The sequence below is a fragment of the Arachis hypogaea genome, chromosome 5 (assembly GCF_003086295.3).
Source record: "Arachis hypogaea cultivar Tifrunner chromosome 5, arahy.Tifrunner.gnm2.J5K5, whole genome shotgun sequence".
Taxonomy (NCBI): Eukaryota; Viridiplantae; Streptophyta; class Magnoliopsida; order Fabales; family Fabaceae; genus Arachis; species Arachis hypogaea.
Window position 1 is genome coordinate 13,132,393 of NC_092040.1, and position 72,089 is coordinate 13,204,481.

General features: G+C 33.0%; 4 protein-coding genes and 1 pseudogene across 8 annotated transcripts; 3 read left to right on the forward strand and 2 right to left on the reverse strand.

The window, feature by feature from the left end:
* Positions 1-9,271: 9,271 nt before the first annotated feature.
* Positions 9,272-14,716, reverse strand: LOC112803286 (pentatricopeptide repeat-containing protein At3g26782, mitochondrial-like; annotated as a pseudogene).
* Positions 14,717-23,367: 8,651 nt separating this feature from the next.
* On the forward strand, positions 23,368-26,407 carry LOC112800862 (probable sodium/metabolite cotransporter BASS5, chloroplastic). 2 transcript variants are annotated; one of them, XR_003201535.3, is made up of 8 exons: positions 23,368-23,894; positions 24,000-24,130; positions 24,284-24,477; positions 24,554-24,806; positions 24,894-25,147; positions 25,230-25,312; positions 25,633-25,843; positions 25,971-26,407. XR_003201535.3 is itself a non-coding variant. In XM_025843279.3 (7 exons), exons 1-7 carry the CDS (start codon positions 23,634-23,636, stop codon positions 25,693-25,695), a joined length of 1,239 nt encoding a protein of 412 aa, XP_025699064.1. In that variant the 5' UTR covers positions 23,368-23,633; the 3' UTR covers positions 25,696-25,949. The 2 variants fall into 2 exon arrangements, 1 of the variants encoding a protein (XP_025699064.1); XM_025843279.3 differs by lacking the exon at positions 25,971-26,407 and having other exon boundaries at positions 25,633-25,949.
* A 2,575-nt stretch (positions 26,408-28,982) lies between these two features.
* Positions 28,983-30,996, forward strand: LOC112800863 (uncharacterized). 2 transcript variants are annotated; one of them, XM_025843280.3, is made up of 5 exons: positions 28,983-29,391; positions 29,477-29,555; positions 29,646-29,714; positions 29,941-30,056; positions 30,534-30,996. In XM_025843280.3, the coding sequence occupies exons 1-4, from the start codon at positions 29,093-29,095 to the stop codon at positions 30,046-30,048; spliced, it is 555 nt and encodes a 184-aa protein (XP_025699065.1). In that variant the 5' UTR covers positions 28,983-29,092; the 3' UTR covers positions 30,049-30,056; positions 30,534-30,996. The 2 variants fall into 2 exon arrangements, with proteins under 2 accessions (XP_025699065.1, XP_072092822.1); XM_072236721.1 differs by having other exon boundaries at positions 29,004-29,391; positions 29,477-29,550.
* Positions 30,997-54,181: 23,185 nt separating this feature from the next.
* Positions 54,182-58,763, forward strand: LOC112800864 (kinesin-like protein KIN-UA). 3 transcript variants are annotated; one of them, XR_011881814.1, is made up of 11 exons: positions 54,182-54,561; positions 54,685-54,785; positions 54,908-55,030; positions 55,383-55,568; positions 55,723-55,944; positions 56,067-56,223; positions 56,664-56,813; positions 57,173-57,355; positions 57,444-57,647; positions 57,907-58,128; positions 58,211-58,763. XR_011881814.1 is itself a non-coding variant. In XM_029298256.2 (10 exons), the coding sequence occupies exons 1-10, from the start codon at positions 54,321-54,323 to the stop codon at positions 57,994-57,996; spliced, it is 1,563 nt and encodes a 520-aa protein (XP_029154089.1). In that variant the 5' UTR covers positions 54,217-54,320; the 3' UTR covers positions 57,997-58,763. The 3 variants fall into 3 exon arrangements, 1 of the variants encoding a protein (XP_029154089.1); XR_003818465.2 differs by having other exon boundaries at positions 54,217-54,561; positions 57,173-57,261; XM_029298256.2 differs by having other exon boundaries at positions 54,217-54,561; positions 57,173-57,261; positions 57,907-58,763.
* Positions 58,764-61,405: 2,642 nt separating this feature from the next.
* LOC112800866 (AT-hook motif nuclear-localized protein 24) lies at positions 61,406-63,425 on the reverse strand. Its single transcript, XM_072236723.1, has one exon. The coding sequence runs from the start codon at positions 63,086-63,088 to the stop codon at positions 62,159-62,161; it is 930 nt and encodes a 309-aa protein (XP_072092824.1). The 5' UTR covers positions 63,089-63,425; the 3' UTR covers positions 61,406-62,158.
* Positions 63,426-72,089: the final 8,664 nt, after the last annotated feature.

Below are 72,089 nucleotides of genomic sequence, written 5' to 3' on the forward strand. Positions count from 1 at the left end.
ATAATATTTGGCACTCAATCACGAAAAAAGGTAAGTTATTTAATTTTTACCTGCTTCGTAGTTTATTCACTAGTTTATTACTATTTTTTTTTTCTTTCTTTGTCTTTGAGAAGTGAAAAATTGTTTAATTTTAAATTAAGTTAAATTTGACAACATTTTAACTTTAAACCAAATTAAAATTGACAATACTTTAGTAAAAAAATTTTGTTTACATTGAATGGATTGACAATTTTTTTTACAAATTTTTTTCATAATTTAGAGAGAATTTATGATTGAGATACAACAACAAATGAACAGATTTACTATTGAAATGAAGGCTGAATAAAGTAGAGTTTGATTAAATATGTTATGAGTATGGCGGTATCCCTTACTGGAATTATTTTTATAATAAATTAACAAAATATTTTAACTTTAAATATTAATATATGCTTAATTGACTAATTTAAATTATTTTATATAAATTATTTTAAATTTTTTTAAATAATTGGTTGATTCAAATTTTTAAGTTTGGACAATAACAACAATTATTATTGTCTTTAGAGTACATAAGAATATACAAAGAGTACATATAAGTATATAAAAATATAAGAATAAGTCATAATTTTTTTTTTGAAAAAATAATAATTTTTTAATTTATAATAAAAAAATCATGCTCAAATATAGTTTATTTTTATGTACTTTAATGTAATTTATTAATATTATAGAGTTTGTTAGTGTGCGATGAATTTTTTCAAATACATATACTGATATTTAAAATTAAAATAATATTTTTAATTTATTATAAAAAAAAATCTCCCTCCCTGCCCTTAGACTTACATACTTGAGTTGGAAAAATATTAGAAAGGTAGTAGGATGTTAGATACTTAATAAGCTTATTCTAGTGTACAAATTATCAATAATTTTATTTTATACCGATAATGTTGGAAAAGTTTGTTATGTTAATGAGAGATGTTCGCGATGCGGTTTGGTTCAATTTAAAAAAAAAATCATTTAATTTAAATGCTTAATTTATGTGCGGTGCAGTTTTGATTAGATGAACTTTTTTAGAAATTCGATCCGATCCGACTACAAGCAGTTTGGATTGGTTTGGATTTGTGGTTTTTTTAAATAAAAAATTAAATACATATAACCAATCTCATAATCAAATTTTAAATAACCAACAATGACATAATAAGTCTTAACAATATCTTAAAAAGCTAACGATAGCATAATAATAGAAATAAAATTATAGTTTAGTTAAAATAAAAAAATAAATAATATTTTGAATATAAAATATTTATTAAATAATAATAATACATGAATAATAGAAAAATGTATAACAAATTGAACATGTTATAAGTATAATTGTAAATATAATAATAAAATAATAATATTATAGCATATTGTGCGGTTTGGATTGGATTGGATCGGTTATGAAAAATAGATCCAAAATCCGATCCGATCCAGCGATTTGCAAAAGATAGAATCCAATCAAATCTAAAATAGTGCGGTTTTAATGGATTTTCAATTTGGATTAGATTGGATGAGCGGTTTAATTTGGATCAGTTTAAATTTGATCACCCCTAATGTTAATGATATTCTAATTGTTGTATAATTAAACTCTAATGAAATATATGAAGTTAGGTAATTTTAACGTCAGTGACCCTCAAGTTACAATATTAATGAAGAGTTGAATTATTGAGTCACGAATCTTTCTATTTCTTTAATATTTTCATTAAAACAAAAATTAAAAAATAGTTTTATAAGCTATGCATTTTTCACTCATTTTTAAAATAAATAGACACCAAAAATAAAATACTCATTTCAGTTAAAAATAAAAATAATATTTCTAAATTATAATTAGAATTATTTTCTGTAGTATATGTTAAAATAATCTGTTTGATAATAAAGGACATAAATAAGTTCTAGATTTTATAAGAAATTTAAATTCTTAGAATATACTCTCTAATTTTTTCGTTAGCAATATAGCATATAGCTTTATATAATAATTAAAAAAGTTTATTTATACTTCAAAATCAATTTTTTCCTTTAGAGGATAAACGAAATAAATATGTAAAAATATAGGAACATCAAAACTGAAAACTATTTTATTTATCGATTATCACTAAATTATAATTTAATATTATGTCATGGGTAAAAATAACTCATTATTCAATAGATTATAACCAATTTGAAAGTGAATTTTAAATCTTGATTAAATAAGAAATATTATACTCTTAAATTAAAAAAGGTACTGTAAAAATTTTAAAATGTGAATCAACAAAAGTAATATTGTTGATTTGGAAAAAATTTATACTACAAAAAAGATTTATTTGGTGTCAAAAATTAATGAAGATGTAGTTTGAACCTAAATCTTTTTTATACTATATAATCTTCTTGTTGCTAAATTATGATATTTTTGTTATTTTATATGCTAATTATTAATCATACAATAAAATTATTATAATAATTTTTTAGATATCATTGTAATTTACATGAACTTCTATTTAAATTAATTATATTTTTTATTATTTATAATTATTAATATAAATATTATTAAATATGTATAAATAAAAATATCAAATTTTTATTAATTACAATATAATTTTTTTTATGATTATATGATATTTATTAATATTATCTTTCAATAAGTACTATAATATATAATCATATAATAAATATAAAAATAGTTTAATATAAAAATAAAATTAAACAAATATTTATCATGAAAAAATTTTACAATTTTATATACTTATTTAATAATAATCGAATTATAACTTGTTGATTATAATTTATTGAAACTTAATTGTTTTTAAAATATTAGTTAAGATATGTGTTTTAAATTTTAATTTTATGTTTTTTATTATTTTATATCTTTTATTTATATAGAACCGATTTTATCGATTTAATTAGTGACTCATCAATTGAACCAATGAACCAATGAATTAATAGTCTAATCGGTTCAATTTTTACAATTATGATAACAATCCTATCATTTAATAACATAGATCACTTGATAATAAGGTATTTAATTTTAAAAAACTTTTATTAAAGAGTTAAAAATCGTCATTTCTAAAAAAAATTACAAAATTTGCTATTAATAATAAACCTATTAACAAATGCCTTTTGTGACACTTTTCAGATGAATTCTTTTTGTTAAGCTTAGAAATACATAATGATAATATGTTAACAAGATTTTAGTTATAAAGTTTAATCATATATATCCGATAATTGATATATTAATACTAAAAAGTTATCCAAACTAATATCATTACTATTATAATTAAATTGATTTAATTTTTATGTATTCTAATGTAATGCAAATAATATAAAACTATAATACCATTATAGAAATATTTTTAAAAGTGTGGTTGTTGATTGTGAACATTAAAAAATAATAAATTTTATAATTTAGTTTAAAATTTAAAATTTTATCCCCTAATTAATTATGAGATATATAAATTAATGTTAATCAATTAATACAAATATTTGTGTGTTTTTTAAAATTTGTATTTCCAAAAGCCGCTAGCATAATCCTATCTACCTCATTCCTCTAATCAAATGCTTAACTAACTAATGGTAATAAAATATTCTAGCAAGATATTTTTTTAACTTGCAGCGCTCTTGTATCATCATATACATGTGTCACTTAGATTGTGACTAAAATAGAATCTCTATAAAATGTGTATAAATTTAAATCTACATTATAATTGACCTACTTAATAATGTGTATATGACTGTTCATTTTGATACCATTTGACTACAGTCATATACACATGGTATATCATTTGTATACCATGTGTATATGACTGTTCATTTTGATATAGTGGTGTCAATATGTTAGGCCCTATAGGGCTTTGGCCCTACTTTATAGGGCCAGAAGAATAAAAAGCCCTTTAACTAATAGGGTCAAATTTTTAAAAAGTCCTCAGGGCCAAAAGCCCTCATGGGCCAAAAGCCCTAGGGCCAACCCATGGGTTACCTAAACCTTTTTTTTTTTACATTCTCTATTTCAATAACATATAAAACTTATTAAAAGTCATTAGTTTATTTTATCCCTTTATCATTTTTATGCGTAAAAATAAAAAAATTAAAAAATAAATGTTAATAATGTACATTGATCATATTAAATCCAACTTTTAACTATATATAGCAAGAAATCAAACATAGCATTTACTGTCTCATCACCCTTTTTCTTACTCTCTAGTATTTACCATCAATAATGTCTCTAGAAAATTAAAATAAAGTTGACACAAAAATTCATCATCTAAAATTATGAATGTTGAGGGGGATGCATCGTTTCTGTTGACACTTCTTCTTCATGAATTTCACCAATTTCATCATCTAAAATCAACCAATTAAAAAATAGTTAGAAATTTAATTTAAAATATTATTTGAAAAAAATAGCATAAATATTTACCATCATGATTTGGAACAAATCCACGTAACCAACTCCTTGTGCAAATAAGCATTTGAACATGCGCATGAAGAGTGGAACTTCTATATTTTGTTAAAACACGTCCACCAATACTGAATGCAGACTCAGATGCTACCGTAGTGATGGGAATACTTAAAACATTTCTGGCCATAACTGAGAGAGTGGGAAACCTATCCTCATTAATCTTCCAAAAATTCAGCACATCATACTTCAAATCATCTTCATTGGTGTGAATCAAACCTTCTTTTAGATAAATCTCTAATTCATTTTTATCCTTGGAAGTTTGGGTTTCACAGTCAAATTCTCTGAACTCCTAAAAGATGTAGTATAAAGATTATTTAAATAACGAATAAACATAATAGGAGAAAAATAATACTATATTAAAATTAAATACCTTCATCACCATTTTGCTCTTCTTTGTAAGCCTTCCTTCTTCAGGTGACATAGGAGATTGATTACTACTTTGAGAAATTGTTGAACCACCAAAAGTATTTATGTACTCTCCATACAACCTTTTAAATTTCTCCAATACTTCATTTGCCTTCAATTCAAAGGTTGAAGGATCTAGTTTTTTGTAACAAAACCTCAAGAACTTTAACTTTAATCGAGGATCAAGAATTGCCCCAAAAGCCAAGACAGTGCTATAATCCTTCCAATATTTATCAAACTTCATCTTCATTCTGAAAGCCATGTTCATAATAACAACATCATCACAAGTTTGATTGTCTTCCAAAAGACATTCAATTTTCCAAACTTGCATAAAATACAAATTTGATGTTGGATATGATGAACCCGAAATGAGATTTGTAGTTTCATAAAATGGCTCTAAAAATTCACACATTTTTTTTGCTAAGCTCCATTCTTCATTTGTCGGACAATCTTTATAAGCTCCATCTACAACACTAAGGATGTCAAACGCTTTTTCAAATTTAATTGCACTTTCCAACATCATATATGTAGAATTCCATCGAGTTGGAACATCTGATTTTAGACCAACACCTTCTTCAATTTCTGCTTGCTGCACACAATCTTTAAATTTCATCATTCTCCCATCAGAAGCATTCACATATTTCACACTCTCTCTTATTTTAAATAAAGCTCCAGCAGCCACCTTTAACCCTTCTTGCACAATCAAATTTAAAATGTGAGCGGAGCAACGCACATGAAAATATTCTCCATCGCAAAGCAAACTATTCTGCTTACGTAGATGAGTTTTTAAGATGTTTTGCATGTTGTCATTTGCAGAAGCATTATCTAAAGTAATAGAGAATACTTTCTTATCAATACCCCATTGCTTCAAAGAGTTAAATAAGACTGCTTCCATATCGGTTCCAGTATGGGGAGGAATCATTCGACAAAAATTCAAAATCTTACTCACTAGTCGCCAATTCTCATCAACAAAATGAGCTGTCAGACAAATATATCCTTCAGTGGTAGATGCTGTCCACACATCAGATGTCAAACAAATTCTATTAGGTATCCTAGACATCTTCTGCCTCAATTTCTCTTTTTCTGTTGAATAAATCATTTGAAGATCTGAAACTAAAGTGTTTCTAGAAGGCATTATAATCGTTGGACTAATGTAATTAATCCAATCTCTAATACCCTCATACTCAACAAAGCTAAATGCAAGATCATGTTTTGCTATAGCCTGAGCGAGTTTTTTTCTATGAACATTCTGATCAATTTTAGTTGGCAAACCCTCTATATCATCATCAAATCTAATATTGAGGGGTATAGATTTACAAGAAACTATATGACGACTCAGATGAGAAGTCCCGTAACCATTCGTAGTTTTTGGATTTTTTCCAATTTTGTATTCACGATGACAAAAATTGCATTCAGCCTTTTCAATACCATCTCTGTCTTTTCCAATCTTCTTAAAAAATCTCCAAACATTAGATCTTTTACCAGAATCAACACTACCAGAAGCTTGAACAGGAGTCTCAGAAACAACTTCATCATCCATGTTTATAAATTTCCTAATCATATCCAAATAATGTGTATTAAAATTCTATAGCAACAACAACATTCATTAATTCATATTAATTATTCATCTTATCTAAATAGGCATATGCAACTACAAAATTCAACAAATTAAACTAATATGACAACTATATACACATTAGAAATGACTAAAAAAGCTACCTTCTATGACAACTATATTGGTCCACTGCATTTATAATTTTGTTTCATCCACTCCAGCACAAAATATCACAGCCATAGACAACAAAAATAGGGTAAAAGGTGAAAAAAGAAAGGTGAAAATGATGGGACTCTTCTGAATGATTCTAGAAATAAGTACATATAATAAAGTGTAGGAATCATTCATAACTAAAAGTTATTAAGAGTGCTTAATCATTCGTAATTCACAGCACTAATCATGTTAGTGTTAGATACCATATAATCCCATCAAACATAAAATTATCTCAAGAAATTTCTTGATATTATTTTCTTTACCCCATTATTTTGCAAGCAGGATTTCATATGAACCATGCATCCTCCACCATTATCACACTTGTTGATATAGCTATATATACAAATGAAGAACAAGAAAAATGACTCACTAATTGATTAGGCTTAAGCTACAAAATTCTCCCTTAGAATCAAATAATGCAATCTAGATCCACCAATGGCATTATTTATCATACACATGCACACTCTTTGGTCCTTTAAAGCCTCCACAACTCCAACACTAGCAGCCACAATCCAAGGCTTTCTAGCTGAGCTACTCTGTATTAATTCGTCTCTCAAAAATTAAAAAGTGATGAATAACTATGTATTTTGATTCATGAAGTAGCACAAGGTTGATGTTATCTATCTATATAAGGAAGTTTTGTGGTGCCAAAGAAATTTGTGCCAAACAATAGCATCACTGAATTACTATTATTGACACCAAAAGTAATAACAACCTGGAAGCAACGAATTTTGCTATGTTCTCACAACTTGAATGCCATTCCTGGTCTGTGAAGTAATTGACAATGGCTTGCATGCAATCATTCAAAAGCACTAATAAACCTTGAAACTGGTAATCTAGGAATAGACATATAATGCTTTCAATGAGTTCTTTAGCTTGTTTACTCCTGCAGTGAGAATAAAAAGGCGTAAGTTGACATTGTCAAACCACTAAACAAGGATGTCAAATCATAAATCATGTCCTAAAATCATTTGTCTAACTTTTGAATCATGAATCATAACACACTGCCATTCAAAAACACATCAATGAAAAAGACTAAAATAACAAGGATTGACACCTTAAATATGTAATATACTCAAGTTACAAATAAACACTTAATCAAGAATCACTATGGTACAATAGACATTGGTGATGGTCAATAAATAAACTATGATAACCCAAAAGTCATAGTAGATTATTGAAAAATGGGTGATGCAATTTGCAAACAAACAAAGAAGAAACTCAGAGAGGGATAGAAAATGAAGAAACCTACCTCTGATTTCACGTGAAGGAGGAGAAGCAGCCAAAGATTTCGCAGGTAGAACACAGAAGTAGAACGCAGATCCTTTGATTCTTTTCACAGTTTCACCGTTTCAATGCAAGTAGTTCTTGCCTTCTCGGGTCAGGGACTCAGGGTCTCAGGGAGGAGAAATTAGATTTAGGGCTTTTAGGGCTTATAGGGCCAGCCCTGTTTTGCTTTTTTGTTGGGAGGGCTTAATTAGGGTTGGGCTTACAAAATATCATTTTGAAATTTTTAGGGCTGTGGGCTAGAATTTTTTTGGAGGGTTGAGGGCTAGCCCTAAGGTTTGGGCTAAATTGACACTTCTATTTTGATACCATTTGTATACCATGTGTATACGACTGTTCATTTTGACACCTTATTTTAACACCATTTGTATACCATGTGTATATGACTGTTCATTTTGACACCAGTTATATATGTTGCATTAATTTGTATACCACGGACACGGAGAGTGATAAGCATCATTAGCGGTATTGGAATGAGAAATTGGGAATATGTTTATGAATTGGGGCAACGTGATCAAGGTACATAATGCCAAATCCAAAAACGTGATTTGGCATGAATTGATGCAGGTGGTGTGGTGTGTCCAAAATTTACAACCATGAAAGGATACACAATAAAACAAAGATTGCAAAGAAGAAATGGTACAATATTAGAAATCGAACCATGCTAAGATGATCAGTAATTCCAAGCATTTTCATTTTTAAATACAATGTGCAAATTTTGTTTTTCACTTGAAAACACTTGAGACAATGGAATGAAACAAACGCCTTTTATTGAAAAATGTACCCAATTCTATGAAGAGAAAAAAAATAATGACAATATAAAAATGAATGAAAAAGCATTTTTGTGTTGCTGCTTCTATAACACAACCAATTAGCAAGTGGCTTAGTGTGCTCCCAATCCATTTCTAATGGACTCAAGGACCTGGACAACCTCAGCCATGCTTGGTCTCCTTAATGGATCCTCCGAGGTACAAATTAGTCCTAACTTCATCACCTGAATTAACTCATTCTCAGCAATCCCAAATTTTTGCCAACGCGCTATTGTGTAGATGCAACTGTTAGGAAGAGTGAGAGTTTGGCTCCTTGTGTCGCAGAGTAAATCTTCATAACGATCCTTGAAATTCACGCAATTATCCGAAATTATTTTGGAGAGCCAAATTTTTCATAGTGGTCCTCCAGGTAGAGCTCCGGGCACCATAGTGATCTCTGTGTCATCTCCAATATTGAGTCGGCTGTCGAAGTGCTAATGTGACTAAAATTTTGCCACGTTGGACAGTTGCAATGGCTAGCTAACGTGTACTCATTCCAATTTGTATCTAATTTGGTCCCTACCCCCAATTTATAACCCTAATCTCAAATTTGCAAAGGCTCTATCTATGCTTTTCTTCTTCTTCATCCGTCGACAATGTCTTAGCATTATATCTGACCTTGCCACTCTTCACCATACCATTGACAACATTGAATGCCTCATCTGACCATCCATTTTGTGCATATTTAGCAATCATAGAGTTCCATGAGTAAGCATCTTTCTCAATCATTCCATCAAACATCTTCCTTGACACACCCATCTCCCCACACACTACAAGAAAAACGCCGAAAATCGTCGGATTTATTGGCAAAAAAATGAAACTAATCCAACGGTAATAAGTTTGTCATCAGATTTTGCATCGGATTGGATCTGACGGTATAAATCTCGACGGTAAATTTTTACCGTCAGATTTTCTTGTCTAACGCTAACTTGCGATAGAATTGTCAACGAAAATTAAGGTCTGGGATCGAAATTTTGATAGACATTTACCGTCTGATTAATTCCGCTGGTAAATGTAGCTCCATAAATTGGGGATGCGTGCCACGTTACCATCGAATTTTTTTCCGGTGAATTCGACGGTAAGGATTTATTATTTTTTGTGATTTTTTAATTAATTTTATGTTTTCCACAACTAGTAGACAAATTCTAAAAAATTGAAACCAATTGTATTAAATTAAATAATTATTCGAATAAAATGATTATTCAAATAACAAGTGTACAAATAAATTATTATTCAAATACAAAGAAATAAATGAAACATTTCAAATAAAAAGTCCTAAACACTAAATGTCATGGATGTCGTCGTCGTCATCTCCTGGATCTTGATGAGGCGGTGATGTCTAAGCCCCTATAGCAGTGCCATTGGCTCCCATCTGAGACTATAGTAAGTTGCCACTTAAGCTTCTATCTGCTGCAGCCGCTCTAGTTCCCACCTCCACTGCAGCTTAATGTTATCAATGTCCATTACGTATGTGAGGATCTCCTGATAGCTTTCCTTAGCCTGCTGCAGCTCCTGATCCTTATCATGAAGTTCGCGGGCTGCCTCAAATCGAAGTTATCCTCGGGATCGACAGTACGATTAGTGACAGAGGCGGACACAGGCCCCAAGCCGGAGGTGCGGAGGCTACTGGCGAATAATGAGCCCACACCGTAGATGCGGTACTTATATGGTTCAAATGCGGTCTCGCTCCAAACCGCATCAGGATCGACGGTTGATGTGGCAGAGTGGCTTCCATCCTCCCTACTCCCCTGAGAATGCTAAGTTGCAGCATCTAGTCTCTGTGTGTAGGACTCCTGTGTAACACATGTTATTATAATTAGTATGACATTAGTACAGTTAATTGAAATATTTAAAATCACAACTTTTATACTCACATAATGATCATGAGACCGTTGATAAGCAAATCTCTCCTTGTTCTCCTTCAAGGTGTGGGTATACTTGAAGGTCTCAGCCATTGTTGTCTCGCGTTCTAGCAACTTAGACTACGCATGTTGAAACAATATGTTACAATTACATTATATATCATATATTATACATGACTTAAAAACAAAATGAGAGAAGTTGTATATATACCATTCTGGCCTTTGTCTTCATGAAAGTTGTCGAGCCATCGATGTACTTCGGCGACCTATCCGATGCCCTGTTTACTTGATTTGTGAAACGGCGATGCATGAACCCCTCATCAATCTCCCAGTGAATGAACAAGGCCTTCTTGACGTCGTTGCAGAGCCAGGTGGTGAGGTGGTTGTGCCTTTTACGCTTGTCCTCCATCATTTGCTGTAGCCGCCTGCCCATCCGATGGTTGAAAATTTTGCAGATGACGGCATTGTGTTGTATGTCCCATATAAATTTCTCCTACACAAAAGAAACATTTAAAATTAATTAATCGAAACCTAATGTGGTAAGCAAAATAAAAGATATAAACCAAATAATGATTGTGAATGTTTAGTTTTTACCGCCCACTTCTGAAACCATCGGTCTCTAATATCAGCTGGGGCCTTCTTATAGCTCGGCCACGGATGGTCGTACATCATCTTGATGACGTTAGTCATCTGCTGAGTACATGCATTGTTGTTCAGCGCAAATCTATCAATGATTCATAAACAAACCAATCATAAAGTACTATTAGGATTTATGTTTTTTTAGAAATTTTGACAGAACTCCCCTAAAACTCGGATTTAACCACCCTTCAAGGATTCTACCAATCACAACAGTCCACCAATCTTTCCTCAACATTCATGAAACCAACAATTTTTCAGGAATTAATTCATCATATTTTAGGAATTAATTCATCATATTTCAATTTCACATTTATGAAACCAACAATTCACACATTTAATCTTCATTCACAGCCACAATTGAACCAGTTCTTATCAAACCTATATTAACAAACCTAAACCAACCTAAATCAAACCTATCTTAATAAACTAAATCTACTAAAACTAGAACATTGAGTTAACCAAAATAAGCTCACTAACTAAAATGGTTTACATCTAAAAGAGTTAAAATAGTACTCACGTCAAGGTTCCGTCAGGCCAAATGGTCATCTGTGCGATGGGAGGGGCTGGATGGGCATCACCTGGCTGGGATCTATGCAATGATTCCGGCACCACAGTGTCTATCACTGGAGGAGGCGTGGCCGAGGTAGTAGAGTCCTAAGTGGATGGAGATGGCGTCGTCAAGGTGGTGGGAGGCACGTAGTTTGGGTTAGGGGCCATGATGAACATCTGGTCCACTATACCTATCGCATATGACACAACTACAACCACGACCATGAGGTTAATCGTCGACACCTCTACCTGTCGTCATGTCTACAAAGAAAATACCAATAAAATTCAACATCAATAATCATATTAATAAAGAGAATACTACTTAATTTTTAAGTTCAAATCAAATAATTAGCAATAAAACTCATCACATCAACAACAAAAAATCAGAATAAAGTGAAAATTAACAACAAATCAACTATAACCATTCAAATCTAAAGGTCGTGAACACAAGAACAGAGACAACACATTACAACTTCAGCAACTACAACAAATCCTAATTAGAAAATTAAATTCAAAAAGTGAAATTTATCAAGTTAAGGCCTTTCCAAACAAGCAACAATCAAACATAATTAAATATTTCAGCAACAATTTTTTGTAGCAAAACCATCCTTAACGCAATGAACAAACATAATTAATCATTCGACTAAATAGTTTCAACAACATATCCATCAACAACAAAGGGAACTCAAACATTTTCAGCAGTCTCACAACCTAGTAACTTATTCTAACCTATCTTAACCATCTAAATTCACTAAAATCAAACAATTCAAGCTAATAAACTAAATCAACCTAAAGCTAATACTAAGTAGAACAGAATTGAAAAGGAATTTAATGAATAACCTGAAATGTAGAAACAGGAGGGAAAAAATAGAGAAGGGGAATGGAGGTGTAGTGGTTGGTCAGAGCATTGGAGGTAGGGGCTGAGCTTTGCGAATAGGGCAAGAAGCAGCTCATGGATGGTGGTTCTGACGGTGACAGAGGTTCTGGTTTGCGAAGAAGAGTGGTGCGGAGAGGCTAGGTGGTGGTTTGATGGTGTTCTGGTGGAGCCGAACGGTGAAAAAAATGAAGAAGAAGAAGATTGTGGTGGCACTGGTGGACGAAACAACGCTGGTGGACGGAGCGGTGGTCGGAGACGAGAGGGAGCCGAGAGGGTTAGAGAGAGAGAGAGAGAGAGAGAGAGAGAGAGAGAGAGAGAATTCAAAATGAGAGAGAAGAGGGTTTGCGCTCTCAATTTAGGGCACTATTATTGTCGGATTTACTGGCGAATAAATCCGATGGTAAAGCTTTACGTGTTACCAAAACGACTCATTTTACTAATCAAGGTCACCGTCAGATATACCTAAACGGTAAATCCGACGATAATAATCATGCCAATTTTTTTCTTTTCTCCCTCCAAATATTGCACGTGGATTTTCCGTCAAAAAATAAATCCGAGCTAACTTACTAACACAACGAATTCATTTTAAATTCCACCGATAAATCTATTGGTAATAGTGCTACTAACGTACGACCATAAATTCGATGGTACATAGTATTTTTCTTGTAGTGACACTTTGCATAAGCATCCATCAACGTGTTCCCAACCCCCAAACACCCGTTGAACCCCCTCTTAATCACAAAACCATGAAGGCCTTCAGTAGTTCTCTTCTGGCGCACCCGAGAACAAGCTGAAAGCACTGAACCTACAATTATCGGATCCACAAAACCATCCTCCTCCTCCTGAACACACCCCACATTCTCACTCTCCTCAACTAACAACTCCTTAAACAAGCAAATGCCCTCAGCAGTGCAACTATTTTAGACATACCCGACAATAATTGAAGTCCAAGACACTACATTCCTTTGGAGAATTTCGTCGAACAATTTTTGAGCATCTTCCAAATGGCCACACTTAGAGTACATATCAACTAGTGTTGACGAAACAAAGAGATCCGATTCAAAAGAAAAGACAAAAGCCCGTTGATGGGTCTGTTTTCCAGTGCAAAGTTGAGGGAGCAAGGGAAAGTGTTGTGGTTGGGAATAAGGGAAAGCTTGCACATGGAGGAGAAGGGCGGAGGGCCTAGAGGGAGTTGCCGCATCATGCAAGGTCGGCAATGAGGGAAAGCAAATGATATCCTTTGGTCCTTCAGCATCGTTGTAGTTATCGCAAGCTATACAGTTCAAGAAACCAAATCCTGGAGTAGCTCCATCAATGAAGAAAGAAAGAAAAAAAGAAGAAGAGGAAGAATGGCAGTGAAGAAGATGACCGAATGTATTTGTATTTGATCACGCTTTCTATTAGCAAAAGAAATCTCGAAACGATGTTGTTTTGGGATTGTTCAGTGTGGTAAAATTTTAGCCACGTCAGCACCGGAAATGACACAGTGATCACTATGGTGCCGGAGTTCTATCTGGAGGTTCACTATAAAAAAATTTGAATCTCTAAAACAATTTTAGGTAATCGCATAAATCTCAGGAATTATTATGGGGATTTACCCTTGTGTGGGATGATCCCACTTCCAATAGCTTCTTTGATCGGAAATGAGAACAAACCAAACTTTAATTAAGCTTGTATTGTTGATTCTGCTTGCATCTACTTATGTTGTTGCTGTTTTAGTTAAGCTTTTGTCATGCCTATTTGGTTTTGGACAGTTATTTAATTTATAGTTTTATACATATGTTAATAGTATCAATTCAATTAGGTATCCTTTAAAAGTTGTACAATATTCAGTCTTTTATTACAATAATTAAAAAAAATAAAACAAGCACATCTAAAAATTATAAATAGATTTAGTGTCTTTTAAAATTAAATACACATTTAAAATATAAACTAAATAAAGCTGAAATTTAAAATTTTAATTTCAATTTTAAATTTATGTTTCAAATTTAATATATTTAATTATTAATATATTACAAGTAGCATTTTCCATCTATAAAACCATTTGGGATCAACACCTCTCAAAGTCGCTGCATGCATGTAGATCCAGATAATGGCAAACACAACACAGTTAGATGATGAACACCCTTTTCACTTCCCACTAGCAAACTCTAAAGTGCTCCCTGACCCTCCAAAATTCTTCTATGAAAACCTTCTCGCTTCTCTTTTGGCTACAAACTCATTCTTCCAGAACTTCCTCCACAACGATGGCAACATAGAAGAGTATAGTCATCCTTACCTCATCAAATCCTCAGATTCCTTTGTTTCTCTCTACTACCCTTCTCTCTTTGTCTCCTCTCATTCCATGCAACAAGTCTCTACACTTGATCTCACTATCTCTTCCTCAAAAGGTTTTCATTCTAGCCATGTCGCTGTTCGTCTGCGCCAAAAATGTACCTAAAGTTTGGATGGGTCTTTGTCCATAGAGTTTTTCTTTGCGCATTCTCTGACACAATTGCTTTTCTTATTATTTTGTGTATTTATAAGTTTTTTACATGAGTTTTAGATGTGTTGATAAAATATTTAGATTATATTCTTATAATTTTAGATGTGTTTATGTTGTTTATTATGTTCTTATGTACATATATAAGTTTATAGTTAATTTTGGATGTGTTTATGTTGTTCATTATGTTCTTATATATATATAAGTTTTTTTTACATGAGTTTTGGATGTGTTGATAAAATATTTAGAATGCATTCTTATAATTTTAAATGTGTTTATGTTGTTTATTATGTTCTTATGTATATATATAAGTTTTTTTTACATGAGTTTTGAATGTGTTGATAAAATATTTAGAGTGCATTCTTATAATTTTGGATGTGTATTTGAGTTTAATTTTTCTGTGTTCAATATGTAATTTAGAATTACAATGACAATAATTTAGATGTGTTAATACATCATTTTAAATATGTTTATGTTGTTTATTTAATTTTAGATGTGTTTTTGACATGAATTTTGAATGTTTCAAAAAAAATAATTGAAATGAATTTACTTGATTTTGAAAACTTCATTGATTTTTTAAAAATTAGTACACGAAAAGTTGTTATAAATTTTATAGTTTGGTTTGCAAAAAATAATATATCGTAAGTGGTTACAAATTTTATGGATAATAGGTTTCCCAAAAAAATAGGTTGATGTCATACTACAGCACCACCAACTATTACGCATAATAGTGATGGAACGGTGACCACTGTTTTTCAGAGACATGGAATAACCAAACAAACTTCACTGCGAGGATCATCTTTCAGAAGAATTAATATGATCTCTCCTATTCAGGTGCAAACAACTTAGTACCAACATGATCCACCTGTGCATTTTTTATGAGAACGAAAAACCTGTTTATGTTTCTCATATAAATGGCCACTTCATTTGGGATGTTAATTCCTCTATGTGTGATTCTGATTGTGACTGTGTTAACCAATGGAGTGACATTGATGATGAGGATTATGATAGAAGACGAAGGAACAAGAAAAAGAAAAAGAAGTTATTTTTAACCCCTTGCTCCTTTAAAAGACCTGAGCCTCCTGATGATGATGAAGCAGCTCTAATGGTCAAAGAGAGATCAATACTCAGGAAGACAAGATTATCCAGAAAAGGCTCTATGGATTATCTTTATCAGTCAGTCAATACTATCCCATGTATTGCCACTCTCAAATCATATGAGGAAGAATTCCCACCTCTGGTGACCCAGACTGATGAAAAGAAAATCACTAGAAGACCTTATGTGATTCCTCAATGAATTACTCCACATGGACATCAAGCAACAACTCCTCAAGAGGAAGTACTTAATTAGCATACAGACAATGCAGTCATCCAAAATAAAGTCTTACTCCGAATTGATCACACCTTTGACACTCTTGTAGAAAAAACTGAAGGTCTTTCAGCACAAATAGGCTCCGTGGCAGAACAGGTTACTGAACTCAGAAAGCGACTATCTGAGCAAGCTTTTCAACTTGATCAAGAACTCAAGACCTATATTGATAGTAGGTATTTTAGCCCAGAATTCCATAAGAAAAATAGAGAACTAGATCAAGTCAAGGCTCAACTTCGACAAATTGAGATGGACAAAAGCAAAGCAGTTGTACCCCAAGCACTGGCTATAGACCCATTATCCATGTATCCTAAACCATATTCTTCATATTTACCTGTTTTGTTCCCTCTAACATATTCACCACCAGAAACCCCAGATTATGATTCTATTTTCAAATCCACCTACCATTTAGCCAGACAAGCAAACACTAAAAAATCCATCTCTCCCCAAGGGCGGAGTTATTCATCTCAGTCTCAGCCTTCTCATCAACCCAACCCTAATCCTCCTTAGAAACCATGAAATTTTTTTAGAGAAGAAAATGTTCCTACAAAAGATAAAGGCATCAAAGAAGGGTCACCTGCCCCAGGACGATCAATTAATATGATCTCTTTGGACAATCAATCACACAGTGAAAAAACCACTGAAGAATCTGAAGATGGGACTGCTGAAACCAGTGAAAAGACAGATGACTGGTCTGAAGAAGACTACAAAGCAGACCTTTCAGCAATAGCCATGGTCAACCCTGTAGAAGAAGAAGAAGAGGAAGAAATAACCTCTGAAAGAGATGAACCAACAGCTTAATCTAGCCATACACAGACAGGGTCCTTTGAAGTTAAAACTTCTAACAAATGGTTCACCTTTGAAGATATCCCACCAGCAAGGTACAAAGAAAGGTTAGATGAATTCAGTGCTTGGATTGAAACCACCATGGCCAATCCAAACCTTTCAAGCAGACAAGTCCTTGCAGATTTCATAAATCGGATGACTGGCAACCTCCAAGAATGGGTGAATAACCTGTCTGAGTATGAAAGACTCCAGCTCATCAATGGTACCTCTTCACAGTTTCTAGGAATAATACACCAAGAATTCCTGGGAGACATTACAATCATTCAGAAGAGGAATTCTCAAGAATACTTTGAAATGAAGTGTTGTTCACTCAATAGAAAGGACTTGGAGAAACACTACAAGAAAATGGCTGCTAAATATTATCCTCTTGGAGGAAATAATAATCCGCCACTTAAACAAGTCTTTATCGCATCCTTCCCCAGATGAACTCCAGCCAGAGCTACACCGAATGATGATGGCTCTTCGCAAAGAAGTGGCTACCACTACCATTGGAGAAATATACCAACTTGCTCTAGCCGCTCTTGACAAATTGTGTGAACAACAACAAATGTTCAAACAGCTCAGTAAAAATTCGAGCAAACTCAAAGGAGCATATAATAAATCTTATCTGAAGATCATATGCAAGGAGCCAAGCACATGTGAATGCAAGCCAAAGAAAAAGACCCATTGGCAATCACCAACTAAAGCTTTTCATCAAAAGGCATTTAGAAGGGGAAGAAGGAAGCAAAAATACCGTTATTTCAAGCGAAGGAAGCCCCAAACTAAGTCAAACAGATGTTTCATCTGTGGAAAACAAGGACATTTTGCTAAGTCATGTCCCCATAAGACAAAAAAGGAGATAAAAATGCTTCAGTCCTTAATGGATGCAGCTTCCATTGGAGATGAAGAAGATCTTGAATCAGTATTTGAAGAACAAGAAGTTAAAGTTGGAGAAACTGAATATGTTTTCCAAGATTTTGATTCAGAAGAAGACCTCCCACCAAAGAGATCAATCTTTTCTATATCCTCCTTTGCACCACCCATAGCCTCCATTACTACAAAATTCCTAAAGGATCAAATTTCCCAGAAGAAGAACTTGGATACCTTGGATCCTTAAGAATGAAACAGATTGATGGTACTCCTCATCCTCATTTTGATTTAAAGGTCAAAACATCCGTCTATGACCAACCAACAAAAGTTGTTACATTGATGGATACTGGATCTTGTGCCACGGTCCTAAGACCACATGTTTTGCCAAAAGAAATGTAGGCAACTTTTTTTAAAAGGTTCACAGTAGCTGTTTCGAGGGTTACCTGAAACTGTAGGTCGATCTCGGACGAGATCTTCTGTACTGGTCGGAGTTGTTGTGTCCGACTTGTTGGACTTGGTGGTGGTGCTGATCCTTCGTTACCAGAGGGTGGTGGTACCTGCAAGGGACTCTGATGCTTAAGTTAGCAAGGGTATTAAGCAGGTTTTTAGTAGAATCAGAGTATGAGTTATACTTGGGTGCTACAGTGTATTTATAATGGTGAGGAGTGACCTTCTTAGATAAGATAAGTTAGTTATCTTATCTTATCTTTTATCTTTTGAGTGAGGTCTTCTTATCTTCAAGGGAACCACCCTTCTACCTGTAGGCTTGAGCTATCTTAGGTTTTGGGGCGCGGTCCTCCATTTGGGCCCTTTTTGGACTTTCCTGGTGATTTGGCCGAGCTCTTTGAGAAGAGGTCGGATTTGTCCTGACCTGAAGAGGTCGGTCAACTTATCAGTAGAACATCCCGGGTCGGACAGCTCGACCCAGGGTATGAACAGTGCCCCTGCTCAAGCTCGATCTTCTATTTGAGGTTGAGTCTTCAGTTTTAGGACTTCGATCCTTTTATGGTGAAGCCGGACTCGAGCATCTTATCGACTTCTTCCTTGTAGGGTTCTCCTTTGAATGCGGAACATTTTCTTTTGAATTTTTACTTTTGAAAATGAACATCTCCTTGCTTTGGGAATGCGCGAGGGTTTAATAACCTCATTAATGCTTTTAATGTTCCGTTTCTTTGTTTCATTTTGAACTTCTCACAAAAAATGGTTTCTCTTCCCTGTTTCTTTGCTGTAACTTCCTCCCTCTTTCTTGCTTTCAGTTTTTGCCTGGGACTTGCATTTTGGTTTAGTAATCCATTTCCTTTTTTTTTGTTTGTAGGATTAGTTGGCCATGTCTTCTCGCAAAAATATTGTCGAGGCATCTTCTAAGGTTCCTGAGGGGATGTCCGACTGGTTGGACTCCCTTGGGTTGCTGTGTGTATCTCTAGCTAACTCGGAATTCTGTGTAGAGCTTAGGAAACATCATCGAATATGTAGTAGTGAGAATCAAGAAAGCAACTATGAATTGGTAGCACCTGATTCTGATGAAAGGGTCTGCTTTCCTGTTCCGACCCAGGGGGAGCGTCCCTTCTTTTATGCATATGATTTCTTCTTTAGCCAGATGAACTTCACCTTTCCCTTTACTTCTTTTGAGACCGACCTGTTATGGTCTTGTAATGTAGCCCCATCTCAGCTTCATCCAAATTCTTGGGGTTTCATTAAGATTTTTCAGTTAGTTTGTCACGAATTTGGTGTTACGCCTTCTCAAACTCTTTTTCTGTATCTGTTTGTGTTGACCAAGCCTGGAACTACCAAAAAGAAAGCTTCTTAGATTTCTTTTAGGTTTTCTCAGGGACATAAAGTTTTTTCCATGTATGATGAGTCCTTCCGCGATTTTAAGAATTACTTCTTTAAGATCCGAGCTGTTGAAGGAGCTCGTCCTTTCTTTTTGGATGAGAATGGTGAGCCCCGTTTCCCTTTAGAATGGCAGAAGAACATAGTGGTATCTAGGTACACTTGGGAAATGTTGGACGAGGTTGAGCAGGCTTTTGTAGCTGTCTTAGAGGATATTTGGGGGGAGCCTCCCCATCTTGAGACCAAGAAATTTTTGGAGGATCCGTCCCTAATCCGTACTGTGCTGGGTATTATAAATTGTGTCCCTTTTGTTTTATTTTCTACTTTCTTTTCTGGCTTGTAAACTGCTCTTGAAGTTCCCGAGAACTTTTTCCCTCATTATGTCCTCACTAAACGGATCGTCCTCCCCTAAGGGTGAATCTTCTCGGTCACTACGAGAGTTCCGATATTTAAGGGAAAATTCTAGCTTCAAGAGTTTTTCTTCTAACTCTTTTTGTCGCTCTATTTCTTCCCTTAGGTTTCTTTCTGCCTCTTGTTGTCGTTGTAATTCCTGTTCTAGCTGCTCCAGACATCCTTGGTGGCCGTGGATCAATCCCATTAGTTTAGTTGCATGGGGGTGATCCTTCCTTTCTTGATTCACGCCCTTCAGAGGAATTTACCTTTGGATTTTTTTATCCCAGAGGTACCCTCTTTTTGTTGGTCATTCGCTTCTTGGTGGAAAGTCATGTCTGCCTCATTGTTTCCTGTGTTCAGATTTTCTTGTTCTGAATCGGTCGTGGCGTGGCCATCGTCGGGTGAGTTGTTCGCCATTGACTGATGATCTCTCAGGTCCCCGACAACAGCGCCATGTTACGTTGGGTAACCGGAGATTGATGGACTGGACTCGCGAGGTTGGCCCAATCGTCTTGGGAAGAAGGCCTTTAGGCTTGGTCTCGCGTTTGAGGCCTTCGTCCGACTTGCGTGTATGAAAGAATGGGGGTGGTACCTGCAAAAACACTCCAATGCCTAAGTCAGCAAGGGTCTAAACAGGTTGAGAGAGTATAAGAACTTCGAGATATTTGAGGGTTGTCAGTGTACTTATAGGGGTGAACCCATAACCACCGTTGGAGTGGTTCCACCTTTTAAGGAGGATAACTTTCCTTTTATCTTAGGGAGGTTGAGATTTACTCGTGGAAGTGGGTTGAGAGATTTTAGGGGCAGTTACTTATTTGAATAAGTGTTATCTGCCAGCTAATCTGACTCCAGACTTCCTTTTAGTGGAGTCTTTGTAGAATCCGGCCTCTTGGAAGGAGGTCGGTTGCGTGGGGAGGCTAATCTATGGATCGGGCCTCTTGGCCTTATTTGGTCCTAGGCCTTAGTGTTCGAACAAGTATGAACAATTACTATTCAAAATCTAATAATAAACAACAATAATTCTTTTATTTCTAATTTAACATGAAATTTTTTAAATTAAGTAAAAATTAATTAACTAACCTCCTTATAAATGTGTCTATTAGAATAGATGAAATCGTCTAGTTAATAAAAATGATCTATTTTGTTTAAGATTCTATTTTCACACGATCATACAAGTTCTTTTAAAAATTTTTGAAAGAAAAGATTTGAAATGGTAGTTCGTCACCAAGAACCATAAACATAAAGTTCTCTATTCAATACAAGGTTAGATGAATTAATGTAACCCCTTCTCAAGTTAGGTAACTGAAAGTAGAAGGAAATTAAAGCTTCACATAAGTGGTAGGAGCCTGCTACAAACTACTCTTTTCTTTCTATACTAATTTGTGATCGGATGTTTTGAATAATTCCAACCCTACTAAATTATTTTTGGCTTTAAAAAATTATTTGTGATTTGTTGATTTAAATAATATGATATAAGATTCAACAAATTATGTTTAAAAACTCATTTCGTACCAGCTTGCAACGAATTATATAAAAATAAATCAAGATATTTTTTTGGTAACGGAAATAAACTAAATAAAAAAAACAAAACAAAATAAATCAAGATATGAATATATCAAACTTCAAACGAGGACAATTGATTAATTTTGAGTTGAAAACATTTTATTTATAACATTTGTTTATTATATTGTTTATAATATTCAAACAATATAACATGTTTAGAATGCTAATTATTTTTTATATCATAGATGAAACTGTGTAATACATTAATATAAATTTAAATTGGTGTATTCCATAAGTGTAATATACAATATAAATTGCGAGTACCAATTTATATGACAAAAGAATTTATAATTTATGATTTTATAAATTAAAATTCTTTTAAATTAAAAGATTTAAATTATGACTTACAATTTTAAATTATTTTTTGTTTTATTTAAAATCATAATTCATTATTTTTAATTATTTTTTTAATTTTTTTATCTTATTTAAAATCATTACATTTGTTTGTATCCTACATGCTTCTTGTATCATTATATTATATCGTAATATTAACTAAAATTGCACTAAACCGCTGCTATTTCTAGCAGTTTACGCACGTCTCCTAATATACATAAACCGTTATTGCGAGTTGCGGTTTATGGCTAAACATCAATAAACAGAAATCGTGACAGCCTTTAGCCATTTCTGTATTCCTCTATTTGCATGTAATCTGCGGTTAGCTATAGCGGATGATGTGTTTACATAAACCGCTACAACCAATAGCTATATATATATATATATATATATATATATATATATATATATATATATATATATATATATATATAAGAATGCAATTGCTTAAATTTAAAAGACAAATAATTTATTTATATAAATTGTCCTCATTAATATATATAAATTTTTGTATACACAAATTTTTAAAATATAGTATACAAATTTTTGCATGTAATTCTTTAAAAATTTGTGTTATAAATCAAGATTTTTGTACTGTATATTCAAATTTATGTATCGTACATATTTTATTTTATTAGTGAAGTATATAAATTATTATATATAGCACACAAATTTTTAAAACACATCACATAAATTTTTGCTGCTTCAAAATTAAAGTATTGTGTATCATTTGTATTTTAATTTTTCGAATAAATTATAGGAGAAGAAGAAGATAAAGATGACGAGAATGATAATGATCATAATAAAAGAGGATGACAAAAAAAATTTAAATAATAAGAATAAAAAAAATGACAACGGTGGCAAGGCAAAAAAAAAAGATGATTCAATTTTGCAAAGACTACCTTGTAGAATTAAAAACTTCTAAAATAATATGTAATTAACGTAAAATTTTAAATAAAATACGTAAAAAAAATTCACTACAATACAGCGAAAAATCAAAAGAGAAGGAAGGAGGCGTCGAAAATGAGTAGTTTATTAAAGGAGAGAAAACGAACGTAATAAAATAGAAAGAAAGTGACTTGTGGGTAGATTTTTATTTTTAACAGTTTAGTTGGACTTAATTGAAAAAGATTAGGACATCTAGTATTTTTGTAGTTGTAGTTTAAAATTTGAAGAATTGTTCTAACAGTAAGGGAATATTATTATTATTCCAAGACAGTAGGTGGTCAAGCGAGGGAAGAGAATCGTGTTCAGGGGGAAGCTCTCGTCTGAAGAGGACGGCCAAACAAAAACTGTGCTGTGCTGTTCAAAGAAAATAAGATAATAAAAGAATGAATTCAATTTCGTTGAAGCAATTGCATACTGTGAGCTCCCCTTGTCCCATTTATACTTCAAGGCAAAAACCAGTTCTACTACGATGCGTCACCAATCCATTCTCCACTCCTCTCGACTCTCATCTACCGACTCCACGTCAACGTCCCTCCATCTTCCACTCCTTTCACTTTACAGATCGGAACCCCAATCTTCGTCTTCCATGCGCACCTCTTCACTCTTCCGATTCGCTTGCACCCGATCCGTCTCACCCGCCCCAGGTTTCAATTCTTTTGTTTGTCTCGTGTATTTATATCAACTACTTCTTGTTAGGATAATTTTCCGTGTATTGGCAATTCATGACAATACGTATTTAATTTTCTCAGGCAGTGAAGCGAAATTCAGTGGCTATTGTGGACATTCTGAAGCAGGCAAATTCATTCCTTCCTCATGTAGTCCTTGGCAGCACGCTGCTAGCTCTAATCTTCCCACCTTCATTTACCTGGTTTACCACCAGGTCTGTGCATCCCAAATCACCCTTCTATAATTATTTGCATTTTGCCATGTATCTCTACGAAACCTAATTGTATAGACGAATAACGTTTTTTCCTTTAAAAAGTTATTTATTTCAACCATTAGTCCATTATTTGTTTTTTTTTTTTATTTGCAGATACTATGCACCTGCACTAGGGTTTTTGATGTTTGCAGTGGGGGTAAATTCAAGTGAAAAGGACTTCGTTGAAGCTTTTAACAGGCCAGTAGAAATTGTAGTTGGTTATGTTGGCCAGTTTGTCATGAAGCCCCTTCTAGGGTATCTGTTTTCCTTAATTTCTGTAACTGTATTTGGTCTACCAACACCCATAGGTGAGGATGGGCTATCTTAAGATTTGGAAGACCTGATGGGATATGCTTTCTAACTTCTGGCCATAAAATGAATCAGGCGCAGGAATTGCATTGGTGTCTTGTGTTAGTGGAGCGCAGCTCTCGAATTATGCTACTTTCCTCACCGATCCACAGATGGCACCATTAAGCATAGTTATGACATCCCTGTCTACTGCATCTGCGGTTTTTGTGACGCCCCTGTTATCGCTTTTGCTCATTGGAAAGAGACTGCCTGTAGATGTAAAAGGAATGGTGTTTAGCATTACACAGATTGTGGTGGCTCCTATTGCTCTTGGCCTGCTTCTAAACCGGTAGTTATATCTATAGTTTTGGATAAATGTGTTATTCTCTATGTTTTTTCAAAGAGTGTTATCTTTCTTACATATTTGTTTTGACAGCTTCCTTCCTCGTATCTGTAATGCTATTCGACCGTTTTTACCTCCACTGTCAGTATTTGTGACGGCTCTCTGTGTTGGAGCTCCTCTTGCAATTAACATTGAGGCTGTTAAATCCCCATTTGGAGCTTCTATCTTGTTGCTTGTTGTTGGTTTTCATTTAGCTGCATTTGTAGTTGGTTATATCTTAAGTGGATTTGTCTTCCATGATTCTCCTGATGTAAAGGCATTGCAGCGAACAATTTCCTTTGAGACAGGTACGAGTTTTCTCTATATTATTTCATCAAGTGGTTGTCTTGTCGAATGTTACTGCTAGTAACTTCATTCATCCAACTGCAGGAATGCAAAGTAGCCTTCTTGCTCTGGCCCTTGCTAATCGATTCTTCGAAGATCTATTAGTCAGTGTGCCTCCTGCAATTTCTGTAAGTCTGGCTACCTTGTTAGACTCCAATTAGAGTAGTTTCTTTGTGCAAGTTAACTATTTAAGTAGTCTCTGCCTTTTTTTTCTCTTTTGCATGTATGTGTTTAACTGTTTATACTTTCTGCTGTTCTGCATGAATGACATATTATTTAAATGTCTTTATTTAGTACTTACTCAAAGCAACCAAGCTTATTGCTTCGTTGTGAGAAAATCTAGAGCTTTTTCTTTTTATTAAAAGAAAAAGAAAAAACTGATGCAACCATTTTCGATAAGTATATGCATTATTGTATTGCAATATAAGTAAGCTAATTTTGCTTGCAGACTGTAATAATGTCTTTGATGGGATTTTCTCTTGTGATGATTTGGGCCAAGAGGAAAGAGTAAGAGGCTGATAGTAAAGCAGATGAAAGGTATGGTTTGGGGTATGTACTGCACATTTTTCAGGAGGCACCAATAGCAGCCGGAGAAATGTCATTCAAAGCATTTTTAACGTTTAGCTTTGAAAGTTTGAGGGAAATTTTCATGTAAGAAGGTAATTGTTGGTGCAAATTGCTTAGTAGAGATCAAAATTGAGGAATCAAGTGCGACTGGACTCAAATATGCCTTTTGATTTAAATAATCGTGTCTCATTTTGATTCTTTCTCTTATGTTGACTTTAGGAATGGACGAAGGAAACCCTTCACTGGTAGGTAGTTTATTGCCGACGAACCTTATGATATCCCGGGTCCTGGAGACTACTTTGCAGTTTTGCATTGTTTTTTTCTTTTGCAACACAACACACTCGCACGCACTACACTACATTGGTTCTTTTTATCCACCAGTGGGATTTTTTTTTATTTTTTCGGTCAAGTCCACCAGTGGGATTTGAAAACCAAGCCTCCAACCATACATTTTTGTTTCGATTCTTTTCATTTTCTTTTTGGGTACAGTTTATTTTGGACTTGCTATGTTTGTTTTTGGGTACATTGATGAACAGGAAATTGAGACTTCTAAGTTCTAAGAAAAAGAAAATGATCCAAATAAAGGGGAAAAAAAAACGTCCCATTTCAATACCATAAACTAAAAAGGGAGAAAAAAAAAGTAGGTTCTGGTTCCTAATTGCGTGAAGCTGTTGCGATAATTATCTGTTGCAATTTACATATATACCCCCCAAAAAAATATATCTATTACAAATATTAGATATGTCTAAAATAAGCACAATATTGTATTTATTGGATGTGTCATATTTTTATAAATCATTGGATTTTATTAAATATAAATCAAAAGCTAATATAAAAGAAAAAGTATTGATAAATTGTAATAAATATAGAATATACTAGACGTCACGAGTACATAAATAAATAAGTAATTAAGTATTTTTTTATATACAATATTCTAAATATAAAATATATAAATACAAAAAAATTTTAATTTATTTGGATCAATTATCATGTAATAAATTTTTTATAATATTAAAATAATATTCTAAACTGCAAAATAAAAATATTTATAAATTGGCTTTTTCAATTTTCTTTAGGATTAATAATTCTCCGTGTTGAAATTTTTAATACATTTTTATAGCTAAAACTTTCTAATTAAATTATACAGTATAAAAATTTGATAATTATATTAATTGATACTTTTCAATTAATATTAGTTTTTATTTTTTTATCGATTCACTATTTTATTGGCTAATTATTGATTAATAAGAATAAAATTAATTTCTCAAGAAAATAGAATAAAATACTCAGCTACAATATATGATTTTTTAATCTACAAATGAATAATAGATTAAAAAACAAAAGAAAAAATGGAATTAAATGACTTTTTATATATTCTTCAATATCGCTCACATCATTGGCAACAATTATCATCGTCTCCACAAATACACAAATACACTCTTGATTAAAATATTTTTTCTCCTAAAAACGCAACTCGCAGCTTTTTAAAAAAGTTTTTGACACATTAAAAAATAAAAACACAACATGCATTTGCGTCCTTAAAAAAAATCTAACACCCCACAAAATGTAGGTTGCGTTTTGTTGTTTAAAAAAAAATAAAACGTGAAAACAATAAAATAGAGGTTGCGTTTTATTATTTTGATGAATAAAAAAATAAAAAATAATTAAAAGTGGAAGTAAAAATGATGATATACAGTATTATTGATATATGGCGTGTAATCCACAAATATGGATCTGTCATACTGCAAAACATAAGTTATGTTTTTTGTGAGACAGAGAAAACAAAAACTGCAGTCGCTACAAAAACGCAGCTTGCGTTTGTCAGGAGAGTTATCTAGTACACCAAATGTGTCCCTCTTTCGTGTGTATTTGGTATAATCTCTCAATATCTTCTATAATCTTAACTTCACTTAATCCGATTTTTTTTTACACAAGTAATTATAAAAAAAATTCACAACTATAACATTTATGGAGGTTTTTTCACTAAAATAAAATAAAAAAAATTATTATTTTTCCAAGTATGATTTTTAAACTTTAATTCTCCAAATACTTAAGCTTTACAATGGATAATGGCAATTATTATCATCTTCATAAGAGTACACAGATAACAAGCATGACTTCTTCAATATCGCTCACATCATTGACAACAATTATCATCGTCTCCACAAATACATAAATACACTCTTGATTAAAATATTTTTTCTCCTAAAAACGCAACTTGCAGCTTTCTAAAAAAGTTTTTGACACGTTAAAAAATAAAAACACAACATGCATTTGCGTCCTTAAAAAAAATCTAACACCCCATAATGTAGGTTGCGTTTTGTTGTTTAAAAAAAAAAATAAAACGTGAAAACAATAAAATAGAGATTGCGTTTTATTATTTTGATAAATAAAAAAATAAAAAATAATTAAAAATGGTAAAACACAGATTACGATTTATACTAATATTATAGCAGTAAAATTTTTGTTCATCCATCTATTTTATTGCATTACACCATTATTATTTCTATATAAAAAATGAGCCGCAATTTACATGTAAACCCAAAGAAAAGAACTATTTATTACAAATATTTATTATTCTTTAGGTAAGACAATATCCTTTTTAAGAATCATAATCTAAAACTTTTATACCCAACCTTTCACTTGGTTTTTAATTTGGGTGAGGACCTTTTACTTGGTTTAGCAATGATTATATTATTAGTTCAACAGATTATGCATTTAATGTCAATACCTTTTATCTTTTTTCTTTTTTGTTATAAACCCTGAAATAGTTTATTTTTGAGTAAATTATCATTTTTGTTCTCAATAATTGAGATAAATTTTAAAGTTGTCGTTAACGTTTACATCGTTCTATTTAAGTCTCTAACGTTTCAAAATTAATTTAATGTTATTCTGTCGTTAGAAATCTGTTAACGGAATTAATAACAGAACAAAATTGAAACGATTTTAAATATTAGGGATAATTTTAAAACTTATCCCAAACATCGGAGACAAAAACACTTTATTCTTTATTTTTCTTTTTGGTCAGGGCCTCAGGGGTATCCTCAATAGTTTGAATGTCCTATACTAGTTTATTTTTTGGTTAACGTCCCATACTAATTTTACTATTGTTTTCGGCTGTCCTTGTTTTTGGACATCGTGTTGGGCTACCTTCAATAGGATGCACCTCCAAAGGCCCAATAAAAATAGGGTTCAAATCCGTGGGCGCTAATAATTGGGCTTATCTTTTAGGCTCAAAAGAAAAATATTTCCAACCATGAACAACAAAAAAGTCTATCCGAAGTGGTGGTTGGAAAATTGCAGCGGATAGCGTTGTGGTGTTGAGTCGGAAAATTGCAAAGATGACGGTGGCAAGCTTGTACTCAGGAAGAGGTTGGTGTAGAGCGGAAATCCCTGTTCCGTGGAGCTCAAGATCCAGTTGCAGTGAAATTAGAAAGCTTTTGAAATGTGAGATAATTGGAAAGGCTGAACGTGAAAGCAATATATTAAAATCGGTGGGTGTAGTTGGTGTTGGAGTGGGTGTGTTGCAGTTTGTGAGTTATGTAGAACCCGCGTTTTCTCTGCCGTTGCAGCTCCATGAACCCCCCAACGCCCTCTCTTTGCCCACGTGGGCCGTTCACGTCTCCAGCGTCGCTGAATGGTCCTTCTCTCTCTATAACAGACTCTCTGCTTTATCATTCATGCTTTCATTTTGCTTCATTATATTGTTGCTTTTCTGTTTGAAGGATTATTGCCATGGCTTTGGTCTGGCAATACGGCGAAAAATCCGGTCATCAAGCCTGGAAGGGCCTTTCTTGGGGTATGGTGAGTTTTCCTTCCTTAATTTCTTCCTTTTATTATTAATTAGCTTTATTTGTGTGTATGTGTGTGTTTGTTCTGATTGATTGGTTCTAGGTACCTCTTCTTGGTGGAGCACTTTGTGCATGTACATGGCATTTCTTTTATAACTCTGAGTCCCTCGAGGTAACTTCATTATCTCAAATTATTATAATTTTAGGATTAATGAGTTGTGCACTCGTGCTCTCAAATTCATTCTATGCAGAAGTCCAGTTACATTGCTACAAAATATTTCTTGCTGCATAATAATAGCCATATATGTTCCTTCACTCCGTGTTCCATTTGGAATGTGAATTTTATTGAAATAGATTGAACATACAAAATGAATGAGGAGTTCTGTAATGAGTTGCAGGTATTGGTGGCACTTCAAGCGGCACTTACCGTTATTGGTAACTTCACAATGTGCATTGCTGCTTACAGGATATACAAATCGTCCAGCGAAGGATCCAAGAATTTTTGAATGAAAAAGTATGTGTATATATACTTTGAATGGAAGTCCTACTCTTCTCTTGTGCTGATTCTGATGGCTAAACTATATCTTCCATGAACATGCTAGAATAATCCCATAGGCAAAGGCATAGAGTTCACATGATTACTTGAACTCTTTTCATTACATTGAAAAATAAAGCTTTTCAAAGCTACAAGTTTGCTCAGTTTAAGAATCAAAACACAGTACCTTATTACTTGTGAAAGTATTTTAGTAAAGATTTTACCAAGGTATTAGTTAAGAATTGTAAATAGAAAATACTCAATAATAATCATTACATTTGAAAATTTCAACATGTATTTTACATCTCTAAGATCAGCTTTGTGTGTGTTTAGATAAACTACAACTTACTAGGATAGTGACTTGGGTAAGCTTTTGTAGAATTCATTCTAAATAAACTTTATTGGAGAAATGTAAAGCATGTGTTATATATTGAAGCAAATGGCATTTGCATGCAGCCTTCCACGAGATCAAGTAAGCAGAGAAGTCCCCTCTAAAATGATTTGAAGATGTGGTCCGTTCCTTTCATAATTCACATGTCATTTTTCTTTTCAAAGTAAAGGCATCCCATCTTGTCTACTCTCTAAAAAGTCCATGCCACCCCATAAAGATAATGAAAGCATTCATAATGGCTCATCAGTCACAAGTCAAAGTGTCAAACTTTGATCATCCACATGGACCTAAAGTTGCTCTCTCACTGCTCCCCTAGTTTCAGTACTAAAGTTACATCAATTGTGGATTTGCCCATCCTTTTATTTATTAGCAAAACTTTGACTAATCTAGCCTCCTCTTATTGTTATTATTAGTTAGTGATGATGTTTAAGATCTTATTATTTGATCACTTGGTTACTTAGAAAACACATGCATGCTAGCCATTGAATCTCAAATGGATCTGTTTCTCTATTAATCCTATTTTGGCTATTCCTGGCTCCTTGAATTGCAATATTTTATTTTGGAAACTAATTAAAGGAGTTGGCCTAATGTCGTGACTGTATAAATCTAAGGATGTTTCAAACTGAACTTTATTGATATGTATGTACTATAGGGGAAAGAAAAAGCTGGTGATGTGTGGGTTCAATCTAATCGTTCAAATTTTTTTAAAAGCAAATATATATGTCAAACAAAAAGGGGGAAAAAAGGATTGAAATAGAGCATATAACAAGTGGAAAAAGAGATTAGATAAGCATTGAGAAAAACTGAAAATTGATGCACCGAAACAAATTTGAAAAGCAGGATAAGTTTGTTATCAATTTTATCAACAATTGTAGGTTTCAATTATTCACTTGCTTTTTATTTGAAGTTTGATATTCATATCGATCTATACGGTAATGATCATAGTGTAAAATATTTTTGTACTCTTTTATAACTATTATAAAATGATTAGTACTCTGGATGTCATATAATGGAATATGAAATATTATTAATTAATGGAACATGAATTTCTATAATGTGTTTATATTAATTAATAAGTGGGTTAGGTATATTTACTATTATTTAATTCAAAATTTTCATTTATATATAGATCCTAAAGTGAAGGTTTTAACACACTAAAAATAATATGTTGCATAGCAAATATATAGTTATTTAGCTCAAGTAGTTTTTTGACTTTTTTGAGAAGAATATTGTATATGCAATATTAGTGTGAATGTGTTATATTATATTGAGTGATACATATTGAGAATTAATAACAAAATTTTTTTATTCTCTTATAATTTTTTAGTTTTAACGCTATCCATTCATCTTAATTTCACATGTTATAGCACAAATGTTCTTAAGAAATTTTAGTTATGTCAAATCTTTTTGTCTAAAATTTGTACTATTTATTTTTGGAAAAAATTATTTATCATGAATTGTAGATGCTGAAATTCACCTTGACTCAATGGATCTTGATAATTTCATTAAGGCAAACAATAATACAACGCTAAAGGATCACATTATGGCAATGATTTTTTTTTTTCGTCGTCATTTTAACGAATGATTGTAAAATGAATATCCTATTATAAAAAATCCAGCAGAATTATGAAAGAGGCTAGAGAAAAAATATTATCACAAAAAATCAATGATTCTTTCAAATGCCCAAAATGAATAGTTACATTTACAGTTATAGGATATTAAATCCATTGTTGAATATAATTATGAAATGTCAAAATAACCTCACAATTAAAATGTGTGGGAAAAATGCTACTGATAAAAATATGCTGGAGAAAATATTTTCAATATTTCATGTCTCGGATATGTTCCTGTAACAGCAATATCGAGAGAAGAAATATATAAAATATTCTGAATAACATGTCTTCTTGTAGATTGGTCATGAAAAGTTATGAAATTTACCCCTATAACTCTGCTCTATGTGTGATACGTTGTAATCCTAAAAATGATAAAGATCAATATTTCAATAATAAATATGACAAAAAAAAAGAAGAAAAAAATTCTTCAATAATAAAAATTTCTATAAAAGGGAGATAATAAAGGAAAGAAAAATATACACAATAAGAATATAGAAAGAAGATATCATCATTATGGTAGTAAAAATCATTAGTCACGTATTTGTCACACGCCAAATCACTTGGTTAAATTTTACGAGTCATTTTTAAAAGGAAATGAGAAAAAGATAAAAGTTAATTTTATTTCAAAAGATGTTCTTACCACAACTCATTGTGATGTGTATGATTTCTTTAAAAATGCTTATGAAAAAAATATTGGTCATTTAATCAATCATAAAAATGTTGAATAGTTTTTGATATATTAATATATGTTTTTATTTATTTATATTTGAATGTACTTTGAAATTTATCTTTCTATGTAAGTTTTAAAGAATTAATAGATAAATTTGTACTATTATAATATATGTACAATAAATAAAATAACTATGCAAGTAAGAATATGATTTAACTCATTACATATATATGCATTAACAAAATGATTGAGTTATGAATTTAAAAAAAAATAAAAATAGATCATATGTTAGATTGCATTTTCAGATTTTTTTTTGTGAAGAAAATAATGAAGGTACAAGAAGAAGACATTTGTTAGCGAATAATGTAAGTACACACTATTTTCAAAAGCAAAATTTATTTTGCTAACCTTGTACATGAAGAGGCAAGTATTACTACCACTATTAGTACAAGTGAAGAACTGTTATTTTATTCTTTAGACAAACAAAACTCATTATAGATAATGTGTTATTATTTACAAAATCTCAAAAAAATTTGTTGAGTTGTAAAGATATCTGTAAGAATGGATATCATATTGAAATAGTAAATGTGGATAAGAATGATTTCTTTTGTATTACAAGTTATCATTCAAATAAAAAAAAGTCATATTAGAAAAATTATCTATACTTTTTTTAGTATATATTATACTCATATTAGTACAATTGAATCACATATTATAATAAATCAAAAGTTTATAGCCCAAATAAATTCACCATTTGTATGACCGATTAGCTCACCTTCGAATAATAATGATGTGAAGAATCATTGAAACCTCACAAGGACATTTATTGAAGAAGAATACGATTTTTCAATCCGATGAGTTATGTTATGCTACATGCTCTCAAGGAAAACTAATTAAAAGGTCATCAGTAGCAAAAATTGAATTTGAATTTTCTGAATTCGTTGAGCAAATTCAAGGTGATATATGTGAACCAATTTATCCATCCTGTAAATTTTTATATATTTTATGGTCTTAATAGATGCATCTTTTAAGGTGGTCTCATGTATGTTTATTATCATCTCGTAATTTGACGTTTGCGAGACTCCTTGTGCAAGTTGTAAAATTAAAAGCACAATTTTCAAAAAATAGAAAAAAAATTCACTTTGATAATGTTGATGAATTTACTTCTCAAATTTTTGACGCTTATTATATGATCAATGGTATACATATTGGAAATCCAATAGTTCATATTCATACGCAAAATGGGCTAGCATAATCATTTATTAAATGCCTCTGACTGATTGCTAGACTCATACTTATGAGAACAAATCTTCTCCTTTACAATTGACTTTGGCCAACAACCAAATATATATCATTTGAGAATATATATGTTCTAATTGGTCCACCTAATCGCATCAAAATGGGTCTACAAAGAAAATTGAGAATATATGTTGGATATGATTCTCTTTCTATTGTGAGGTATTTATAGATACAAACTACGAAAGATGTATTTAAAGTTCGATTTACAAAATGTCACTTTAATGAGACAATATTTTCAAAATAAGGAGGAGAGAATAAATAATTGGCAAAAGATTATACATTTGAAGAAAATTGCAAATAAATTGCTTGATGTATTTTGTAACATCTCAAGTTTTTTTTGAAACATTTTACACATACCCTCTAATTTTATCAAAATACCTAAACTACCATTTACCCCTTTTCTAAACCATATCCCTCTCCTAACACACACACACCCCGCTAAGAATGAAAGAAAGAAAAAGAGCGAGGAAAAACAGAGAGGGAGAAGAAAGGAAGAAGAGGGGGAGAAGGAGGTGAGACCGGTGAGGCTGCACACCGCCGTCACTGTCGCAGAGAAAAAGGAAGAGATGTGTGAGAGAGATGAGAGAGTGAGGTCGCAAGACTTCCATGGAGAAAGAGGAGAGCGCGCGACGCATAAGAGGAAGGAGGGAGTCCCATCGCTGCCATTGTCGTTGATCGAGACTGTCGACGTCCCAGTTGAGGCCATTGTCGTCACCAAACAGGGCAGAGAAGGGGGCGCGAACGGTAGAGAAAAAGGGGAGCTCTGTTGAAGCTCGTCACTGAGTTACTGCTGCCTTCTACCATACTGCGAGACAGAGCCACCCTTCTGTTACTTCTTCCATTGTCATTGTGGTTGCCTCCATTGCAGGGAGAGGAGGTCACTGGAGAAGGGATTGTTCTATTTTGCTTCTGGTTTTGGTTTTTCATTGTTTGCTGGAGTCTCTAGGCCATGAATGTTGCTACCAGAGTCACCGAAATTTTTATCGTCAAGAGCCACCACTGCTCTTCCTTTACCTTGGTAAACAAAACCCATTCTGCTTGTACTTGACATCTCTTTCCATTTATGTTTCGCTTTTATCTACCTTACACTCTCGCTCCATTTTCGTGCTGTCTTTCTTGATTAATTTGCTTTTGTTGTTGTTGTTATGGGTTAGAAGTGGTAGCAATGTTGCTGTTGTTGTTGAGACTACATCCGTGATGTTGTCGTTAGAGTTGTTGCTGCGGTGAAAATTGAGGTTGCTGCCACTGGCTCGGTCCAAATTCTACGCTCTTTCGTTCCATTCTATTCCAACCTTCCTCGCTATTTAATTTGGCACTCCGGGTTCGGCCTCTTCAGTCCTTGGGACCAAGTTGTGAGTAGGATTTACATTTATAATTAGTTGACTTTGCATCTATAATTATTTTGATATACGTTGCTTTAAACTTATAATTACACCTACAAATATTATTACCAAAGAATTTTAAATTAGATTGAATAATCGATTTATTAGAACTAAATATTTATCTTTGTTAAGTTCATTTTAATATGCACATGAGACTATATGTTTTTATGAGGCTATATGCATGTTTGATGAAACTTTATATTATTTTAAAATATTTGATTTTATTCGAATATGTATTTTTTTGAAGCATTGAAGTATTTGTTGTTACTCACTTATTTTGAAATTGTGAAATATATTTGAAATGCCTTAAGATTAAGAAAATATGATTGAATATGATTTAGATTAAAAAGTATTATTTGATTTGATTTGATACCTCATGTTTGAAAGACCGAAGAATTCGTTATATTCAAAATTATATATTTTGAATTGGTTTGGGAGGCTCATATTAGAAAAAGGTAGTTAACAGCGGTTATAGCGTTAACCTAGATGCATCTGCCTCAGACCTCAGCTAGTAGGGGTGTTGCTAGCGTAACATGTAGGCCACACGTTAGATCTGTTATTCCATATGGACACGAGAGGAAAGGACTACCCTTAGAGGTGGAGCCGCCCAAGTGTGGACTATTTGATTTGATGTATGTATGAGAACTCCCTTATTGATTCACTCATTCATATAAATTATTATTTTCTAATTAAAATTATTTTCATAATAATGTTTATATGGTCTCATGTGAATTATAGATGTATTGTCTAGTCACTGAGTTGCAAAACTCATTCCGTTATTCTAAAAATATTTTTCAAGAATAAATACTTGAATATGTAAGCCCTTTTATTCAAAAATTATGATCTGCAATGGGTATCTGTTTCTTGTTGAGTTCCTAGACGTTGTATGCTCCATATGTCACAGGCAGGATTCAACCATTCTTAATTATTTTAATTTTTGTTAAAAATGTATAACTATTTATTTTAGAACTTGTAAATTATTCAAAATCTTTGTAACTTTTTTATTTAATTTATATTTGAGTTTGATAGGCTTGCTAGGGAACTGTTTCCCTGAGCACCGGTCATGGTTCATTTTGGGCCATGAATAAGTGGTATCAGAGCTTAGGTTTAATCTGTGTAATATGGAGCAAGTGTCTTATGGTAGGATCATAATTGTATAAATTAAAGCGCGCCTATTTGTACAAATTGTGGCACTATCAAAGGCCTATAGAAATGTTATCCTTGTCCTCTGTGTCATTGTTGTCTTCTGATTATTGTGATCATGCGTTCTTTGCCGCTTCTTGCCACTTCTTTCTTCTTTTTTGTATCCAACCTTGACTCATCATTCAGTAGCTTTTCTTGAACTTGTTTTTATAGTGACTTCATTTTCGGTTTCGATTCACGAGTTCTGCCTTATAGCTACTTCTAATCTTTTTTGTTTTTGTGAATGTATGCTTTAATATTCTTCATCTTCGTGTGTTCCTTATGATTCTGGATATTAATATCTCATGCATTACTTAAAGGATTTGATCGGTGTTTGCTGTGAATATTATCTAATTCTCTTATAGAATTGTATTTGGATTTGTGGATTGCATGAATTTGCTGAGTTTTTGATCAAAATGCTTTGTTCTTGATTTGATAAGCGATATTGGAATTTTTCTTATGTTCATGATCTTTGAAATTATAACAATTTTTATTAGCTTTTAATTCTCTCTTTCAAATCAATAATTTTGAAAAAAATTGTTATTTAGTTATTCAAGAAAAAGAACTATGTGATAAAATATATGAATAGCGTGTTATTATTGTTTGTTTGATTGGTGGTTTTTTTTTGTTTAAATGTAGTGAATTATTTGTATGATCAGTTAGCTGGATCGAAAGTATTTTCTAATCTAAAAGTTTGGTTGCATTTTTCTAATTTGATGATCTGATTCCATTATGGTTTTTTTGTTGTTGAACATGACATTTTTGTCACGGAACTATTTTCAGCTTGATAAGTTAAAAGAAAGATTGTGAATGCTTTTTTTTTTGTGGGTGATTATAGATGAATTTTGCTTTTCGCTAAGATATGAGATTTTTCTTAACTTTTGCTTTTTTGGACATTCTCCTATTCTCAACTATTGTTCGTATTCTCAGAGGTTTTAGGGAGATTTGTTTTATTGATTTGTAGTGCTTTGTGATGCAAACTATTCTGCCTGATGAACCTTGTTATTTGTCTCGTAAAAAAAATTGTTGGTTCATATTTTAAAAGTAAGAAATTTATTCTACCAAAGGTATAGAGAACCCAACTATAAAAAAAAAAGTTGTTGTGTTAGTTTATGTTACCTTATAGTAATAATACTAGTTTTTGGCACCAAAATTTTTCATCCTTTGTCATATAAAATAATATTTAGTATATTATAACTACTGACTCGTATATGAGAAAATTTACAGCAACCATTGTTTTCTCTATTCTCAACATGATTTTTAAAAGGCTTATATCTCCTTTGGTGTTCCTTTTTCTTATCTGATATTTGCGAAATTTTTGTTCTTGTTTAGGATAATAAAAAGAATAGTCAAATATATTGTTACTTCTCATGCTTGTAAATTTATAGTTAAAATGAGTATCTTATTGGTCAACATATTGTGACAATCATAAGATGATATGTATTTCATTCTTGCTAATGATTATGTTCTCCATTCAATTAACTACCTCACACAGATCACTAGCTACTATTGTAACTTAATTATTGCCAATAAATTTGCTATACTTTTTAATACATTGAAATTGCATCCTTCCTAATTTGTCTTGCCAGATCTTAGACCTTGATTTTGATAATCTAACTGATATTTTACATCAATTTTATTATAGTATACTAAACGTTAAAATTTTAGAATTTTGATTGATTTTTCTTATATTCTGATAATAAGATAATAAAATCTAACATGAGCTAAATGTTTCCTAGAAAGCTACAAGCCTACAATTTGTATACATGGGCACTCAGGATAATATATATGAAGAAAAGAGTGATAAATAGATTTCTACTATGATTGGACCCAAAATCTGGTTATATGACTAATATTAATAGAGATCATTAAGATTTTTTAAGTAACAAACAAATCAATTTCTTTGGTGATTGGACTGCTGAGTTTCTTGATTTGTATGTAACGATTATTTTTGTGTTTCTTAGTCTCACTTATGGGTTGAAAATTTGTGAAAGGCTCTGTATATGCCCAAAAAAAAGTTTTTTTTTGATATATTTTCCAAGATACGACAAGGATTTAGGAGATATATTTTCGAATGTTTAGATTCAATATATATATTTGAGTTTGTCCTTAGTTCATGGGCTTTAAGTTCACTTAACTATTTATGAAGGTGATTTCTCTTTTTGATGTTTTATCTTTACAAGAAATATAATCCCATACCAATTTTCTGAAATTCTTGTGTGCTTGGATCATGTTAAAAACAAAAGAAAAGTATATTAATTGCCAGTATTTTAAATTTTAGTTTTATTATTATTATCATTATTTTATACGTGAATTTATTTATAACTTCATATTAAGTCTAACTGCATGATTATAGAAAATCATATAACTATATTTTACCAACAATGACCATAATAAGTTAAATACCTAAATGTATATGTAAATCCTGGCTTAAGGGACAACAAAGAGATCAATTACATTTTTTGTTATGTTTTACATAACCTATCTATTATTTTAAGTTAGGAGATATCACACTTTATGTTGACATAATTATTTAAGGTCCAAAGTTATGATAATAATCTCAAGGATACTTAGTCGAAGGCTTCTATAGAAAGAGAAAAGAAGCATGCTGATTTTACGATAGTTACTATTTTTTATTTTTATGACTGTTAAGTTGTCTTCCAGAAGGTGTTATCTTATTTTAATTTATGTTTTGCTTGCTTTCTCTGTTATTGATTTTATCTTTTTGCTTATGTATATCCTTGCTTGGTTGTGTACCTAGGTATCCTCTAAGATTCTTGATGGAAAAACATTTGCCCCTGACCCCTACTACTCTAATTCATAAATTTTGCATCTTTTGTTTCAATTTGAATTTGTTTGACGTGATAGTATTTATGTTTGAAATGTTCGTCTCATATCTTTTCTTTGAGATTGTGAAATGATTTTCTCTTAGTTATATCCATTGTTGATGGATATCCTACCTGATTGTGTCTTGAAACATTCTCTTAAATCTTTCTAAAAATTGTCGTTGACTTTGATTACCTTCTGTTGTGCACTTTGTATTTCTTTTATTCAAGCTTGAACTTGTTTCGACCTGATACTGCATATTCTCTTATATTATTCCTATTAAAATTTCTTGATTCAGATTTCTTTCTTAAAATGTGAATTGACTTTCTTTCTGGCACACTTTATTCTTTTTGTACATCTCGCTTAATTGCATTCTTATACATCCTTCCACGTTCTTATGAACACCAACTGTGATGTTTGCTTTTTTTTCCTAACTTTGTAGCCCATTCAGTAAACTCGAGCTTATTTTAGTGTAACGTGCGATTCTAAGATTTAGCAAGCAATACGTTAGCTCTTTAGGACACAATTTATCGATGTTGGAATTTGGAAAGCTGTAATTCTAAGGTTTGACATGAGACCGATTGATACCATGGATATGTATAACAAAACCAAGGAGATTGTGAGGTGAAAGTGTATTTTGAGTGGATTGACGAACAAAGTGAAGAGTGCTATATATTTCTGAGTTGTCAAGGGAACAAGAGTCGAAAAATGTCAACCGCATCATTTTAACACACACCTATGTTGTAATTTTTGCACCTGATTATACTTCTTTCTCATGTTTGGTAAAAAGGCTAAAACCATATAACATTTTTCATACTGTATGAATTTTCGAGGACGAAAATTTTTCTAAGGGGGTAGAATGTAACATCTCAAGTTTTTTTGAAACATTTTACATATACCCTCTAATTTTATCAAAATACCTAAACTGCCCTTTACCCCTTTTCTAAACCCTAACCCTCTCCTAACACGGACACACCCCACTGAGAATGAAAGAAAGAAAAAGAGCGAGGAAAAACAGAGAGGGAGAAGAAAGGAAGAAGAGGGGGAGAAGGAGGTGAGACCGGTGAGGCTGCACGCTGCTGTCACTGTTGCAGAGAAAAAGGAAGAGATGTATGAGTGAGATGAGAGAGTGAGGTCGCAAGACTTCCATGGAGAAAGAGGAGAGTGCACGACGGAGAAGAGGAAGGAGGGAGTCCCATCGCCGCTACTGCTGTTGATCGAGACTGTCATCGTTTCGGTTGAGGCCATCGTCATCACCAAACAGGGCAGAGAAGGGGGCCGCGAACGGGAGAGAGAAAGGGGAGCTCTGTTGGAGCTCGTCACTGAATTGCTGCTGCCTTCCACCACACTGTAAGACAGAGCCAACCTTCTGTTACTTCTTCCATTCTCATTGCGGTTGCCTCCGTTGCAGGGAGAGGAGGTCACTCAAGAAGGGATTGTTCTGTTTTGCTTCTACTTTTGGTTTTTCATTGTTTGCCGGAGTCTTTGGGCCATGAATGTTGCTGTTAGAGTCATTGGAATTTTCGCTGTCAAGAGCCACCATTGCTCTTCCTTTACCTTCGTAAACAAAACCCATTCTGCTTGTACTTGACATCTCTTTCCATTTATGTTCCGCTTTTATTTACCTTACGCTTTCGCTCTATTTTTGTGTTGTCTTTCTTGATTAATTTGCTTTTGCTATTGTTATTACGGGCTAGAAGTGGTAGCGATGTTGCTGTTGTTGTTGAGATTACATCCGTGATGTTGTCGTTAAAGTTGTTGCTGCGGTGAGAATTGAGGTTGCTGCCACTGGCTCGGTCCAAATTCTGCGCTCTTTCGTTCTATTCTATTCCAACCTTTCTCGCTATTTAATTTGGCACTCCGAGTTCGGTCTCTTCGGTCCTTAGAACCAAGTTGTGAGTAGGCTTTATATTTATAATTGGTTGACTTTGCATCTATAATTATTTTGATATACGTTGGTTTAAACTTATAATTACACCTATAAATATTATTACCAAAGGATTTTAAATTAGATTGAATAATCGATTTATTATAACTAAATATTTATCTTTGTTAAGTTCATTTTAATATGCACATGAGACTATATGTTTTTATGAGGCTATATGCATGTTTGATGAAGCTTTATATTATTTTAAAATATTTGATTTTATTTGAATATGTATTTTTTTGAAGCATTGAAGTATTTGTTGTTATTCACTTATTTTGAAATTGTGAAATATGTTTGAAATGCCTTAAGATTGAGAAAATATGATTGAATATGATTTATATGAGAAAGTATTATTTGATTTGATTTGATACCTCATGTTTGAAAGACCGAAGAATTTGTTATATTCAAAATTATATGTTTTGAATTAGTTTGGGAGGCTCATATTAGAAAATCGTAGTTAACGGCAGTTATGACGTTAACTTAGATGCATCTGACTCAGACCTTAGCTAACAGGGGCGCTGCTAGCCTAAATTGTAGGCCACACGTTGGATCTGTTATTCCGTACGGACACATGAGAGGAAAGGGCTATCCTTAGAGGTGGAGCCGCCCAAGTCTGGACTATTTGATTTGATTTCTGTATGAGAACTCCCTTGTTGATTCACTCATTCATGTAAATTATTATTTTCTAACTAAAATTATTTTTATAATAATGTTTATATGGTCTCATGTGAATTATAGATGTATTGTCTAGTCATTGAGTTGCAAAACTTATTCTGTTTTTCTAAAAATATTTTTTAGAAATAAATACTTGAATATGTGAGCCCTTCTATTCAAAAATTATGATCTGCAATGGGTATCTATTCCTTGTTGAGTTCTTAAACATTGTATGCTCTGTATGTCACAGGCAGGATTCAACTATTCTTAATTATTTTAATTTTTGTTAAAAATGTATAACTATTTAATTTAGAATTTGTAAATTATTCAAAATCTTTATAACTTTCTTATTTAATTTATATTTGAGTCTGATAGGCTTGCTAGGTAACTGTTTCCCTGAGCGCCGGTCATGGTTCATTTTGGGCCATGACATATTTTTTAATACAAAATGATAACAAATTCTATATACTGAAAATTCTCCAATTCAAATTAATGTCTATGTTGGATAAATGGTAAAAATACAAATTATGATAAAAAGGTAAATACTCTTCCTGTTGAGGAGGACGATATAGTTGAGACACCTGTAGTTACCCAAAGTTCGATATAATTGAAATATTAAAATATGATTTGATACTTGAAAATTGTCAAAATGACGAGATCTGAATAAAGTGTCTTTACAGGAGAAAAATAGAACTGAAGAGAGAGAAATAATTGTTGACAATATATTTACATATAATGTAGCGCTAAATATTATGCATGAAAATGAGGATCTTGAACCAAAAACTGTTGAAGAATGTCGAAAAAGGAATGATTGGCAAAAACAGAAATAAGCCATAAAAAATAAATTAAATTTACTTGCAAAACATGAAGTCTTTGGACATGTAGTTTGTACACTTGAATGTGTAAAACTTGTTGGATACAAATGGATATTCGTAAGAAAACAAAATGAGAATAATAAAATTGTATGCTACAAAGCTTAACTTGTAGTACAAAATTTCTCACAAAGACCTGGTATTGGCTATGAGAAGACCTACTCTCTTGTAGTTGATATAATTACCTTAAGATATGTGATTAACTTATCTGCATATCATAAGCTAAATATGCACCTGATGGATGTAGTCACGATTTATCTATATAAGTCATTAAACCGTTATATCCATATGAGAGTTTCTGAAAGACTAAAAATATCTTAATCATCCAAAGAGAATTCTCGAAGATTATACTCACTTAGATTGCAAAAATATTTATATCATTTAAAATAATCTAGACAGATGTGATACAATCGTCTTATAGAATATTCAATGGAGAAAGAGTTCAAAAATGATCATATTTTCCTATGAATTTATATAAGAAAATTTATATCTAAATTCATTATAATTGCTATGTATGTTGATGATTTAAACATTATTATTGGATCTCCTGAAGAGCATAAATGTTCTGAAAGAAGAATTTTAGATAAAAGATCTTGAAAAAACTAAATTTTATCTTGACATTTAAATTAAGTACGTAACAAGAAGTATATTTATTCAACAAAAGACTTAAACAAAAAAGTTGTTAAAAATATTTTATATGAACGAATTACATTTAGTAAGAACCCCAATGCTTTCCGGATCATTAGATATGAAGAAGGATATGTTCCGACCAAAAGAAGAAAATAAAGAAACACTCGATCTTGAAGTACTATATCTTAACGTCACATGACATTAATGTAACTTATTAACGAGATGCAACATAGTTACAACCAAAAGACATTGGAATGAAATAAAAAATGTGTTTTGATATTTTTGTGGAACGACTAATATGAGATTATTTTATCCTTATGGATGCAAGCAACAATTGATTGGCTATGCAAATACTAGTTATTTATCTAATTCCCGTAAAGGTAGATATCAAATAGGATATTTGTTTACCTTTGTGATATAACTATTTCATGGAGATCTATGAAGTAAAATTATAGCTACAACTTTTTTCAATCATGTTGAAATACTTGAAATACATAAGGCAAATTGTGAATGCTTTTAGCTTAGGAGTTTGATTTGATATATTCAATCATCATATGGGTTGTCTGATAAAAATATAGCCCTACCTATGAAGCATGGACACTCCGCTGAGTTGTCGTGTCTGCGTGTCGGACACATTTCGGACACGACACTCACCGAAACTCATTTGACACGCGTGTCTGCTGTGTTCAACCATGTCTTAATAAAAAATAAAAAATTCTTTTTCGGACATGCCTGAACACACCTAAATACCATCATGTATCATCGTGTCTAGTCTTATTCTTAACATATATTTTTAAAATAAATTTAGATATAGTATATATTATTATTTATTAAAACAAAAAAATATTTTAAATACTTGATATAATTAAAATAAGACATTAAAAAATAATTAAAATTTTTAATTTAGATTTTAATATCAATAAAATAGCAAAATATCATTACGATTTATCTAAAAAGAACTTTATATTTCATATGTATGCGTGTCCTCGTGTCATGTAAGATTTTAAAATTTGCATGTCGGCGTATCCCTTGTCGTGTCGTGTCCTGTGTCCGTGTCAGTGTCCGTGCATCATAGAGCCCTACAATATTATATGAAGATAATGCAGAGTATATTGCTCAACTCAAGTGGATTCATTAAAAGTGACCGAACGAAGTATATTTTTACCAAGTTCTTTTTCAAACATGACCTTCAAAATTAAAGAACAATTTACATTCAACAAATTCGTTCAAGTAATAATTTGACAGACTTATTTATCAAATTACTTCCGGTATCCTCCTTTAAAAATTTGGTACACAAAATCAGATTGTGTCGCTTTTGAGATCTTATATGATGTTACCAAGAGGAAAAATGATGTACTCTTTTTTCTAATCAGGTTTTTATTTCATTGGATTATTTTTAAGAGATTTTTTAACGATACAGTTCTCGTTACAAAGTATATTATACTTTTTTCCTTGATCAGGTTTTTATTCTACAAGATTTTTTTTATAAGATTTTTAACGAAATATATCTCTAATGACATCGAAGGGAGAGTGTTATAAAATGATTATTATTGTGGATGTCATATAATGGAGCATTATCATACATAATGAAATATGGAACATTATCAATTAATGAGACGTGAATTTTTATAATGTGTTTTTACTAATTAGGAAGTGGATTAGATAAATAATGTCATACTATTATTTAATTCAAATTCTTCATCTATAAATAAATCCTAAAGAGAAGGTTTAGGCACACTAAAAATAACGCATAACATAAAATACACATAATTACTTATTTCAAGTAGTCTTTTGATTCTTTTAAAAAGAATATTGTGTATCAATATTAATGTGAATATATTATATTATATTGAGGCTGATTTTGTTTTATATGAAAAAAATATTGGTGTCTTTGGAAATGGAATTATTTGGTGTAATTACAGGTGTGTGAAGGCGTGTTGCAACACGTGGAGGGCGTGCTGAACACGTGGCAACATCGTGACTAATAAGCGGGGGTGTGTTGAACACGTAACAACATATTGGTAGGCATGTTAAAACACGTGAGGAGCGTGTTGAATAATTTTCATAATATTATAATACAATTCAAATGTCAAAATTCAACTAAAACACCATTTCTATTTCCATATTAAAAATAATTTCCTTTATATTGAATGACACATTAAAAAATAATAATAAAATTTTCACACTCTCTCTTATAATTTTCTAACTCTATTTTTATCGATCCATCGTGTTAGAGAATCATTAGAATCAATTAGTATCGTTTATATTTGTATAACATATCTGTATATTAATGATAGGATTCTATGCCTTTATTACTTTGATTCATCTAGCACCTATAAATACCCCTTGTACATTGTACATTGAACCTCAGACTAAATAATACACAAAACACTTTCTTTAGTTTTGTCTATTATTTCTATCATGGTATCAAGAGCTTAGGTTGTTTTTTTTTTTTCAGAAACACTTGGTTTCTAGTTCCTTTATCTTGTTTCACCGGCAGTACTTTGCCCTTAGTTTTCGACTTCCTCCCGATGCTTTGGTTCATCAACGCCACCTCCCTCGCCTTCTCCTCGTTACAAGCTTTCCAATGCCGCCACACTCGCCGCCAGACGCTCCCGCACGCGCCACCAGAAGGCCGGTCACCGCCTCAATCACTTTCTTGCTCACAAGTTTTGGTTTCTTTTCCTTCTCCAGGCAGCCTCCTTCGTCCTCACTTTGCTCGCCTCTCCAACCTCTTCATCTGTCACAGATCACATCATTGTCTTCTTCGCATCCTCACGAGTTCAAAGAGCCCAGCCACGTTGCCAGAATCCTCTGCACGCGCCTCCACGCGCCACTGAAACATCGCTGGCCGCACCAATCCTTCTCAGCCCAGAACCTTCAGCAGCCGTTGGATCTTCGAGCAGATCGCACGCTTCGCGGGCCTCCACGTGTCAGCCAATAGCCCAGCATCTCCAACCTGCGTTCAACCCAGCCCGACCCGAGACTCCGACCCACATCTCCGCCCGCGTACAGCTCAGTGCCAGCGTGCTTCTTCTGTCCAGTCAGACGCCGCCACATGTCCTTCTTTTTTGCTGACGTGGCGCTGACGTGTTGCTGACGTGGCAGACAATGGGACCCTCCCTAAAGTTTTTTGGTGAGGTCTTTCCGATTCTGCACTCTGATTTCTCATTTTCTGCTCCAAAATTGCCATTTTTCCCTCCTCTCTTTGATCTTTGCGACTACTATCATGGAAACGCCAGATGTTTTTGCCGCCACAAACAGAAAGGGTAAATTCTGTCGAAACTGTAACTGTTCTATGCACCTCTTCTCCGACTGTCCTTCTGTTGAATGTCGCACATTGACAAACCCCATTTGTAGGGTTTATCTTGTATTGATTTTAGGGGATTTTATCACCTTTCACCCACATTTATTCAATAAAATAGCATGGTTTTGTATATTCTCCTTTAATTGTGCTTAAGAGTGAAAACATGCTTTTTAGGTCTTAAAATAAATAAATTTAATTCACCTTGATTCCATTAGATGCCTTGATATGTTTGTTAAGTGATTTAAGGTTTAGGAGGCAAAGATTGAATCAAGGGAATGAAGAAAGAAAGCATGAAAAGTTGGAGAACTCATGAAGAAATGAAAGAACCGGAAAGCTGTCAAGCCGACCTCTTCGCACTTAAACGACCATAACTTGAGCTACAGAGGTCCAAATGATGCGGTTCCAGTTGGGTTAGAAAGCTAACATCTGGGGCTTCGAAACGATATAAGATTTGCCATAGTTGCTACACGTATGGGGGCGCGCACGCGCAAAGTACGCGCACGCGCCGTTGCTGCCACCTAGTTCACTTAAAGCAAAACGTGGCCAGCGAATTTAGAAGCCTTGTGGGCCCAATCCAACTCATTTCTGATGCTATTTAAGCCAAGGAGTGAAGAGGGAAACATATGTTAGTTACCATTAGTTTAGTTTAGTAGTTAGAATTAGTTTCTAGAGAGAGAAGCTCTCACTTCTCTCTAGAATTAGGATTAGGATTAGGATTAGTTCTTAGATCTAGGTTTTAATCTTTGCTTTCTTCTACTTCTACCTTTCAATTCTTTGTTACTACATTCATTCTTCTTCCATTCTTTTATTGTAATTTCCTTTATGTTGTTCTTATACTTTGTTGTAGATCTACTATTGTTCCTTCCATTTTCTTTCAATTCAATAAGAGGTAATTCATAATAATTGTTCCTCTTTGCTTTTCTATTGTTGATCTCTTGCATTTGTAGTTAGATCTCTCTTTAATCCTTGCAATTTATGTTGTTTACTTTTATTGCCTTTTATGTGTTTGTTGAAATGCCTCTTCTAGATATAGTATAGATTTTGTTCCTCTTGGCCTAGGTAGAGTAATTAGTGACACTTGAGTTATCTAATTCCTTTGTTGATTGGTAATTGGAGAGATTGCTAATTGGTTTGGAGTGCACTAAAGCTAGTCTTTCCTTGGGAGTTGGCTAGGACTTGTGGCTCAAGTCAATTCATCCACTTGACTTTCCTTTATTTAGTAAGGGTTAACTAAGTGGTAGCAATGAACAATTCTCATCACAATTGAGAAGGATAACTAGGATAGGACTTCTAATGTTCATACCTTGCCAAGAGCCTTTTATAGTTGTTAGTTTATTTTCATTGCCATTTACTTTTCATGCTTCTTATCCAAAACCCCAAAATAACTCAAACCAATAACAAAGCACTTTATTGTAATTCCTAGGGAGAACGACCCGAGGTCTAAATACTTCGGTTTATAAATTTTAGGGGTTTGTACTAGTGACAAACAACTTTTTGTATGAAAGGATTATTGTTTGGTTTAGAAACTATACTTTACAACGAGATTTTATTTGTGAAATTCTAAACCGTCAAAAATCCAATCGTCACACATGCCACCAGAAAGGTCATATTAGCTACCATTGTTCACAGCTGTTATGCCGTTACTGCAAGCTCTCGGGACATTTAATTACTGCCTGTCCTACTCGACCACCACGTCCTGATCCAATCAACCTGTCTCCTGTCTCTCTATCTGATATTGCGTCTCTTCTGCTGCGTCTTCTCTCCGTTTCTGGTAATACTCCTGCTGCTTTTTCGACCCCTCCATGTAATTCTAAATGGTATTTTGACTTGGGTTGCTTTAATCACATGTCTCTGTTGCGTAATATTTTCTCGTCCCTGTCCACCACTACAAGTGGACCTTCTGTCAATACTGTAAATGGCTCCCTCTTGCACGCAACACACAAGGGCTCTATATCCCAGTCCACTCTTCATCTTCCTGATACTTATTATATTCCCAAATTGAACTTTAATCTTATTTCTATTGGTCAACTTGTTGATCTGGGTTTTGATGTCACTTTTTCCGTTTCTGGTTGTCGTGTACAGGATCCTCGGACGGGAAAAATTATCGGGACTGGACGTAAGGTCGGAAGGTTGTTTGAACTCGAAAATCTTTATATTCCTCCTGTACCAAATATATGTGCTGTCTCTTCTCCTTCTACCCTTCACTTATGGCATCAACGTCTTGCCCACACCTCCTTAGGAAAACTGCGTCCTCTTGTATCTCAGGATATTTTAGGTCAGGTTCCAAATGAATCTTTTGATTGCATTTCTTGCCAAACTGCCAAACAACATGTTTTATCTTTTCACAATAATTCATCTTTTGCTTGCTCTCCTTTTGATCTCATTCACTCTGATGTTTGGGGACCTGCTCCCACTGCCTCTATGGATGGAGCTCGATACTTTGTCGTTTTTATTGATGATTATTCCCGTTTTACTTGGGTTTATTTGATGACTAATTGCCATGAGTTACCTCAGATCTATATCAACTTTGCTACTATGATTAAAACCCAGTTTTCCAAGGTCATTAAGGTTTTCCGACGTGACAATGCTATGGAATACCGTGATTCCAAACTCTTAACCTTTCTTGCAGAACAGGGTACTTTGTCTGAGTTTTCTTGTCCTGGTACGTCTCAACAAAATAGCAGAGCTGAACGTAAACACCGTCACATTCTTGACTCCATCCGTGCAATGCTTCTTTCTTCTTCGTGTCTTGAGCGTACTTGGGGTGAAGTTGTTCTTATTACTGTCCATGTTATCAATAGACTCCCTTCTTCTGTTTTTGGTAATGTTACTCCCTTTAAGCGTCTTTATCATACCTCCCCAGATTATAGTTCTCTTCGAGTTTTCGGTTGTGTATGTTTTGTTCTTCTACAGCCTCATGAACATAGTAAACTTGAACATCGGGCGCGTATGTATTGTTTCCTTGGTTATGGCACTGAACACAAGGGTTATCGTTGTTGGGATCCTCTCTCAAAACGTATTCGTATATCTCGTCATATTGTCTTCTGGGAGCATCACATGTTTTCTCGGTTCTCATCCTTTGAGTCCATTCCTCCTGCTCAGTCACCTTTGTTTACTGATCCCAATGTTGATCTTTTTCCTAGTGATGATTATACAGGTTCTATCTCGAGTGATCCTTCACAGCCTCCTGTTCTTCCGCCTTCTCCATCTCCCGATGATTCCAGACCGGACGATGATCCTGCTCCTACCGTCATGCCTCCTCCTCTCGCTCGTTCTTCTAGGGTAAGAAATCCACCTCCTCATCTTCTTGATTATCATTATTTTTCTACTATCCTTCATCAACATGAACCTCAGTCATTCAGAGAAGCCTCCGCAAATCCACATTGACAACAAGCAATGCAGGAAGAAATACAGGCACTTGAAAAAGCACACACTTGGGATTTGGTTGATCCTCTTTCTAATCAGGAAGTTGTGGGAAGCAGATGGGTATACAAGATCAAGACTCGCTCTGATGGTTCTATTGACCGTTATAAGGCACGATTGGTTGCTCAGGATTGTACGCAAGAATATGGTATTGACTACAAAGAGACTTTTGCTCCTGTTGCTCGGCTCACATCTGTTCGAGCTCTTCTTGCTATTGCTGCAGTCAAAAAATGGTCTCTCAGTCAGATGGACGTAAAAAATGCATTTCTTAATGGAGATTTGAAAAAGACGGTCTATATGAAACCCCCTCCGGGTTATCCTTGTCCTTCTAGCAAAGTTTGTCTCCTTCGCAAGACACTTTATGGACTTAAGCAAGCTCCTGGTGAATGGTTTGACAAGTTTAGCACTACCATATGCAGTCTTGGTTTTACTTCTAGTCCTCATGAGAATGCCCTTTTCATTCGTAAAAGCGAACGTGCAGTTGTTCTTCTACTTCTGTATGTTGATGACATGATCATCACTGGAGATGATGTTGATGGTATCTCTGATCTCAAGGCCTCACTTCACCGTACCTTTGAGATGAAAGATCTTGGTTCTCTCAGCTATTTTCTTGGTCTCGAGGTCATTTCCACAGATGATGGCAACTATCTCTCTTAGGCTAAGTATGCTTCAGATCTTCTTACTCGCGCTGGGATTACAGATAGTCGCATTGAGTATACTCCTCTTGAGCCTAATGTTCGATTTACCTCTATGGATGGCACTATTTTGGATAATCCAACTCTCTATCGACAGTTAGTTGGAGGTCTCGTCTACTTGACTGTCACCTGACCAGACATTGCCTATCCAGTTCATGTCCTTAGCCAGTTCTTGTCAGCTCCTCGTACTACTCACTATGCAGCAGTTCTTCGCATTTTTCGCTATGTCAAAGGCACTCTGTTTCATGGCCTTTATTTTTCTCCCATTCCTCTTTGACTCTTAAGGCATATTCCGATGCTGATTGGGCTGGTGATCCAACTGATCGTCGTTCCACTACTGATTACTGTTTGTTTCTTGGCGACGCTCTCATTTCTTGGCATGCTAAGAAGCAAACGTTCACTGCTCGCTCAAGCACAGAAGCTGAGTACCGTGCCCTCGCTAACACCACTGCTGAAGTTATCTCGGTTCGTTGGCTTCTCGAAGATCTGGGTGCTCCTCAGTCGTCTCCTACTGATGTTTTTTTGTGATAACCGCAGTGCCATTCAGATTGCCCATAATGATGTATTTCATGAACGCACCAAACACATTGAGATTGATTGTCACTTTGTTCGGCAATGTATCCTTATTGATGCTGTTCGTCTCATTGATGTTGGAACATTGGATCAGACTGCTAATATCTTCACGAAAGCTCATCACCCGATTCGTTTCCGGACTTTGTTATCAAAACTCAAGCTGGTATCCTTAACTCCTACTTGAGTTTGAGGGGGGATGTTAGAGAATCATTAGAATCAATTAGTATCGTTTATATTGTATAACATATCTGTATATTAATTATAGGACTCTATGCCTTTATTACTTTGATTCATCTAGCACCTATAAATACCCCTTGTATATTGTAATTTGAACCTCAAACTGAATAATACACAAAACACTTTCTTTAGTTTTGTCTCTTGTTTCTATCGCATCGAAATTTCACAACAACAACTAATTTTTTGGTATTAAGTTTGTTTTATTCATTCAGTTTTAATATAGGATCAGAATATTGAATTGTTCATGTGTAATTAGGCAGCATTTCAAATATCCAATACCAGACCTAATATATATATATATATATATATATATATATATATATATATGTGTGTGTATGTATGTATGTGTGTATGTATGTATGTATGTATATTAAAGTGAGGACCACTGAGTTCACTGGTGTGAAAGTTTAACTTTGGAAAACTCTTTATCTATCATCAGTCTTCATCATGCAAGCGACGTGGGTGCCTTTAGCTTATATTATTAGACATATCCCACTTCTGAAACCATAGCTAGCTAGAGAGAGGGCCATCTCATTTCGTGCCCCTTCTATAATTTATTTTTTTATTATTATTTCTCTGAAAGTAATTAGTAAGTAGTAATAAGATGACACTAACTAGATGAGCGTCTTAATGAGACAATATACAACATTTGGAGAGATCCTTTAATTATGGTCTAAGATTTGCACTTGCCACCCATCATCCACCTAATTAATAATTATGTGTCCTCCATTTGAAGCAATATATTTCTAATTAATTAATTATTGGTTTGGTTCGTTTTGTTAAACTTTCTAGAAATGGAGTTATAATTATTTAGAGTAACCTCATTCGTTTAAGAGGGACCTAGATGGATGTTATTATTTGTTGCTCTTCTGTTAAATCACACTTGAATTTTTTTTGCCAATAAATTTAAATTAAGAGTTGAAAGGGAAGAACAAGATGCAACCTCCGACAAGTTCCAAAAATGCTTAATTATCACCACCTCCACCTTTTCATTCGTATTCATTTATATTCCTTCTATGTTGGTGAGGCAAATTAATCACGTTCAGGAGACCTGCTTGTTCCATGCAGTAGTATACGTATCTTATTTGTAAGTTTTTGGCCATTAACTCCTCATTATAGATCCGTACGTAAGTACGTTACTATATACTGTACTATAGTAGCGTATTGAAGAAGTTGTTAATTACTACTACTAACTACTAAGTAACAATTAAGATTCATTAGCAAATCTTAATTGGTAGTACTAATAATTAAGATTCCTTAAGAAACCTATATATTTCAATTGATATTTCATTAAACTAGCCTTTGAAAAGAATAGAAAGTCGTACTTAATTAAAGTATTAGTATTTGCAAGCTCTCACAGTCACAACCGACACAGTTTCCAACCATGGGAATTGAATCACATAATAATTAAGTTGTTACTAACACAATGTCCAATCAATGGAAGGCTAATCTTCCTTCCCTCCAAGATTTATTCAATTTAAAAGGATCCATCCATATCTTTATTCACTACTTGCTACTTTTTTTAGTGAAAATTGTTAAGTCTGCACTCCCTCCAACCCCACCACAAAAAAATAAAAAATAAAAAATAAAAACTCCAAACGTTAGTTTTTTGAAAAGCGCAATAATTTTAGAATTTCCAGGTTAATTCTTGATTTTTTAAAAAACATATTCGAAATGATTAGTAATGTTCGCTTGCCAACTAGATGGTATTGACTACTAACTGTACTGTGTAACTTAGATGATTAATATTAACTGAACGGTGAATAACCATATGTTATGGTAACTTTAAGAAGCCTCCGCAATATTCGAAAGCTCATGTAGAATTACTATGATTAATTTTAGGAATCTTGTATATTCTGCAATTTTGGAAGTATATTTGTGACATTAGTAACTTGAAATGGTCCACCTTTGGTGTTAGCTAGATAGTGAGACAATTGGACAAAACTCATACGGCAATAAAAAAGAAATGAAATCCATAAATTGCATGATATAAAGACTTAAAGACACAGAATGAAAATGCAATAGAATTCGTATAATCAAGTTAGATGGTAATAATAAAAGGAGAATGCTAGAGGAGAATGATTTTACTGAATAATATGAATAACCACCAATTAAATAAAAATATATTATATTTTTAAATTAATTTTTTAAATTTTAATATTAAAATAATTATCTATACATTACTAAAACAAATATCCAATATATCTATTATTTATATTATTTAATATTTTTATTGTTCATCTGTATTTTTCTAATAACAAAAATGTGCATTGGATTGGGGCGGTTGGGAAGGGGAGTTGAAATTGAATGCCGCCGGCCTACGCGAGACTATGAGGTGACCACCTGTTACTTTCCCATTCTGCCCATGCTTAAGGATCGCTAATTTGAATTACACAAGGGCATTTTGGGTACTCAAAAGAGTTGAAGAACTGGAAGAGAGATCTGGACCCCACGATTTCCACGACTAGTTCAGTAGTTCTAGACTTCTAGTTGGACCATCATTCTCCTACTTACTCTCTTTCATTTTCAGTTTCAATTTCAGTTCCAACTTTCAACTCAGCAATGGCCACCTCCTCTGGTGGTGGTAGTGGTAGTGGCGGTGGCGGCACTTACAGTTACAGAAATGGCGCCACTCACTCTCACAAATCCTCTTCCAAGCTCGATACTCATACTCATAAGCCTCTCTCACTCAATTCCAGTTCCAATTCTAGTTCTAAGAACCATGTCAAGTCAAAATCTTTGGGTCCTTCTTCCACCACCCAACGCCGCAACAGCACCACCTCCAAGGACCACCATCCTTCTGGTTAGTCTCTTCTCTCCGTGTGTGTGTGTGTGCGTGTGGCTAATTATCGTCAATTACGCCTTTAATTCCGCCATTTTACGATCACACTCACTTTTTGCTTTGGTCCTACATGGTTGGGTGAAGTTCCTGGAAGAGTTAGAGTGGCTGTTAGGTTGCGGCCGCGAAATGCAGAGGAATCTGTGGCAGATGCTGATTTTGCTGATTGTGTTGAATTACAGCCTGAGGTATACTAAACCAATTTGTTAACTTGCTCAAAACTGTTTCTTTGGAAATTAACGAATTGCCTCTGCCCGTATTTCTATACGGTTGTTGTACAATTAGTTATACTTGTCTAGCTATATTGCAGCTCAAAAGGTTAAAACTTCGGAAGAACAATTGGGATGCTGATACTTATGCATTTGATGAGGTGCTCACTGAATTCGCATCACAAAAACGTGTATATGAAGTTGTGGCCAGGCCTGTTGTGGAGGTGGGTTTTCATGACCTTGTTGCTTGTCTTTCAAACTTTGTTATTGTCTCACTTGTTTCCAGATGACATGTCAAGATGCATCAACAACTGGTTTCAGGATCTATGTTAGAAATTTAAGTGAAGAGATGTGGGTTAACTATGATTTCTCCCTTAGAATCTCCCTACATTGAAGCATTCATAATTATAGTTTTCTCATATGTCAAGTCAACCCTGAAGAGTTTAAATTCCTTTTGGTCATGTATCTCATCACAGGGAGATGTGGAAGAGACTAACTGATTGTGGCATTTACGTTACTTATTGTATCCATGCTCTTGCTTTCCTTTTATTACATGTCTTACTTTGACATCTGCAGAGTGTACTAGATGGCTACAATGGGACAATCATGGCTTATGGACAGACTGGTACTGGTAAAACATACACTCTTGGACGACTAGGGGAGGAAGACACAGCTGCACGTGGAATAATGGTCCGCTCTATGGAGGATATTTTAGCAGATGTTTCTTTGGAAACTGATTCAGTTTCAGTCTCTTATTTGCAGGTAAATAGATTTAGTACATCTATCTAATTTGGCCCCACTTCAGTGTATAAAGTTAGCACGTCTATTTATTCAAATTTCTTAAAGCATTTGTTAATTTTCTAGCAAATGATTTCATGCTCAATGTAATAACATGTCTCTTACTGTCAATATTCAGCTTTACATGGAAAGTATACAAGATCTGCTTGATCCTGCTAATGATAACATAACCATTGTAGAAGATCCCAGAACTGGTGATGTTTCACTACCTGGAGCTAGCCTTGTTGAGATTAGGGACCAACAGAGTTTTGTAGAACTATTAAGATTAGGAGAGGTTCATCGCTTTGCTGCAAATACTAAATTAAATACTGAATCTTCTCGAAGTCATGCTATTCTGATGGTAAATGAATTCATGTATCTTATTTATGGTGTCATGTTCTTCATTCCTTGTGTCTTTCTGTATTTTTCAATGTTTCCATTTCTGTTATTACTGGAGGACTGAATATACCTCTGATTCACTAGGTGCATGTTAGGAGATCCATCAAGGGAAGAGATGCAGGTCATTCAAGTGAAAATGGCAATCATCCGCACTCGGTCAAATCATTAAAGCCACCTGTTGTCAGGAAGGGCAAGTTGGTTGTCGTTGATCTGGCTGGTTCGGAACGAATTGATAAGTCAGGTTAGTACATATAATAACGTGGACACTGTTTTCTCTCCATCCTCGTCTGTTTGTAGCAGGTTTGCTTTCAGGAGACTTCGTTTCTCTCCCATAGTTTTCTCGTTATTTGCTTTGAGGATATACAAACTTTTTCTAATTGGTTGGCTAATAGTTCTGTCTTCCATACTCATGATAATAACGTATAACTTCCGACTCTGCTATTTTCTAGTTTTGTCATTTCATCATTGTTATGAAGATGATAAAAGGATATCAGGGTTGCAGTGCAAATGCTTGAAAAACAAATAGGGTTCCTGCCAAATTCAAAGTTGAATGTTAACTTTATGAACTTTAAGGATGATTAAATTTTCATATAACGTTGCCATGGATATATTACTCTGTTGTTTTACTTATTATAATATCCAAGCTGCTGACTGATGATGTTTCTATGAACTACTCAATAGGAAGTGAAGGGCATACACTAGAGGAAGCAAAGTCTATCAATCTGTCGTTGAGTGCATTGGGGAAGTGTATTAATGCACTTGCAGAGAATAGTGCACATGTGCCATTTCGTGACTCAAAGCTTACAAGATTGTTACGTGATTCATTTGGAGGTAATATGAAAGTGAATATAAGCTTTCTTTTAGCTTAGCTTGTCTAACATGAAGTATTGGAAACTTGTGTCAGTGACAAAATTCTCCATGTATGAAAAATTTTGCTTAACAAATAAAGGAGTAGATTTTGAATCTGTTCATAGAGAATACATTCTGAAGCTTGTATTTGCTTAGTAGATAAAGGAGTAGATTTTAGCTAAATGTATTTGAAGTCTCTGAGTCATTGTGATTAAAAGGAAATCTTGGGTTGGAAGATTTTACATTTTAGATAAATCTGTTCATTATAGATTAGCAATATTGTCAAGCATCTTTAGTTTTTGCCATGGCCCATGTGTCCTGACATCTAAAATGTTTTACAGGTACGGCAAGAACTTCGCTGGTCATTACCATTGGACCATCTCCAAAGCATAGGGGAGAGACTGCTAGTACTATAATGTTTGGACAGAGGGTGTGCTTGTCTATAGCTTGCATTACTTTCTCTTCCTCTATTTTTTAGATTGCCATGCCATTGGCTGATGATTGAAGCAGCTGAAATTTTCTATGTTCGTCATTCCATAGAATAAGATGTGATTGAGTGCCTTCTAATCACCATTTAAAGTGCTGATTGCTGGATATGTGTTCCTCTTGTAGGCTATGAAGGTGGAAAACATGGTGAAGTTGAAGGAAGAATTTGATTACAAAAGCTTAGCTAGAAGGCTAGATGTAGAATTAGACAAACTTATTATGGAACACGAAAGGCAACAGAAGGCATTTGAGGATGAGATTGAGAGGATGGCCACAGAAGCACAACATCGGTTATCCGAGGCTGAAAGGAACTACATTGATCTATTGGAGGTTGGTTAAATATATAAATTCTATTTAACTGTGTCATTTTGTTGCAGTTTATGTGAAAATGTTTGTTAGTCCTTTCATCCAAGAAATAAAACTTGACACATTCAATGAATCAGGCAATGCATCCATAGTATGTGGCTACTCTTTAAAATATGTTGTTGCATACATGGCTATGGTAACTTCTTGAAGTTCAATTTGCAAAATACTGATTTGATGTTGGTAATTGCCGTGATCTGTACTGATATACGTTTTTCTTTCTCAGAAGGAAAAATCAAAATATGAGAAAGACTATATGGACTCAATTAGGAAGCTTGAAGACCAGCTGGATATGTGTTCCTCTTGTAGGCTATGAAGGTGGAAAACATGGTGAAGTTGAAGGAAGAATTTGATTACAAAAGCTTAGCTAGAAGGCTAGATGTAGAATTAGACAAACTTATTATGGAACACGAAAGGCAACAGAAGGCATTTGAGGATGAGATTGAGAGTAAGTAGAGTACACTCTAAACTGAAAGCTAAAATTGCAATAGGTCATGTCGCTTAGACCCTTTGTTTGATGTGCATTCCAGAGGCAAATGCAAGAGACATGATTAATGGAGGTGCATTATGGGAGCTAGTTCGCATTTCGCGAGATTGTTCAAGAGAAGATATCAAAACTCTTGCACATAGAACACTAGTTTCTAGCCCCACTTTCCAAGCTGAAATGAGGCGTATGAGGATAAGTTACTGAAGAATTCTGCAGAATAAACCCAAGCGGGGTGAAAGTATACATAACAATAATTTGGATATAGTGCTCTAATCAAGCAGGAAAGCTTTCTTCAATGTTCAAGCTGAAATTTGAAACTAGCTAAAGTGAGCTCTTTTATGTGGTTGGTCCATCAAATGAATGGCCTTAATTTAATCAAGTCAACGTGGTGTTTAACTGTTTATATGGTTAGTTGCTTGTAGTTTTTGTCTAGCTTTGGGTATGTAAATTGATTTGTATATGAAATAGAGAGGGAAGGGTAGTGGTGCTTGACAATTTTGAATTTCTTCAAATGGCTCGGTGCTATTCATAACAAGATGAGTGTATTTGTTAATTAATGATGATTTGAATTGTTTCAACCAATTCTATTTGCTGAAGTGCGGACCCCATGAATGTTCATGATATATTTTTTTCCATAATCAGCGGCCCTAGCGAGTAGCAAAAGCCAATACCAGTGTGATTATTTGACTTAAGTATGTATGACAGTAAAGTTTTATGTCCCTCTAACTTACTTGGGACTGAGAAAAGTTAAACGAAAGGTAGTCTTTTGGCTATTTATCATTATTATCCTAATTATTATTGGGTAATGATGTGTGCCTAGGGGCTGCGCCTTTTTTTAAGTTTATACAGTATCACTTACAATAAGACTTGCAACAATAAACGCAATTCAAATGCATTACCATTAGTCTGATCCTAATTGTAGCGGTTTAAATTGTGATGTGGAATTGTGGACGCTGCAAAATTCTGCAATAATTTAGATATTGAAAATTCATGTTATTATCAAAATTAAAAATATATTTTGAACATCTAATCTATCAAACCTAAGTTGTAATTTTCATTCTAATATACAAATTCTTGTTAGTTAACTAGATAGTTATTTTAAGGTGTTAAACATCTGTATCTCAATTAAATTTTGTAAACCAGTTAGTTAGTTAAACATAAATACAAATAAGGGAAATAGGTGCAAAATAAAATATGGTTGTTTTGTAATATGGGCGGTGTTTAGTTGCAGAAGGGCAAAATACATCTGAATGAAATAATTAGTGTCTGCTGTGGTCGTTGTAGTGGTATTATGTATGGATGGTATCAGAGAGTGCTGTGGCTTACATTACAAGTTACAAGAATAGAAGATGCCTCTCGTATATTATTATATATAAATAGATGGTCAATTGATCGATGACCAACATTTCTCAATCAGAACAAATTAGCTATTAGACCCCTTTTTAAAGGAAAACATCGTTTTCCAAATAATTATTTGGCAAGTCATACGCTATGGCAATACAAAATTGATCTCTGGACATTGTTATTCACTTATTTGTCTTCGCATAATGATAATAGTTTTACATTTAATTCCTGAATATTCGTTCATGTGCATGATTTAGGCAAATGTGCATCCATATATAAGACCCGTGAATTACCATTATTCGATCAATCTAATCCGGGGGGCCCCATATCACACACAATTTAGTTTGTTTATTGTTTTGGATAGTCAAGCCGAGGTTTCATTAATATATATGTATTTATGGAAGATTAACCCATTAAATAATTGTTGCATTATATTATTAAATTAATTCTATGTATATATGTAAACTGACATACTGTAAATATTTAAAATGTCTTTAAATAAACTTTATTAGATTATTTTTTTCTGGTGTTTAATGTGTGTAAAAATATTCTATATATAGTCTTAATCTATATATGAATGTATATCACAATATAATTACTTATCAATGAAAAGTTATCCCTAACATAATTATATATACTTAATTATACGCACGAGTATAAATTTATCCTTGCAAGTTAAGTTCTTAACGAGAATAATTAATTAAATGAATGGATCTTCAACATGATCATCAATTAGTCGCGGATGTAATAAATCAATAAATCCCTATGGATAATTCTGCCACCCAGGCACTGTTGAAGATTAATCTCTGTTTACCGCAGCACAATTATTTGTTCTCCATGTCAATTTCATAATCTTTATTTGAAAAGATAAATTGGAAATTATTTCAAAAGAAAATGGAAGCTATTGTTACTCTATAAATTGTCTAATATAGCTAGACAACTTTAAATGGTTTGATAAAAAAAACATAATAATAATTAGCTGAAGCACATGGATAAAAAAGGAATCATAATTTGGATGAAGACCTGATGAGAACAGTGGTTAGAGCCGCAAGATGGACAAATAATAATGCATAAAGCTTCCAACGAAGAATGGGTTGGTAAGGAACCTACCACTAATAATATTAAACTAAATTAGTATTCCTAGTTAGCAACTTGGAAGAAAACAAACAAATAAATAAAAAAGGCAAGAGATTCTCAGTTAGCTTTGACGAAACACTACAGCAGCTAACTCGATCAGAGAATCCTATATATCTATGTATAATTAAATTCACTGACCAATTCAGAATAGACCTAGTTCCGTAGTACTAATTGGAACAACGCACAAGCATTTCAATGAAGACGCGAAAATAATGTATGTTCTAATAATTAAATCTTTTATAATAAGAAATTTGATATGAAGATCATGAATAATGCTGTAATATGAATTGGTCCGAAGTTGAAATTATTTAATATTGGTGGGTTAAGGAAGAAATGATGAGTCCAAGTTGGGAATAAGATGGCGGGAGTAGTGAGACTGAGACAGGGTGCACATAAGGATCGAGAAGCCTGTTGTCTTTGTTGTTATAATTGCTTTTTAATGAAAGTGTGGGTTGAATGCCTCGAAAAAGAGCTTTCCTCAGACACCGCATGTGTGATCACGCACTCTTGCCAAACTACTTGCTTATATCTTTATCTCCTCACTCTACTTACTCATTTACTACTCCATAATACTAACTAGAGAAAAACACAATACTTTTACACCATTGTCTTAATGTCACTCCTTCAAGAATATCTTGTAATAGATCTTTTTTTTAGTGAAATACTTTCTATTTTTAGTATCTAATAATTAAGAAGGCCATCCTTTTCTTCTTCACCGATATTATATCAATTAATTAATTATACCTAGCAAGACCAATGGCTAAAGGAATTAATTATTTTCAATCCAGAAACATATGTAATGCAAGTCGAAATACAAAAAATGACGAGAACAAGGAATAACAATCATGATCATCACCATCTAATTCAATTCACCGTGGTCCATAACATACAGTTAGAGAAGTAGCTAGCCCGTGTCAGCTGCAACCATCAGTGAGCACCGCCACCAGAACTGGAAAATTAAACTTGCTCAGTAGAATTGCTTCCTTCCGAATTAGCTTCCATTATTCCTAGCTACGACTGCTACTAAATACTACTAATAACTACTTAATTGTACTACTAATTTCTTCAACTACTTGTACATCTCCAAGCTAATTAAGCTAAATGGATTGGATAGAAGCAAGATGTAATGTACTTCATCACCACCTACCGCCGTTATTCTTGTCATAATTAAACACAAAATCAAACCCACCAACTAAACTATTATAGAGAAGATGCATCAATTTAATTACAGCAGTCTTATCAAAACACACGCAAATGCTACATAATAATAATTAAGCGCATAAGAAGATAGAACCTCAGTCAACATTCCTATTCAATTCCACTAGCTTGAGTTCGGATCCTAAGTAATTAAACACCCAAAGAAGAAGAAGCTGATGATGATAAGAAAGGGAAGATAACGGAAGAAGAAATAATTAAACAAGGAACTAACACGGTGGAGTAGTAGTAATAATAATAATAATAATGGAACTTACAAAGACACTGTTCCATATCATGATGATGATTGTGATGATCAATAAGGAGAGCGACCAGGAGTATTCCAGAAAGCTTCCGTTGGCATCTGAACTGAATTCAGAAGATTCGGATTCAAACCATGGAAGAGTGGAGCAGTTGCGTCTCCTAACATCTGCTGCTGTTGCTGCTGCTGCGCATGCTGCTGACCACCACCGGGGGACCCGATTGAGCCGCCACCGCCAGACCCTTGCAAGGGCATGGAAGGGTCCTCTTCCTCCAAAGGAAGTCTCTCATACGCAGCGTTGCTGAAGGAAGCGGACATGATGACCACCGGGCCGGAAGCAATCAGTGTCCCCACCACACTCCCTCCGACCACCTGCCCTTGCCCTCCGGCTAGATATATGGTCAAGCCGGAGGCCGCAGGTGGAGCGGGAGGAGGGAGGAAGGATCCCGCCAGGGACAAGATCTCGAACCTTCCATGGAGGGAGACGACGGCTCCAGAGGATGCTGGTTGGCGGAGTGTGACGTTGGTGACGGTGCCGGTGCCGCTCATGATGCAAACCCCTCTTTGGCGCCTCCTTGCGAAGTTTGAGACGCTCTCAACGATGTCGCAACCGTCTGCAACCTCCATGACGTGCGTCTTTAGGGCATTGGCACTGTCGCGGGTGATGATGATCGGTGGCTTGGGTTTGTTCTTGGATCCAGCTGGTCTTCCTCTTGGTCTTCTTGTCATTTCTGTTTCACCGGATCCTCCTCCTCCTCCTCCAGGTGTTCCGTCTTTTCCATCGCTGTTGTTGTTGTCTTCTCTTTCCCTCTTGTGAGCGAGGTTGAGGCCTCCGCTGCTTCCGCTTTGCTCGTCTTCTGTTTGTTGCTGCTGCTGTAAGGAGTGAAACTGCTGCTGCTGCTGTTGCTGGTGGTGGTGCAACAGATCTCTTGCTGTGTGGAATGGTGGTGGAAGTGAATGGCCGTGTGCTGTAATTGGATCCATTATTATAACTCTATACACTCTTTTAAGAAGATCTTCTTATATATCAAACTTGCCAGCTTTTTTCTCTATATATATCTCTTCGATCTTCGCTTCCTTCTTGCAGCGCAACTTGACTAAAACCTTTGATTCTTGAAATTCGATTATCCAGCGATAGATGCTCAGTGGCGTAGGCTGTGAAAAATGGAAACTACTACTACTTCCTTTTGATGCAAGAATAATAATAATAAGAAAGAAAAAGAAAATAGGTAGCAGCGAGTTTCGTGCAGAGTTTAGGGTTGGATTGGATTGGAAATAACAAAAATATAGATCGAAGGTTTCGGGTAACATATCCGTGTGTGTGTGTGGGCGGTGAATGGGTCCCCCCCACCTCGGCACTATACTCTCTTATTTTATTCTAATTACTCTTTAACACCTCAACAACCCCCTGCTTATATTTACTTTTTGCCTTTTCATTTTCTAAAATTAAGCTTCTAATCTCTCTGTAAATCATCATTGCACACTCTTTTTTAGTGGCATTACACTATTACCTAGCTAGGATATCAGACTTATTATAAATTCTCCAAAATTTATATTTTTTTATGAATTAAATATGTGACTATTGGGGCCTATTAAATTTAGTTGTTAAAGCTAAGAGATTTTGTGTTTCCTCTTCTCCCTAAAACTGTCATATTCACAGAGTAAAACAAAATGTATTTAATGTACATTTCAATAGATATAAGTACTGATCTTACTATAACCATTGTTGATGAATTAAAAATTAAAAGTTTTATATTAAAATAATAGAGAAAAGTGTAAATATATAATATATTAAATATGTTATGGGTTCACAAAATTGTCGATTATTTCTTCATATCTAGTGGTGTTCAGAACATACAAGAATTGTTGAAACCCTAAATCTATATATATGGGGTCAAAACTCGGAATTTGAGTTCAGGTGCGGCTTCTTGTTTCCTTTACGGTCTGGATATATAGCAAGTTGAGCTTTTCGTAGCTGGAGCGCTTCAAAAGTTATTTTTACAAATAGTTATAGCCAAATGACAAAAGCTTTTTCCAAAATTTTCTCTAATGCTACTTTTTCATGCTTTTTTAACGGCGTTGCTTCCACTATCTGTGGTGTTTTAATGGATTATTTGATGGTTTAATCCCTTAATTAGGATCTGAATTTTGTGATTGTCCACTTCAATTCAGTTCTCTTCTGGGCTAATAAGAACAATTTCTGTTTGACATTAGTTGCATAGAACGAATCTTAATTAATATTTTATCTATATATTTTGAAGATAATTCTATTTTCTACCTTCGTGTGTCTTATTCATATAACTTATACTATACTTCATTAATTGCTATTAGTATTATTTGTAAATCTGAATTGAATTAGGAATTATATATTGCTACAACATATTTCACTTACAAAACATACAATTCATGCATTAAGTTGATTTATATGCATGACACTTCTCTATGCTAATTAACATCATTATATATGCAGATGCACATGCAATATATGTATATATAGCGAGTATACATACATATATGTACATATATGGTGGTTTGAAGTAGTTTTTTGACGTTTTCGCAAGAATATCCACATAGAAACGGGAACTACGGTGGTAATATGGCAGAGTGTGATTTAATTAATGAAAGAATAGCTGGCATAATTAAAGCTTAATTGGATTAAGTGTGTGAATGTGTTTGTTTGTGCTTCAATTTTCTATGAGGCAACACATGCACCACTTGGGTCCTCTGCAAATTCCATCTCTATAATAATATTATCTTAACGAGAAGTCCAACCTTTTAGATTGAGGTCCACCACCTCAATGCATGACACGTGTCTATTCCCCCGCTTCTTTCGGGTCTATTCCTGTGACCTTAGCTTCATCCCCTCCTTCCCTCCACTTTACTCATCAGTTTTATAATTACCTTAATTTTCCAAACTATATATATATATATTCAATCATGTCATGATTCATGACTACCTCAATCATATAATATCATTTTTTGGTTCTCATGGTTCATGGCACAACCTGTCTTTTTCTAACTTATAATGGCCTTGTTCAGGAATCCCAGAAAGCTTACGAACTAAGTACCACCCTACACATCGATCTGAATTCACAAGATGCAAGCAGCAAAAGAAAACAAGGTAGCAAGCGTAGATTGGTGAGAAGCAAAGTAAATAGAGTAATCCATCCCTAATAACAAAATGAATATATTATTAATTAGGTTAAGTTTTTTAGAGTATATATAGTATATGATCGAGCAATAGAAAGGTTTAGGATATGGGAAACAGGTGCATATGATGCATGTTGGTCGAAATGCGATGTGATGAAAAGGTTCATTAGGAAGGCATGAATAATAATTAGCTTTTCTCTGTGACTAGTCTATGGGTTATAGTTAGTTGTTTCGTGGGAAGTGGCACTACATACTGCATGCCACACTCATCACATGCACCACACTTTGGGAGAACCGGCGGCTTCAACACCTACCTAGCTAGCTAGATCAATTGAATAATTAACATTCATCGAGATTAATGATTAATTAATTAACAAGACATGCATCAAGCATGTGTGCACTATATATATATAACCAATACACTATGAAACTTTATTATATATGATGGAGTCTTACTCTTACGAGAACAAATAAAGATCATGTATGTAGCTTATACTTGCAAGAATTGAAGGTGTGCTTGGTGGACTCTTGTCAAATGAATTTTCAGAATAAAGATTACGCACGCCATTTTTGTTTTCAATTAAAACTACATCAATTAAGGTAGATATATCGACAGCCACCGGGATGACAATTGACAATGACAGCATGCTGAAGTATTAGTCGCAGCCGCAAGAGTTAATTCAGATGACTATTAATTAAATGACGGACACCTTTTTATGTGTTAACTTAAAAAAATTGCATGTAACGGTGAATAACCCAATATAACATAACTAAGAGTAAATTAATTAGGGGAAATTAAATGTGAGCATAGCATATAATATAATAAATTAAATGGGACGCAGAAGAAACAAAGAGGTAAAGGGTTGTATGGTTGGTGGAGAGCACGGGGTTGAGTGCATAATCCAGATTAGTGTCCGAAAACAGACGCGTGGGTGCCCCTGCCAGATGCAGCCATATATAATAATAATAACATAATAAAGAAACTGCCACATATAACGGCACCAGCGCCGGAGACACTTTGCTTAGCTCAAATAACTCATTAATTCATTATTTCATTTTTTTTTAATATACGATTCTCCATAGACAGATCGTTCCAATGCTTAAAATTGATCACTAGATTAAACCTCCCTCTGAAATTCAAAAATGAGTAGTTAAGGTGGGACGAAGATGAAGGGAGATTAGTAAGTGTTGGATGAATTCTGGCATGGACGTGCGTAAATTGAAAGCCATGAATCGCAAGATGCTCTTTGTCGGCCTGTGTGATGGTGTGGTGGGCCCGCATGCACACTGCTGGTTAACTCTCTTTTATTTCTACCAGTGCAGTCTTTATGTAGGTGTGTGCGTGTATGTGTGTATGTGTCAGAGATTCATGGACGCATGCCACTCTCTTCAACTCTTATCCACAATAACCCCATTTCTCTTCACTTCTATCAAGGCTTTACCCAATGCAAACCATCATCATGTGAATCCTCTTCTCTCTGTAACCTACCTTCACCACTCTTACCGCAAACCCCACGCCTTTAATTTTACTTCTTGCTAACTCTTTTCTCTTCCAAAACTATTCAGGGATCAGTTGGTTCGGATTTGGACAAAAATGAGAATTCATACAGTTAAATTTTAATTGGTTTAAATTAATTTTTTTTACCGATTCAATCTAAATCAATAAATTTAGATTAGATCCATTTTTATAATGAGTAATGTTCTACATTCAAGTCTTTTTATAAATTAAATCTATTTAAATTAAATCATAAAACTTAAAATAATGTTAGTTATAATTAATTTTTGTTAGGTTAGACCAACTTAGTTGAATTTAGTTAATAAAAAAATTTAAATATGTAGCATTATTATTCTTTGATAATTGCATATCTAATTGAAAATAAAATTTAAAAGTTAAAAATATTCTTTAAATATTATAAATATAAAATAATATATCAACAATTTATACTTAAATAAATATATTATTAAAATTAAAAAAAAATTGTATATATATTATTAGATTTTACTTATTTTTAATTAATATTAAACTAATCTGTTAATCGCGTTGGTTTAAATTTTGCGGCTCCAAAACTAATACCCAAACTAATTAAAATTAGATTTAATCGAATTAGACTTCATTATACTTAATCACCCTTCGAATCTTTTTTTTTTTTTGGTGACTAATCACCCTTCGAATCTAGAACCAATATATTCGAATTAGATTTTAAACAAATAATCAAATTACTTCTACCTGTGAATACTCCATTCCAAAACCCTACATTTCTACTATTAGGTAATACAAAAATCAACATAAATAAAAAATATATTTAATCTATATTTTTATATAAATATATGTTATCTTTAATTTAATATATTTTATATTTTAATATATATTTTATATTTATAACTAATTTAATAGATAATTTTTATATACACATAATATAGTTATAAATAATAATCTTCGAATACACATAATATACTTATTAATAAAAAATGTAAACTTTTTACTTTAATAAATAAATAATAAATACATTAAAATTTAATTTTTGTATTTTTTATACAATCTTTTTTATTTATAATCAAAGACACATTTTAATTAAAGTCTTGAAATAATAATTATATAAATTAGTTGATTTGGCTAATAATCATTGAATAAAAAGTATTATTATATAAAATAAAACTGAGTCTCTCAGATTCATAAATACAACGAACCTGTAGGTCGTTGGGAGCCAGTATCATTTAGATCGTTTCATCATTATTACTATGTACTTTACCACGTAATTTATGAAACCTATGGCTTCTGTGAGTTCTGTCTTCCTTCATGGGATTAATTTGAGTTATCAGAGGTACTGTCAATTGTCAAATACCATTCTCTCACCTCTCTCACTCTGAATATCTTCAATTCTCTCTATTTCTGACCAAAACAATAAACATATATTATAATTGACGCGAAGTGTATATGCAGAAGTTAATCTGTTCACACAATATATATATATCATGGCTGGAGAGGGGTTAAAGTATAAATTGAAAGATTCTGCAGTTTTAGTATTCAGTAGTTGCCACAGAAGGTAGAGGGTACAGTTGTTGAGGAAAATGATGTCCATGGCAGTGGACAAGTATGGGATGTGTAGCCATGGAAGGAACTAGGGTTAGAGGGGAAGGAAGAAGAAGAAAGAAAAGAAAGAAGTGATACTCTAAACCCTAAATATGAATGACGACTAAGAGAAGTTTTTCTTTTTGGCTACCACGTACTGTTTCTAAAAAGAGATTAATATTAACAATTTTGTTATGGATTTTTTTCTAAAATAAAATAATAAAAAAATATTATTTTTCATAACAAATTTTTTATTTTTATTTTTTAAGATCCATTTTTTTACACAACAACAAATTCACCAACACATTAGGAAAAAGTTCGCCCAGCTGGGCGATGAATTTCATGAAAAATAGCAAATTCGTTTATTTAGTAACCTATAAAAATCGCGTGATCTCCCCTCATTTTTTACTCGAGTAAAAAAGACTTCTTCTCGATCCTCACTTCCATTTTTTCTCTCAATATTTTACTTTTCATCTCCTCTCTCATCTCAAGTCAACTTTTAGGTAAGTTTTTCGAACTATTGTTCTGTTTTTAAATTTTTTTTTATATGTAATGTTATTTTTTTAAGCTTAGAATAGATATTTTATAAAAATTAGGGTTAAATATAATTATCTAGAATTTATTATTTAAAAATATAGAAATAATTATTTAGAATTAATTATTTAGAAATATAGAATTAATTATTTTGAGTTAATGATTTAAAAATATAAAAATAATTATTTTTAGTTAATTATTATTTAAAAATTTTGTTATAATTATTTTGAGTTAATGATTTAGAAATATAGAGATAATTATTTTGCATTAATTATTTAAAAATATAAAGATGATTAGTTTAAGTTATTTATTTAAAAATATAGAGATAATTATTTAGAATTAATCATTTAAAAATTAGTATAATAATTATTTAGAATTAGTTATTTAAAATTAATTATTTAAAAATTAGTGGTAAGTATTAGAGATATTTTGTTAATTATTTAGTGGTAAGTATTATTTAGAAATTAGTGTAGATTTAATATGCTATAATTTTGTACTTTTAATTTCAATTATTTGGAGTTATTGATATTAATTATTTAAGTATTTTGAGTAAATTTTTGTAGTTTTTATTGTTAAGTGTTATTATTTGTTGATAATTTGTTGGCTAGATCTTGGTATTGTTGCTAACTCTTCAACTGTGAATGTTGATCTCGAATAATCAACTAGTAAATATTCAGGATGTTTATGTGTTTGGAGTTGAACTCAATTTCACAATGTCATATGTGAAAATTCAGCATCCACTTGAAGCAGTGATTGAGCTTCTTTATCCTTTTTGACAAAAAGCCCACCCAACCAAAAGACCAAAAGTAGGTCAAAAATACTTGAATGTGTAACTAGGCTCATTTAAAAATATTTTTAAATCAATGAAACATACACACATGATTAATTTCAAATGACAAATTGATTCTAACCCTTGGATTGAAGTCAACTTTATTTAAAGAGTTGTGATTCACTGTCCGTATTCGTCACTAACTTACATGAAGCCAGTGGCCACCTGTAAATTGAAGAACCAAAACACAGATCTAAAGAGACGATTAAATGGTCTTTCTTTTTTAAGTAATTGCCCTGAGACAAATGAGGATGTCATGTGGGGTACATCCACGTGAATAAGATAATCGATGGATTAATGATAAGAACAACTTCAATCATCCAATCCCTATTCGAGATTTAATTAAGGGGCTGCTAAGGGATGCTCCAAGAGAACCTTTGACCATTATTTCTTCACTTTTATATTCCAAAATTAATATCGTTAGTTACACAGTTCAAATTGTATATTGTGGAAATTTATGTTAAAAATCACAATAACCATTAAATAAAATAAAGAATAAGTTTTATTAATAAGCCTTTTAAATGTTTAGGGTTTTTTCCTCTCGTAATTTAGAATTTTACTACTTTACAATCTACCAAAATATATAATGTAATAGGTTCATTATTAAATTTAACTTATGGTATCATCATCATTTCACTTGGATAATTGCATAAACCTGACTTCACTTATAATTGATGTGACTAAATCTGATTTAACACGACCTTGAAACAAGTAAGACTTATATCTTAACCTTAAACTTGTATATACAAGAAAAAAGAAATATAAATGTTAGTTGAAACCACCAAGTTCTGGGACCTCACCTAATTGCAGAGTTATGTCGCCTTCGGGCTTGTAAAATTTTTTGAAAAGATAAAAGCATAAAATTCTCATTTTATATTTAGTAATAAAAAATATTATGTATTTATATTTGTAATTTTTAAAAGATAAAAATATTTTTAAAAATATTTAAAGTGAAGTTTTTTAAAGTTAATTTGTGTTTATTAAAATTTAAAAGTCTAATATAATATTATATATTAATTAATTTTTAAATTTAATTTTTATATTAATGTCTATTATAATATTTTTAAATTTATTTTACTAAATATAATTGATGTTGTTTGTATTTATTGAAAATTATTTTTAATTTGATTTATTAAATATAGATGTTACAATTTTTAAAAAATTATTTTTTAAAAATTAATTTTTATAAACTACTTTTAAAAAATAAAAATTTTATCAAATCAAATCTAAGACTACTCAACTAAAATATCATAGTTGGAATAATTAAGTTTTGATAGTATATTTATAAATGTTTATATCAATAGATTGGTGAAAAATATATATGCCTAATTAGCTTGTCTCTTAAGTAAAATACTCTACCTTTTTGTTTACCAAATTATTATTATTATTATTATTATTATTATAAATTAACAATATATCTTTATATTTGCTTAATAAATAGGTAAAAACTTAGTTTAATTGATTTTTCTGTAGAATATATATGATTGTAGAGAATTTTCTTAAGAACTCATGGATTCATGAAATTTGTCTGTTTCAGTTTAGCATAGCTGAAGGCAGGCCTTTTTCATTGATTCAAAGTCAAGCAACGTTGCGTTCACGGGTTTATATATAAAAAATAAATAAATAAACAGGATATGTGATGTATTTACTAGGAATTGCATCACTAAGACCTTTATTAATCCAGAAAAATAACCTATGATACATTAATTGGATTTGATGTTAACCATCACAATCCATATTTCGTAATTCCATACTAAACTTCAAATCATGGAATAGGTCATAAATGTATAGATAAACTTCCAAAATGATGGTCTATCACCTCAGACAAATTACTTTTTTGGCAAAAACAAACAGCCTTATGGGTAAAAAGACACAGAGTTATTTTTAAAATAACCATTTCACCGAATCCATTGGGAAAAAAGAGAGCCTTATAATTAATTCATCATCGTCATCATAGAAAAATTATTTTTATTTGTTTCTAACATGAAAGATTTTGTAACATGTGAGACAATTTAAATCTAATTCTCTAAATCTATTTTCTCTTATTACTGTTTAATACTATGACAATTCTATAGTATCTATAAATTTGTGTCTAAATTATCTAAATATGAGTTTTGAGAAATAAGATCCACTTTTTTATAAAGATATAAAACATGTGTATTTAATAATAAAAATATTTAATAAAAAAATTAACTAAAAATAATTAAAATTTATTTTATTTAATATTTATTAATTATAATAATAATTAATAAATATTAAATAAAATAAATTTTGATTTTTTTTGTCATTTTATTATTACTGATTTTATAAACACCATAAAACACATCTTAATCCTGTGTACTATTACCAGAATATATAATATCATGTATATTTTATACATACAGATCTATAGACACATAATT

Excerpts from the sequence above, each read along its gene's own strand:
- LOC112800862 (XM_025843279.3), top strand. The coding sequence starts at position 23,634 with ATGAATTCAATTTCGTTGAAGCAATTGCATACTGTGAGCTCCCCTTGT. Across the intron at positions 24,131-24,283 it reads TTTACCTGGTTTACCACCAG|ATACTATGCACCTGCACTAG; the intron begins GTCTGTGCATCC and ends TTTTATTTGCAG. Across the intron at positions 24,807-24,893 it reads CTTGGCCTGCTTCTAAACCG|CTTCCTTCCTCGTATCTGTA; the intron begins GTAGTTATATCT and ends TTGTTTTGACAG.
- LOC112800866 (XM_072236723.1), bottom strand. The coding sequence starts at position 63,088 with ATGGATCCAATTACAGCACACGGCCATTCACTTCCACCACCATTCCAC.
- LOC112800863 (XM_025843280.3), top strand. The coding sequence starts at position 29,093 with ATGACGGTGGCAAGCTTGTACTCAGGAAGAGGTTGGTGTAGAGCGGAA. Across the intron at positions 29,392-29,476 it reads GTCTCCAGCGTCGCTGAATG|GATTATTGCCATGGCTTTGG; the intron begins GTCCTTCTCTCT and ends TTCTGTTTGAAG. Across the intron at positions 29,556-29,645 it reads AGGGCCTTTCTTGGGGTATG|GTACCTCTTCTTGGTGGAGC; the intron begins GTGAGTTTTCCT and ends GATTGGTTCTAG.
- LOC112800864 (XM_029298256.2), top strand. The coding sequence starts at position 54,321 with ATGGCCACCTCCTCTGGTGGTGGTAGTGGTAGTGGCGGTGGCGGCACT. Across the intron at positions 54,786-54,907 it reads GTGTTGAATTACAGCCTGAG|CTCAAAAGGTTAAAACTTCG; the intron begins GTATACTAAACC and ends GCTATATTGCAG. Across the intron at positions 55,569-55,722 it reads TTTCAGTCTCTTATTTGCAG|CTTTACATGGAAAGTATACA; the intron begins GTAAATAGATTT and ends GTCAATATTCAG.